Source organism: Sinohyriopsis cumingii, chromosome 7 (assembly GCF_028554795.1).
Source record: "Sinohyriopsis cumingii isolate HCF-2022 chromosome 7, ASM2855479v2, whole genome shotgun sequence".
Taxonomy (NCBI): Eukaryota; Metazoa; Mollusca; class Bivalvia; order Unionida; family Unionidae; genus Sinohyriopsis; species Sinohyriopsis cumingii.
In genome coordinates, this window is record NC_142967.1 from 6,663,280 (window position 1) to 6,735,368 (window position 72,089).

At 39.3% G+C, this 72,089-nt stretch overlaps 1 protein-coding gene across 2 annotated transcripts; it reads right to left on the reverse strand.

The window, feature by feature from the left end:
* Positions 1-5,557: 5,557 nt before the first annotated feature.
* LOC149794685 (E3 ubiquitin-protein ligase RNF103-like) lies at positions 5,558-27,175 on the reverse strand. Of its 2 annotated transcripts, none has more exons than XM_089964294.1 (4): positions 26,969-27,175; positions 15,586-15,799; positions 8,497-8,752; positions 5,558-7,529 (listed from the first exon to the last, which is right to left on the reverse strand). In XM_089964294.1, exons 1-4 carry the CDS (start codon positions 26,978-26,980, stop codon positions 6,017-6,019), a joined length of 1,995 nt encoding a protein of 664 aa, XP_089820420.1. In that variant the 5' UTR covers positions 26,981-27,175; the 3' UTR covers positions 5,558-6,016. The 2 variants fall into 2 exon arrangements, with proteins under 2 accessions (XP_089820420.1, XP_089820419.1); XM_089964293.1 differs by having other exon boundaries at positions 5,558-7,565.
* Between the last annotated feature and the right edge of the window lie 44,914 nt (positions 27,176-72,089).

Below are 72,089 nucleotides of genomic sequence, written 5' to 3' on the forward strand. Positions count from 1 at the left end.
TTGAGAAGTACTTCCTGCAGCTCAAACTATGGGATGTCTCACTTTCATGGGGGTGGGGAACACTTTGTTTTATTAGTTGATAACTATTTCCTTTTGAATATCAGCAGATTAGTAAAGAGTAATATGGGATGATTTGGACTCTCGTATTAAATTATTAATTTTCATGTGAACTGTGAGATAGTATACCGTTTTTGTTAAAATTGTCTCATACATGTATTCACCCGAATAACAATTAATAACGATTAGAACTTTTGGTGTGAACATATTATTTTTTTTAATGCAATATATGAATTACTTAATGTCAGGTTATATTGAGTTTGCATGCATTGGATATTTCTTTATTTAAACTGCATAGTTTTGTGTAACGTAATTAAAGTCTATTTCCATTCAGTTCTGTTACAAATCACTATTACATTTCTTCTGGGGAATTTATCAAAAATTCCACATGGAAGTTTAATCAAGCACAAACAGTTTTCAGATTTCACATTTTTCCCACCAAGATGTATTACCAAATAGTCTGGCTGAAAAAAATGCAGTTATTTTACTTAATTTTCTGGTAGGTTCTTGCCACATTCCATCCATAACACACTTCACGCAATTGTTTTCGTGTAAAAATTAGCGGCTCTAAATTATTACTGCAAGGAATTTCAAATATCTACTTCAGTCTGCTAGGCTTTTTTGTATGAGACATTGTTTCTATAAATATGTCTGCTCCAAAGGGTGTTAAAAGTTAATTTAAAAGGTAAATTATTAGTATGTATGACTTTAGAATTGCAATTTATTTTAATCGGTTCTTCGTCGAAAACATCACTTATGATACTGTAAATTAGCCCTAAGAACAGCATAGATTCATATCACAGCATAATCGGAGATTTCTACATTTTTATGCTCCACAATCACTCTCGTTTTATCAGTATTCATTTTCAAACTGGAAGAAACGTTTGCAAAGTAGGTTATAATATTTAAATCAAAAGAAAATATAAATACATGGAGAAAGGGAGTCGCCTTGACGATGTCCACAACCACGTTTAAATTACTATTATACATTGTCATTATCTCTAACACAGAATTTGATATTGGTATATTTTTGAAAATCAGAAAGCCATGTCATAAATGAACCACTAAACCCTAAACCTAAATAATAATATTTACCTTCAGAAATTAAGGGCAAAGTAAAGGAACTGAATCCATCTAGAAACAGAGAGTGTGGGATTGTTATGCTTCCCTGCATAATCACATCATGGTAGCTGAGGTTACCATAGCTCAGTGAGTCTCTAGTTATAGGAATGATGGAGCTTTTAGACACAAATCCCAACCAGCAATACATCTAGGAACTTGTAGAGCGATACTCAACTCGAGTATTTAACATAAATCACTTGATATTTTCCCATATGTAACTTCCAGAGGATAATCAGGTCTGGTTTAGAATTTGTCACCTTCGGTAGAACAGACTGTACACTTGTTACAATAAATGATGATGCAGTATTGTAAAATAATTCAATAAACATATTGGTTACTAGTATTTAAAAATTTGTTTCGGTATATTGTCTTTTGGAATGCATCTTACAACGTCTTCTGTTGATGTTGATAAAAGATCCCCTCCATAAAACCTGTAATGTATTCATCTCAGAAAAAGAAATATATAGATCATTCCAAAAGAATTTAGTCGTAAGACAATCAGAACTAGGATTCTTATTATCTAGCATATGTTTCAGAAATTATGAAATGTAACTGATATTTCTAAATTAGTTTTCTCGATTTCATTTATTTTAAGAATACAGTGATATGGAACAATGTCACAGAGCGCAACATTTTCTACTTACATAAACTTATTTAAATGATCATACCACGTTAGCTATTCTTTCAATTTTAATTTTTGGGTGAAATTACTGAAACATAAGTAATTTTATTACTAAAGAGAGTATTTTCTCGACTACAACAGAAACGACTAATCTCTTCCCCCTCTTCCACCAATCTCACACAAAATCTTGTTTTAACTCCCTCCAGTGTTTCTTCCCTGATTTCAAACAGTTTTATTAGATTTTCTATCATTGCCAAATCTTTGATTGCATCTAAATTTAATGTGTATTATTTATGTTTAGTCTAACTACTTTTATTCTGTCTTGATGTTTTCTCTTAAAATAAGAATAGGAAATATTACCCCTTATTTCGATGAAAAAAGCATCAAGCAAGAATATAGTGAACACCACAGTATACGTATGTCCCATTTTTAGCAAACGAACAAACAAATAGGCAAGATGTTACATCCCTTCACATTTCTTATAGTAAGAGAATAGCAAAACAATAATGCATGTCCAGAACTCTTGAGAAAGAACTCACAATAATCATGAAATTTAGCTTTAGTTCAGAATGTCATGTGAGTACTTTGCAATTCCAATAAATAATTGAAATAAATGATTCCTCTCAAACTACATATAAAGTGAACATTAAATACATCTGCAGACTGATATTAACACAAGAACAATGCTAGAAAATTGGAATCAGAATAATTGTTCATACATCTCGACGACCCTATTACGACTCCAATTAGCAATTTATCCCAGTGACTTATTCTACAATACCTGACTTATACCGAAACGAAAACCACCTGACCTATGTCGCAATACTCAACAATCAAATCAGATAATTACCCCAAACTAATAAACATGTATATTATTAAGACTGAGTTTACAAATAGTAAACACATATTTATAACCATCTAAAATAGAATCTACAGCCATGGACCTTAAGTCAAGCACACAATACACGATAAATATATCACCACTCACCCACCTACTGTTAAAGGGCATACAAGACATTAAACAATAAAAAATACATACTTTCTATTATATCAAAATTAAATGCACTATAATGAGTTGATAAAAATCAGAGATTAATGTCTTTTATAATTCATTTTACTCATAACTATAACTTTACTGGGCCATGTATAATATTTGGAATGAGAATTTTCTATTATGAAGGTGGCAAGTTATTGGTTACTCCATTTATCTTCATTCATTTGTCGTTCCAAACCTGGAAGATCAATGAGAATTGTGACAGTTTGATTGATGTTTGAATTGGACTGAAGTCTTTCAAAGGTTTGAACTACTTCTGTTTTGGCTAAATTACTTTTGAAACTTTAATAAGAACCTTGCGTGTATGAGTTTATTGTGCCCCAAGTGTAATGTTACATTTCCAGTGACCCCCATAAAGATATTCATATCGTTAAATTCCCAAAAGTCATCTTGCACTTCGACCTCCTCACCCCACTCCCACAATAAAACCTGAATTTCCCGATAGTAGCCCGACTCAGGTTCTCATTGTTACCCCATCCACCCCAAACCAATAATAATAATAAATAAAGACAACAAATTACAACTTCCATCATCAGGATGTAATATAATCACGGGATCTTCCAAGGTATCTATGCAAATAATGTCACCCAGAATTTTAAAAAGCCAGCTTGCTAAACATGCGCAATTGACACCCTATAGTGCTCCCCTATACTACTTCTGGAGCTTGGGAAAATGGAAGGACACAGAATGAAGGGCTCAATTTAAAACCTTCCGTTTTCGTACAGAAATCAGGAAACATAAGCTAATAGATGAAAATAATGTGCATATGCAATAATGTGTCATCAAAGTAGCTTTCGTTATTTTGGAATAACAAACCATATGAATAGAATAAGAAACTCTATGTTCATTTAATAAATGCTAGGCAGACTTCATCAATTAGTTTCCTTTCAGTCTCCATCGTGAAACAGGCTACTTATCCATATAAAAAAGATATTCAGTGACTGTTCTAAAAATAGCATTGCATTTCCGTGAAGCAAATGAAAAGTTAGATTCTACAGCATGGTATGTATAAATGTAAATATAAAATTATTGCGGAATAGGTGAAAATCCCGATTTTATGGTTAAGCCGTTTTATTTGTGCTGTACACCTACAAAAAGAGCTGCCAAAGGTACTTAGATCTCACTGGATAATATCGTATTTTTCTAATTTTTAATGTAGAAGGCACGCACTTAATTATCATGAACCTAGCGTTTACAAATTCACACATAAGCCCAGTCATAATGTGGTTTACATTTGCTTGGAGTTAGGCTTGAAAATGGGTTTGCTTGTTTGGTTACTGTCTGTCACAGTTAGATTAGCGTTGGAGATCATATGCGTAACTCGACCTGCAAAAAAGTCGGTTATCGTCTGCGACATAGGTAAATATCTAAAAATAGAGATGTTTGAGGTGTGAGCTAATTTGTTATAATACTAGTAAGCCTTAATCATGCATACTGATTATTTTAACCGCCTTGACACAGGAAAATATTCAAAATAACTCTTTGCTGTCATAAATGAATGTAAAAAAGAGGAGTTGGTTGTAGTGTTGGTTCTGTTATTTAATAAGCCGCCATATTGACAAGAAATAAAGCCGAAAACATCAATCAAAATCATACAAGCACGCTTTCTACATTTTTTAGCTTTTATTTGCATTTTTAATTTAAAATTATTCTCAGTTTTCTGCAATTGGTTGTTCTCGACAGAAAATTCACCAAAACTAGCCGATACTGAGATCTTAGTAATTCCTGCGATAGAAAGAGCTAAAGGGAGATAGCCCTTTGAGGTCTAACTCTTAACACCACAATCATACTTAATATGCTTCTTATTTCCCGATCAATGTTTGCATGTGTGTGTGTGTGTATATATATATATATATATATATTTATATATATATATATATATATATATATATATATATATATAGAGAGAGAGAGAGAGAGAGAGAGAGTGTGTACCCATCGCCTTGTCTCCAAGTTCCCCCTATACCCTATTGAAATGTAGCTAATATAGTCATTCGCGCGTAGCAGACACACCCGCTTATCGAACCCAGTACTGAATTATAATGTAAGTAGGCCTACATACTCACTCCAAGGCAGATGGAGGTTATTATAATGAGTTACAAATCATCCACCATATAGGGCGGGAAATGCTATCATTGGATCCTACATGAGAATGCGTCGAAAGATTTTGTAAATATCATGCCGGTCACATACGTTTTATTTATCTTGACACCAACTGAACCAGCGACCAAGGTCTTTGTTTCTTCTGAAGTTCACAAGAAACGACACGGGATTGCAGTCTGACGACAGAAATAATTTATAAAAACACAAACTGATCGAAAACGGTAAAACCAATTAACACTACTGTGCTTGCTACCTTGTTTCTGTTTGTCTAATTGATAGATTATAGGTCCACCTGTAGTCATAGTTATATATATTATGTTACTTTTTTTACTTAACTTTGTTTTGTTTATGTGTGCATGTGTGTGAATGTGTGTGCGCGTGTGTGATATATATATATATATATATATATATATATATAGAGAGAGAGAGAGAGAGAGAGAGAGAGAGAGAGATAACGCGCTTTTTGTCCCTTTCAGAAGCTTTGATTTAGACCGAAACATTGGGTGCATTTCGTTCTTCACTTCCCTCCATTATGTACACAATGAATATAGAAATTGATATTTGAGTTGGAGACATTATTGTTAAGGTCACAAATTCAAAACAATACGTATTTCTTTAATAACAGCTGACTTTGATAAATATGGCGCATTTTCATTCAGAGTTTATAGTGTGTATGCAAAAATATCATATCCGAAATATCATATTTTAATAAATTACAGTTCAGTATAGATACAAAGACATTTTTCTTCTAACAAATGCATTTCTTCGTTCAAAAAATCGTTCAATGACAATATCCCTATTTTGCTGATGAAATTCTTATTCCTGTTTTGTAACTTTACAAGACTATGTTTGTACGCGTGTGTCCATAAAGAACTCTCTTTCTGGTGACGGTACTGTGGTTAATTTTTGAAAAGTTCACATTAATTATGCCTTATGCATTAAAATAATGTCAATTTTGAAAGCAAAACATCTTTTTTTCTCTCTAGGAAACTAAAACAAACAACTTAAATAAATAAATCAGAGTAATACAGATTTAAATTTCATATTGTACATGAAGATCACAATGGTATGTATGATGGCCGGCGGCAATTCGGACAGGAATGATTGCCTTCTGTTAACCAGGGAACTACGCACTTCTCATGAAAACTGTGAAGACATGGTAAGTCAATTAGACGTTCCATTGCTACAAAAGGTTCTTGGCATATCGTACATTCATCGTTGTCTTCGAAACCCTCCCGAGGCAAGTCTGTGTTGTATTTCCAGGTCTTCAATTGTTTGATGTAACTGTCTGGGACCCTTTCTTCCAGATGAATAGGGTTTGATAACTGAGAATATAAGACTATCCCAGTTGGGCTTACAATGGAAAATACAGGGCGCTGAAAAGGATCTCTTGATAGCTGCACTCTATATGTTGCTGATCGATTCTGTTCAAAAACTGGAAAAAATACAGACTCAGGAATCCCCTGCTCAGCGTTTAGCGAATCAGAACCCTGCTGCTCAGCGTCTAGCGAATCAGAATCCTGCTGCTCAGCGTCTAGCGGATCAGAATCATCACGCTCGGCGTCTGACGGTTCATTAGCCTGCTCCGAGTCAAAAGCGTTCCCATCTTGGGAATAGACGGGTGCATCAACAATGAAATCAAGAAGACGTGGGTAGGCATCGCTTGACTGTGCCAAACCTTCTGTTCGCTGCTCAGAGTTTGAAGGGTGGATGAAACTCATTTTCTCACATATTAAACAGGTCACGATCAGATAAGTTAGATATGAAAATAACAGTAATGGCCAATGTATAAAATAGAAAATAACGTCCTTTCTAATAACCGAGAAAACAGAAGTCGTAGTTATTAATCTAACAGCTCTTATAGCCAAAGGAACTAAAGTCTCAACAAGTGGCAACTGATAAATTCTGAGTAACGGTGCCCAACATAATAAAATAAGTATTATGTTAAATTTAAAAAGACACAAACAGAGTCGATACATTTTTGTTGTTAATCTCCCAGGTGTTAACGAAATTTCAAACAATCCCAGTGCATTTGCGACTACGATACTTAAGACGAACATGTCGTTAAGACTGGGATACAAGGTTTTCAAGTAAAATTCCAAACAATGACAGTTCAACATTTCACCAGGATTATATCCGTAATAGAAAGTCTTTTCAGCAGTAATGATAAGATATCTGGATGTGGCATTGTCAATATTAGCTTTCTGTACCAAATATTTTCCTTGTTGAGTCTTGGTATTCACAAATCCTATTTTAACACGTCCTGGAAACTTAACGCTGAGAGCAGAGAAAAACATTGGTATCGTAGCCATGGTGGAAAAGAAAATGGCACGCACTTCTGGATTGAGTACAGATTTGTAAGTTAACCAGTCTGTTTGAAATGTATTATAACTCCCAATTCCATGAATATTCAGGTCAAGCTGTTGTCTGACCCACTTAAATATTGATTCTGCTTCAATTTGTCCTGGGTACGTGATGAGCCTAACATACACTTTTCCTTTGTACTGCTCTGGCAGGGCTAATATAAGTTTGGAACTGACGGAAGTGGACCACTTCTTTTTCCGACAATAACTGCAAAATTGCAAAGCAGCCATCAATATATATAATCTGTCGAAGACAAAAAATTGTGTAAAAATATGTACTAAAAGTAATGTTGTAAATTGTAACATTTTGTGTCATTAGATTTGCACAATCTCCGTTATTAATACAGAACATTTATGATTGATTAAATGTATTTTAATTACATCTTAGTTATTCCTGTGAACAATATCTTCACGAATTAAAAAATCTTCCTCAGATTACAAATAGCTATATCCATGATGTGACTGGTCATATAGCATACCATCTGTATGTCCGTCCGTTCATTCTTAACTCAATCAATTTTGAAGCTACTGAGTAGAAACTCACTGACTACTTTTGTGGCAACTTCCCTCGAGAAGGTATGATTTTTGTGTTCCTTTATTTGGGTATCAAGGAGGGAGTGAAAGGGTATCAAGGAGGGAGTGAAAGGTCAGAACTACAATATGATGATACTTTGCAATATTTTTATCAACTTTATAATGTATTTCTACTAGATGGATAAATTAAAACCAATCAGGGACATTACTGCTGTAAGGTGAGAGGAGACGACTCTTAACAAAAACTTTACGGATTATCCATGGCGAGCGGTAGAAGTAGTATAGTTTTTGCCTGTGGAACTTTTAAGCATTTAGCATCCTGCAACATTATACATCCAGTGTCATTTTCACTTGGTAACTGAATTGTCTGTCTGCTTCAAACTAATACATAAGATAGTGTAACGAGTACGGTGAATGGATTGAGCTTTAAATGCATACGACTGGGTTTTAAAAGCATAACGTTTTAATTGATTTTTTTGTAACTAGCAATCCTTTGTCTTGGAATTATAGAGAATAACAACTGAACTATGAAAAACTGCCACCATATTGTCCATATATAAAAATAATGTTTTATTTTAAAATATCAACAAATACAGGAAAGATACCGATCCATCCGCAAATCAATTTATAGAATGTCCTACCTTTTGTCTTTTGAGCAGTCAAAGCGACCAAATCGGACATTAAATTTATTCACTTTTCTTTGAATGTGTCTCCAGGTATCGACAGCGATGCATTGGTGTTCAGAACTTGCAACGACTACTACCAACCACATACTGTCCTTTGCATCTTCCACCTGCTGGTTAAAGTCAAAGCCCCCTTTGAACTGTGTGATTGGAGTTATGGAATCATCGGCCTGTAACATAAGGGCCGCCTCGAGGTCTTCTTCTGACACATCACCTGTAACATACAGTGACATATGGCAGTGACATCGGAAGTATTCCGGTGTTACAATGTCAATTCTGTTTCTGTAACACATGTTCTCACGGCTTTTATTCACGTAAGTCACATCTCAGTAATATACACTGGTCATCTCCTTGTGATATTACTGTTCTCGTGCCTTATAGTTGTTTTTTTTTTTCTTCTTTTTATTTCACTGTACAAAACTTAACTGCTCAGTAATGGAAACTGCTTTAAAAACTCAGAGAACTCAACATACTGATATTATCCTATATTACGTCAGTACACGATAAAAAATGTGTACAATGGTGGATGCATAACATTGCATAAGTCTTACTAAATTCTTGTATATATTATAGATTAAAGACTTAACTTACTGACAGCATCCTCTGTGTGGCTTTTGCACATATGTAACTGTGTACAAGGGTGTATGCAAAACATACCATCGAAAATGATATATACTTATCATTTAGGTCAGTAGGGTGGTTTCTGTATCAATGCTGGTCCAGTACTGTTGCATTCGTTATGAAAAAAATCGTTTCAATGTTTCTCTGGCGGTTTTTATTTTAACATTGTTATACAAAGTTAATAGCACAGCGGCGCCATTAGGCCAACTCTGAATCGCCTTTTGCAATGACACTTTGTATCAGCTGGTCAAATTTTGTTCATCTACGTTTAAGTTTAGATAAAGTTGTACCCATGTTATATTTCAGCCGTAGATTTGCATCATTTTGTACAAATATGCAAACCCTTTATGCCTTGATGCGTTCCGTAAAATTTGGTGAAATAATTTTGAGCGGTTTTCAGAAGAAATATAAATCTTTTCTGTTTTCAGCAATAGTCAAACATCTGATGGAATATTTGCATCATTCTTGTAAAACTAAAGTTCTCCATTTCGGGATGCTTTCTGTAAAATACAGCTAAATTCTATGAAGCACTAGCTTGAAGGTGTTTCTGTCTTTTGTTAAGGTTTTCCTGTGGTTTGTAAAGGAGGCTATATTTGATTCCTGACCCAATCATTTGTTTAAAACTGAAAGCTCTGTGTGGAAAAAAAAATCAAATTTGGTACATTTCTTTTGAGTGCGTGCTGAGAAGTCGTTTATGTGATTTAGCATAATTAGTAATTGTGACCATATTTGGAGCAGACTGGTCTGATTGGTACAAATTCGTAATATCTTCAAGCACTGACGCTTTTCCCAGCGATGGATCAAATTTTATGCAGTGGTTTTGGAGAAGAAGACGTTGGACTGTTTTGATTTGTTCCATTTTGGTGAAAAGTTTTATTGGAGGGGGTGCGGGAATCACCGGTACAGTCTTGAAAGGACTTCATGCCATTTCTGTCCAGTTTCATCAACTTCTCTTTCGCGTTTATTTTAGAAGGAGCTGTTTTAAGTTTGTCCTAGTTTTAGTAGCGGTGGCCGTGTTTGACTTTGGGTCAACACCATTTGCATAAAATGAAAGCATTCTATACCACGATAATTTTTTCAAAATCTGGTCAAAATTTGACGAGTGTCTTTTTTAAGACGTTTTTTAAAGTGATTTCTGAGTTTAGTAACAGCACATTTGATGTTGGTTCGGCATCTTCCATACCAATTTGTTAGATTTTCATATCAGGATGCTTTATATCAAGTTTCGTAAAATTGTATTGAGTAGTTTTGTAGAAAATAGGTCGTTTTTAAAAAAAAAATTGTTATATTTAGTAGTGCCGTATTTGATGCTGGATCAGCATCTTTTTGTGTCAGAACGCTTTCCGGTAAGCTGATCAAATCCAGGTAAGAATTTGTGAAGATGTCGTTTAAAAGTTTTTCTATTTTTATGTAACATCAACCATAATTGGTGGACAATCAACATATTTGTATAAAACTGAAAGGGTTTCCTGACAGGACGCTTTCTATCAAGCATGATAAAATTCGTTTCAGCTGGCTTGTGGAAATATAGTTTAGCTGTTGTCTAGTTTCAGCAACAGCGGCCAAATTTAATGTTTGGATCACTATCTGCCGCAAAAATGTGAACGCCCTCTATGCCGTGACGCATTGTTTCAAATTTGGTCATATTCTGTTGGGCAATTTTTATGCATGGATCCTTTAAATCATATTATATTTTAATCAACAGCAAACACATTTGATGGCGGAGAGACAGCATTTATCCAAATTACAAAGGCTATTTAAACATAATTCTAGTCGATGTTTTTAGAGAAGAGGTCGTTTAAATGTTTCTCTATTGTTAGCAATGGCGGCCATATTTATTGGTAGATGGACATTATTTGTATAACAAGGTAATTTCTTTATTCCATAATTCTTTCTGTCAAGTTTGGTCAAAATCTATTCAGAGATTTTGAAGATAAGAATCGTTTAAAATATTTTCTTTCTATATTTAGCAGAAGCACTTTATCTCAGGATGCTCTGTACCAAATTTGGTAAAAAATGGTCTCGTGGTTTTGAGGAAGTTTAAAATACCAATCGCTGACAGACAAAACTACGCACTCACAATGTACAACACAAAATGTGCGAAGAATGACGGATGCAAGGCCATACCACAAGCTGGCTTAACCAGGTGATCCAGTGGTGTGTGGTTGGAGTGATCAGATCAAAATAATCATATGATACTGAGAAATGTGCGCGGAAATGCTCGATCTTTTACACCTAGACGTGAATCAACCTTCTGGACGAAATGTCAGACACCATTTCGAGTTTCGTAGTGTTCGAAAAATCAATCATTGTAAATATGTTTCAAAACTCACATATAAATGATGTAAATTCTCGAAATGTTTTGTTGGCTGGGATATGACGCTATGAGATATTTGCCGCAAAGCAGTGTGTTACTGCATTTTATTGATATGTTGTTTTTTATTTGTCCTCCTTGGTTTCTGCTACACCAATACCCTATTTCCATTTTTAGGGGAGAATAAAATTTCTAACAACATTTCGTAAACCTTGAAAAGTGTTTTAAAATCATTATTTGTATCCTAGGAGATTCAGTCAGTGACCAGGTGTAATCTTAACAACTAGTTTCAAACCACTGGTTCCGGTAACCAATTTTCTCACATAAAGATAATCAGGACTTGAATCCTGCGAAAATCACGTGGTCGCATTAGTGTCACACATTGAGTAATATTTTACGGCATTCGCAAGCATGTGACCAAATCGAGGAGTAGAAGTAATCGATGTAATTAAAAGCAGTGGCCTAAGTATTTAGAGCGTCCGCCTCGGATACAGGAAGTTGCAGCTTCGAACCCCGGCCGAGTTATATTAAAGATATAAAAATGGTTCTAACAACTTGGCGGTCATCATTAAGAAGTTAGTATTAGGACAGGGCGGCCTGGTGTCAGGATAATGTGACTGGATGGGACATGATGCTACATGCTTGCGACATGATGTCCCAGTGCTAGACATCATTATCAACTGCCACACTGCAGACATCGTAGCGACATGACTTAAAAATTGCTCAAGCTACGTTAAAAATCTAAATAAATCCCAAACACAGAGATTATATACAGAATATATGTTTGCAAACATTCCACGAGCATTTAGTAGACCGGATCCGTTTTTACTATACATGAGATCAAACATTAATACGACTTTATCGTGAAAATCGGAGGATCGGAAGGTTTGTCCTAATGTTTGCTGCTACTGCAAAATACCAATAGAAAAACTGATTGTTTTTAATTAGTAACCATAATGAGGAGTCAAGTCGTCATGCATTAGTAATCATGATGAGGAGTCAGGTCGCCATGTATTAGAAACCATAATGAGGAGTCAAGTCGTCATGTATTAGAAACCATAATGAGGAGTCAAGTCGTCATGTATTAGTAACCATAATGAGGAGTCAAGTCGTCATGTATTAGTAACCATTATGAGGAGTCAAGTCGCAATGTGTTAGTAACCCTGATGAGGAGTCAACCCGTCATGTATTAGTAACCATAATGAGGAGTCAAGTCGCCATATATTAGTAACTATCATGAGGGGTCAACTTGTCATGTATTAGTAACCATATTTAGGAGTCAAGTCGTCATGTATTAGTAACCATGACAAGGTGTCAAGTCGCCATGTATTAGTAACCATAATGAGGAGTCAAGCCGTCATGTATTAGTAAACATGATGAGGAGTCAAGTCGTCATGTATTAGTAACCATGATGAGGAGTCAATTCGCCATTTGTTAGCAACCATGATGAGGGGTCAAGTCGCCATATATTAGTAACCATGATGATGAATCAAGTCGCCATGTGTTAGTAGAAAATATATATTTGCATTCGTATACTCGACAAACGATGGCAAATTATTGATGTTAAAAGTGCAATGAAAGTCTTTGAGACGAAACTCAGGTAATATAATTGTTGGATACAAAATTTTAACTGAAAAATACAGGTGTCAGATATCTGCTATGAGACCGGCTGAAGATATGACAAATGTAATATTATTTCAAGTGAATGACAATGAAAAGTAATTTTGATAAGCTACAAGAATTTTGTCTGTCTTTTGTTTTGTCCATTAAGAATGCTAAGAATATGTTGAATTATCATAGTGAGTAAACAAATGAAGACTGTTGAGTCTTATCACATGGACTGATAAACAAATGCCATTAAATACCTTAAGAAAGCCAGAGGTAACCTTTGATCATCGAACTCGATTTTGTTTTTACGATGAATAAATAAGAAAAGTAGTTGTGTTTACTGTGTGTTAACTGTCATTTTTCTCTTTAATCGTGTGTCTATTTTGGAGGTAGTGATTACCATTTGTCTCAGTGACTGGGTAATGTGTCTTTAATGTGGATGCAGATGAGTATTATGTTTCTGTTTAAACAGCTGTCAACTAAAACTGCCTCCAACTCTAAATAGAAAAGGGCAATAAATCTGAAAACAAGAGGTCCAAATGAATGTGATATTACTCACGTGATTGATATAACTTAACAGTTCACCAAAGAGCAATAACTCTTATAAAAATCATGGAAGTTCAATGACTGGGAAATATGCACTTCTTCAAGTGTTGATGATAATACGTATAAACCAACAATGAAACCCATCGTTAGCTGTGCGAGAAATCGCCGTAAAAGAATAGTTTCACACACTGAACCTAACTGGAATGTAAAAGGGCGTCTTGGAAGTACAGTGATTGGTCAAGATGTGCAGCTTCCGATGATGTTCCTGATATATGCATCAAGTATGGAAGTATTAAATGTGGCAGTAAATTCGATTGCTACATGTGGGATTAGATGCTTTTTCAAATGATTTTTGTTATGTATAGCATCCAGCCATAACTTATTTCAAACAAGGAAATACCTCTTAATCAATTGCAGGAGTCCAGTGACTGGACACTATATACATGCTTTGATGATATTCATGCTATGTTTTAAGTATTACAGAAATTTGGAAATACTTATGGGACAACTTGCGTTTTGAAAACTGCAAGACAAGCTAAGTTCCTATGTCTGTCATGCCTGCATCCAGCTGCTGCAAGTCATGCACTGCATCCAACTGCTGCAAGTCATGCACTGCATCCAACTGCTGCAAGTCATGCACTGCATCCAACTGCTGCAAGTCATGCACTGCATCCAGCTGTTGCAAGTTATGCAATGCATCCAGCTGTTGCAAGTCATGCACTGCATCCGACTGCTGCAAGTCATGCACTGCATCCAACTGCTGCAAGTCATGCACTGCATCCAACTGCTGCAAGTCATGCACTGCATCCAACTGCTGCAAGTCATGCACTTCATCCAGCTGCTGCAAGTCATGCACTGCATCCAGCTGTTGCAAGTCATGCACTGCATCCGACTGCTGCAAGTCATGCACTGCATCCAGCTGTTGCAACTCATGCACTGCATCCAACTGCTGCAAGTCATGCACTGCATCCAACTGCTGCAAGTCATGCACTGCATCCAGCTGTTGCAAGTCATGCAATGCATCCAGCTGTTGCAAGTCATGCACTGCATCCAACTGCTGCAAGTCATGCACTGCATCCAGCTGTTGCAAGTCATGCACTGCATCCAACTGCTGCAAGTCATGCACTGCATCCAACTGCTGCAAGTCATGCACTTCATCCAGCTGCTGCAAGTCATGCACTGCATCCAGCTGTTGCAAGTCATGCACTGCATCCGACTGCTGCAAGTCATGCACTGCATCCAGTTGTTGCAAGTCATGCACTGCATCCAACTGCTGCAAGTCATGCACTGCATCCAACTGCTGCAAGTCATGCACTTCATCCAGCTGCTGAAAGTCATGCACTGCATCCAACTGCTTCAAGTCAAGCACTGCATTCAGCTGTTGTAAGTCATGCACTGCATTTAGCTGCTGCAAGTCATGCACTGCATTTATCTGCTGCAAGTCATGCACTGCATTTAGCTGTTGCAAGTCATGCACTGCATCCAGCTGCTGCAAGTCATGCACTGCATCCAACTGCTGCAAATCATACACTGCATATAGCTGCTTCAAGTCATGCATTGCATTTAGCTGCTGCAAGTCATAAGGACAATAACTGTTACAAAAGTGTAGAGCATAGTGATTTATAACTATACGCAATTTCAGATGATTACCAGACAATGTACAAATTTCATTGGACAGATGGACAAACATTTAGGTTGTCAAAAACTCGCCATAGATCCACGGATATAAAAATGAGAATTCTAACCTACTTTCACAATTTCCGAAGTGTTTTGAACTTTGCTTGAAAGAATCGACATGAACTCCTGATTTAAAAATATTTTAAAAAACATTCCAATCATATCCTTGGTGTGTTAATACTATTTTGAACAATGCATGCACTCTTGGGTGAAATTACACACACACACACGCACACACACACACACACACACACACACATACACACACACATATATTTTACCTGAGGCTTCTACTAGCTCAGAGAACTCGGACTTTTCCACAAGGCTGTAATATGGGACGCCTCTGTGTTCCAAGAGGGCCTTCAGACTTTGGACATTGAGTGTCACAGGATCCAGGAGGCGACGTGACAGCTGGCCCTGTTGGTAGTGCACCATCAGCTCGATCAGCCGCGCCAAAATGAACAACACACACAGGTAAATCAGAAGCAATACCACCTGCAAACCATATTGTGTTATATATTGAAAAGAATAAATGTCAAATTACCCTGCAAAACTTAGATACAAATCAGCAACTGTCATAAGCTCAAGCCATTGCATTGTATGTATGTGAAGTAAAATAGCATCCTCGTAGTGACAGTGCTGAATGAAGGGTTGATACTGCTTATATATCCGATACAAGAATCATAAATATATTATAAAGGTGAATACACTTTGATGCAAGTTCTGTATGTTACGACAGATACAGATATTTTGTGTGGTATATCGATGTTCCAAGATTTGTGAGGTTGCTTCATGCTACTAATTGTAAACCGTACTGAAAGATCTGGTGCGCCTTACGGATTATTCGATACATACACATATTTAAATGACCTAATAAAAAAGGTTTTTGTACAAAAGTCAGCAACTTGATACTAACCAAACTAAGTTACACCTCAGTGGGTCTTACAAAGAGTATTTTTGATAAATGAACAATATATTTTGCACATTTTAAAAGAGATGTCAACATGTTCCTGTTCGCTTGCAATAATGTTTTTGAAGCTAATATATGAGATAAATGAAACACTAGTTAAATTTAAAATATTTCGATCTTTTTACATAATAAATAGAAGGGGCCCCGAGTGGCCGAGTGGTCTTAAGTGCTCTTCGTTACGGATCACTGCCATCTCACCTCTGTCTGCGTGGGTTCGAGTCTCGGATTCGGCTAATGTGGATATGTGAGAAAGCTTGCCAGTAGCTTCTCGTGGGTCGATGGTTCTTTCATGGGTTTTCCCGGGTTCTTCCTCCACCATTAATACTGGCCGCATGTATAGCCTATAGTGTGCTGAAAAATGGCGTTAAACCCTACAACAACAACAACAACAACAACATAATAATAATAATAATAATAATAATAATAATAATAAATAGAAATGTATCTACGTAATAGTTATAGGTTACAGCATTTGTATGGGAAAATAAGAACGAGTTTTTCCAGATGGATACTGCATGAGCTTGGGGAGTGGAGTATATTCATCCGACGAAACGAGTTCAAATTTTCCTATACAAATGCAGTAACCATTTTATTATATACTCATTTTCCTATTCTACCTAAGGCTTAATTTTATAAATAAAAATACACATCAAGAAATAAAATAGTCGAATTTATGCTGTATTCCAAACTAAATACACAAGCACAGATTCATTAGTACATTAGTGTGCACATAACGCCACAGACGAAATTTGAACTTAGTCGCGAGCTCGACATCACTTTTGAAAGAAATGGTCATTTCTGTCTATTCAAAGTTGAAATTTAGAGTCATATTGTGAATGAATGCGCATTGCAACAACATTTCCATTTGGTCTGGAATTAACGGATTTGGGTATTTTTGGTATTCTACAAAATCTTATGATTATGGACTGGATTTATCTGTGTCAATTCTACATGAAATACGTGTGATTTTAACAGCGATGATGCGTCTTGTCTTATCTGCATGTGTGTTTCTCTTCTGTCATTGAATGTTTGGAATCATTATTTGGGAAAATATGAAGTCTTTCAATTGTAATTATGAAAAGACGCTCTGGAATATAACGTTCATTTCATTTTGAGTACAGTAAGGGGAATGTTAGTGCAAATTACAGTACAGTTTCGAAATGTGTAATCAAGCTTGAGAACCCATAACATAGCTCATGTAATTCGGATTTGCAGAACTAAGAAAGTGCATTTTGAAGAAATTCAGGATGCAAAACTGTAAGTATATTTTTGACATTTTTATCACCAAGTAAAGAAGATATGTTTATGCCCGGTCAGTTGCATGCTCTCCTAGTTGCCATGACCCGGATTAAGTATGACGTCCATCGCTAGCCTAAATCTGAAACATTGTATCAACGAAGCTAACGCGCAAAATTGCAAAGCAATTGGTTTGTGGCTCTGACATCCTTAATTTTCTTCAAAAAGCTTCACTGGCATTTTCCCTCGAAGTTAGTACTTATAACATGATACGTATCGAATAGATAGCCCTTGCCCTCAGTATCATTTTCAACGACATTTTATGTACCCAAGAAAGCACTGGCCATAGTTTGAACCATTGTATAAACGAAAAATAACGAAAATTTCTCCTAAATAACTGTTCAAATGATCAAAATGGTATTTTCAATAGTGCGTCTCTCACGTTTATTGTGTACATTGCGAATATCACGTTCATTCATTTGCTTGTTTGAAAGTTTCATGTATGACTCAGTAAATTCGTCCAAATTGTTCGCTTTATCATCTCTACTTTCAAATAGACGAAACAGCTGTTTTAGTTCATCCACAAACAAATCTAATGAACTGACACTTAAAGTCTACTACTACTTCCCGATTCACATGTCGTGCACCTACGTGCAATATCAAGGTGTTCAGTATCGTAGAATACTAAACGATTCTGACAATGTTAAGTTAACAGAGGAAAAAAGTGGTATATAATAATTAAAGTTACTTATTCATCATGCCCTTATATAATACACAAACCTAAAACAACCACAATATGTTCAGGTGATCACTAGAATATTAATTGGGCCAAAACTACTCATATAAACAAAATCGCCACCATATCCTTGGACCTTAATGCTGAAACACTACAACACCACTCATACGTTGCTAAAACCTTAAATGGAGATCGTAAAATGCTATACTTTTAGTAATGAAAGTCTCAACACAAAATAAAAATAATATAATTCATTGCACAAAAAGATGCACAAAAAACTAACCATACATTGCGATCACTTCAACAGTTTTCGGAGAGCAGGATGATCAAGATCGCATTATCAAGAGGGATTAAAGCAAGTTTTTTAAGTGGAACGATATTCAGCTAAATTTACGGAACAGAATGAAGACCTCGTCAACTCTACATTTTCGATATACAATGATTCACCAAAAACAGAGAAAACATTTCTGAAAAACAAAGTATTTATAGATTACTGCATTTTTATGGGAAATTATGAACGAATTTTTCTGTTATACTGCACGACCTCGAGAGTACAGTATTTTTAGAAGAAAAAAAAAAAACAGTTCATAGTTTCCACGGAAATGTGGTAACCTCATTAATATACACTCATTTTGTTTTGCTACCTAATGCTTAGTACTAAAAAAATACACTACAAGAAACAAAGCAATTAAATTTATGATTTATTCCAAAATAAATACACAACCGTAGATTCATCAATACACAATAACAGTATTAGAGTGCGCCTAGCACCGCCCAGCGACCTTTGAACTTGATAGCTTACCGCAAGCAAAGTCACTCATTTAAAAATGAAATCCCAGTTTGCACTATCTAAATTGAAATTTAATGTCATGTTATAAAAGAATGCACCATTGAAAGATTTCCAAGTTATCAGAAATGGAGTGATTTCGTTTTTCGGTCAAACCCGCTAAATTGTCGTTATCAAGGTCTGGACGGATTCCGCACGGTGTACATGTGGCTTGATGGACTATCGTCGACAACACATTAGTTTCTGTTCTGCCATTGATAGTTTGAAATCGTAAGCTGGAAAACTATGAAAGTCTTCATTTATCTTCTCAAGAAGATGCGGGATTTAATATTGTTTTAGTGAAGAATATATTCCTTTCGTTTTAGAGTGTATTAAATTCTGCTTTGGAATAAGATTTCGGTTTCAAATGTAGTCTAGATTATTGGCTTACATATTACAGTACATTTCCCCTCTCTTGAGCTGTATTTGGAACCTACATAATTCTAAATAGCAGAAAAAGCCCACAAAAAACATTTTTAGGAGATTTAAAAAGTAGATTTATTTTCATTATTATTACATTATAGATGGTTTATAGTCATGCCCAGTCATTTGCATGATCTTTGTTGGATTGACCCCAGCTTTCGACAGGGTTGTCATAGTATCCTTCCTTACTGAAGGGTTCGTGATTCTCCCCTGGATTTCTGCGGCAAGTCTCCCCTGGATTTCTGAGGCTAGTCTCCCCTGGATTTCTGCGGCTAGTTTCCTCAGAGATCCTGTTGATTAACCCCACTTGTCTGTGATAATACCTGCAACTGTTAATATTTTGTCTAGTAAAATATATTTTTATTTGAATTCTTTTGTAATGTACTCATTTAATTTTCAGGTTTTTTTAAAATAAGTTTTTGTTTTTACTAACTCTATTAAAATATCTTTGTTTTCTAATATTTTGGAACGTTCATTGATGCATTTGATTGTGGGAATTGCATGGTATGTGCAGAGCACACACTTTATTAAAGATTTTTCGAACCTTTTTTGTTTACTTTCGTATGTATTTATTTTCATTCATTCATTACTGTATCTGAAACGTTCTTTTACGACTTTGTTTTTTGCTTTATTTATATTTTAATTTGAAGTAAAGGACATTAACTCAATCTGTAGAATTAGAATTACCATATTTGGGAAGCTTCTGTAAGTTTCTACATTGGACCTGAGGTCAGATAAAAGGGGTTGTCGTCATCCATCATTTCCAAGGGTCTTCGTTTCAAATACTGCAGGTAAAGGTGAACTAGTTCTCACCCAAGTGCTGTTTGGATCTGTATACATCCCTCCCAGAACCGTCAAAGGCTATGCTATCCCTCTTAGAATAATGAAGATATTGGGCATGGCGGAATATATTAAAACTGATACATCTCCAACCTCGACCTTTAAATTCAAACATTTTCCCAGAAATCGAAGAGTGAAAATTACAGAGCAGCGGGTGTGTGAAAGCTCAATTCACCAGTGGAAAAAAGTTTCTTCGTTATCGTGGCTTATCGGGTCTGTTGGTCTTGCTTTTCTTCCAAAACCAGTCTTCTTCAATTGTATTTTTTTTTCTTTCGAATTTAGTGATTCCACTGACTTGTGACATGGACGATCTATAAGAGAGATATGACACAATCTAGCCTTAATCTATCTTTATTTGCTACTGGTTACAGAATATAAAGAGCATTGCTCACAGTCAGAACCATTGGCTTTGTCAATCGTTAGAAACATCTATGCTAATACGTGCTTAAGAGATCCAAAATGATATTTTTAATGCAGCGCGTTTCACGTTTGAAGTCATAAAAGGCCATCGCTGGACATTTTGGATGTCATGTTCAGTCTCTTGCTTCATTGAACGTTTCTTTTGTGAATATGAATTCATCCACATTGTCAACTTCACCGTCTCTACTTTCAGATGGATCAAACAACTTGTTGACGACGTACACAGACAAATCCAATAAATCCAAATTGCTGGAGTCTGTGCCCATTGTATGATTACAATCGAAAGTAGTTCCTAACAGACTATTTTTAGACACACACGTCGTGCAGTATTAAAGTGTTCAGGATCGCAAAATACTGAAAGATTTTGATAATGTCAACGTAACCGAGAAACAAATGAGCATATAAGATTAAAGACAGTACCTGGTGACTCTGTGTATAAAGTAGCTGCTTTTGAATCATCAATTGGAATGATAAAATTTGACATCGATGTGAAATCACTGATACATTTGGAAGGATTAATAACAATTATTCCATATTGTTCCAAATAAAACTACTTGCAGTAAATGGCTGTTCTGCTAGCTTAATGATCACTCCAAAGAAAATTTGTCAAACATAAAGTACACTCACTACAATTTTTATACTGCTTAAAACACATGACGTTTATGATGATGTAGGCTAATAAATGTTGCACTTTACTAAGACAAAGAACAATAGTCATGGCATTGAATTATGAAGTAAGTACATTTACTTTAATAAGCATCAATCAGTTGTTGAAATAAACTAAACGGAACGAAAGTAAATTAATAACCCATGAAATGAAAGAATGATAACCAAACAATCTTCTTACACGATATACCAGTAAGCTAGAATATTTCCCTACTTCACAGTCAATGTTAGTTACCCAGATGACCAGCGGCAAACATACATTGTTAGCATGGAAGCATATTAAACATACAAGTTGGAGATAAATAAATCTAGAGTGACAGTGTGTGCGTGTGTGTGCGTGCGTGCGTGCGTGTGTGTGTGTGTGTGTGTGTGTGTGTGATAGTTTTATAAATACGTATGGGTTCGTTGAGTAAAATCAAAAATGGAAATTGACCAACCAATACATCTTCAAAGAGAGAAAGATGAAAAGATACAACTAGAAGAAAGTAAATTGTTATTAAAACAAGATCCAATGTTTCAAGTGAAAGATAAAACTTCGAGTACTTTTTAATCTACTGGGACAAAAAACTTAAAACTTAAGACTGTACGTATTAAGACGCAAGAGCGACTCAAATACCTGCACGAGTATGACTTGAGGTCCTCAAGACAACAGTCTTTGTCTGCTGAAACGTATGTAAATGCGTGAATGGTAATTAATAATTTTCGTCCAATCACATAATGACCACGCATCGAGATACTCTGGTTTCACACCTCCTTCGGTTTTATGGTTTCACATTTATTGGCCTTTATAGCAAGCCTGATCAACTTAAGTCTTCTGAGAAATTGTGACCATAGCTCTAGCAACTGCACAAGAAGGGCATAAATCAGGGAGTTTTATCTCAGCCTTTTAATCCAAACAACTTTAGACAGTTAAAAGTGGATTAGCCACCACCTATCAAAAAATGAATGTCCTCAATGATTAAAGACGTAGCCACTCCGACAGTCAAGGGTCCTGAAACTCAGTTAGATGCCAAATTGACACAATGGAGAGGAACTTTAACAAAAACCTTTTACTCCCTAAATCAAAACACTTTCACTACAAGAAGACGACTCAGATTAAGTAAAAGTACTTTATAGTAAAAGACACTGAGACGCCCATGTGTCCCTTAGTATTTTAATTAGGGGTAGATTTATCAGATTCACCAATAAATGATTTAAAACCTTTCGACGTGAACGGTCAAAAATTCTTCATAATAAAATCAGACTGGGGCTTGTTTGAATCAATAAGTAATGCTAGACCGTGACTTTGACCTCTTCGAAAAAGATCATTTGAAATTGCTCTGTAATTCTTTAGATGCTTTTTTAAACAATACCTAACAATCAAAAATAAAGTGCTCTATTTTGTTACAATTGGTGTACGTACGAAGAGATAAGGATTTCTGACCAGTCGTATCAGAAGATTTATAAAAGTTCGGTTGGTTTATTTTTTTTACAAAAACATGCTGCAGAGAGGAAGACTTTATTGACCAACAAAATATTGTGAGACAAAAAATAATCGTCTACTGTATGATCTTCCAAACGTTCTACCTTTTGATCATCATGATAGATCCTGACGTCACATTGGACGCAATTTTCGAACTCTTCAACTAATATGGGTTGTCCAAGGTTATCAAAATCTTCATCAACCTTTTTAGCTGACAACCACATATCAATCAGATTTTCATTTTTCCTTACATATTCGACACGGGTTTTCCCAGTTTTCTTTTTTAAAATTCCTGAATCTCTGTCGATATGTCTCAGGTACCAACTCAAAACCCTACAAAATACATTTGTTAATTACCTCCTAATTAGCAGTGTGTTCTATTTCCAGTGAAGCATAGACTTCACGACTTTTGTCTGTAAATACACATTCTTATAATAAAGGCAAATTATGTCTTTGCCATTATACTGTTGTTGTTGTTTTCTAAATAAGAAGGATATTGATGTACGTCTTTTTCTTTAGAAGGGGGTACCAGCATAATGTTTTCAATTTACATAAAACCTGAACGTAGAGGATGAGGTACATTCTGCCTTTCTTTTCTAATTTTTTCAATTTAAATTGCATTTCATTTTCTCTCTCTCTCTCTCTCTCTCTCTCTTCATTTGCGTTTATACTTCTTCCTCCTGCATCTGTATTTCATTTGCATTTCTCTTAGTTTCTCGTTCCACACTTTGAATTTGTATTTGTATTTATCTATTCTCTTTCCCTTTCTTCTTCCTGTTATGTATGACTCTATTTTGTGTAATTTATTGTACATGATTGTATCTATTTCAAGTTTCACTTTTGGCACATAGTATGCATAGGGTCTATATAAGGGTGTTTAAAGAGTGACAGAGCCGTGAAATGTTTCTGAATTGGCTACTTGTTACCACGGTGTCTAAACGATATAATGCAGTGGTTCCCAACATGTGGGCCGTTTTTCCTCTCCCCAGGGGCTGTTTTATTTTCTTTCCTAGAGAGCCTTAAAGTATTAAAATAAAACTATTAGCATGAGGGGAGCAGCAAAATTTCTTTTGAAGTTAAGAAGGGGTCCTCGTACTCGGAAAAGTTGGGAACCGCTATTGCAAACTAAATAAAGCTCTTGCGGAGTGCTCTTTCGTCTGCCTTCGTCTTAGTTATTTTACCATATATAGGGAAGGGATACCATGTTTGACCACATACCCTACTATTATCTGCATTTATAGACCAGGTTTGTATTATTCTGACTCGTGTGTTAAGTTATATTTTGTATTCTTTAAAATTACTAGTAATGCATTGTTTTTGTTCTACTCAAATAACTTTCAAATTCAATTTTCAAGTTCATTCACTCCATCAAAGTTGTTGTTGCGTATTTATTGCACAAAAGTTGACGTTACAGTATACATCAATATTTGAAAATACGAATCGCAATCGCCTCCATAACGAATCACTCTAGAAGGAAGCGCTGTTCACATTTGCATGTACAATTCCATAGCGAAACGAAGGCTGATTAAAGACAAGTTTACCTAATCAACACATTAATTGTTACACCTTAATCTTTATACAGGTACATGTACGTCAGAAAAAATGTGTATTGGAGTCACCCTATCAAACGTGTATTGGAATATCTTTTTGTTGGGTAAGTATCCTGTGTATTATGTTAACTGTTAACTGAGTGTCTGAAAAGAAAAGACTGCACTTGACGAGGTACAATGAATGCCCGCGGAATAAATGTCTTGTGTTCACCCATGCATCAATCGATCCTACGCTGATTGCCAAAACATTACTCACTTCTAACTAAACTGATACCCTCCACAACATAATAATTGAATGAATTAGGACAGGGGTACCAGGCTAGCCAAAGTTTGGCTAGTCGTACAAGGTCGTGTAGACCTACTGAATGAATAATGGAATATTATATATTATATTTAGTTGTTGATCAATTTTCATTCATTGTAAGAATGTGGGCTATGAAAACTAATTGTATTCTCTCCCCTGGGAGTAGGTGGTATGAAATCCACTCCAAACGGTTGCAAAGGCATGGGGTGGGGGATGGGTGAGATACGTATTTGTGTTTGTTTGTTTGGAGTTTGGGGAGAATCGGTTTCAACGGAATTATAAACACATTTCTGGCAATTTCATGCTAGGAACACCGAGGCAGCCAATCTGGGCTGGTAGGCACCCGCGACCCTCCCTTGACGCTCTTCCAGGATAAGCTTCAGCGGCTTCCACATAGACGTCAGAAACTAGCTGATGGCAAGAAAAAGCGTAGTTGTAAATATGATTAAGAGGAAAGTGAAGAAAAGGAATATGAATGGCAGAAAATGCTGTAATGTTGTGCAGTTTCTGCACTCAACATTTAGGGATATATGAAAGAGCGCAGATTAGTTAAATTTTGGCAGGTTAGTACAAATGTTATCTTGGTGGTTGTTGTCGACCAGTAAAACAATCATGATTTTAAACCCTTCGAGTTTTTGTTTGAAAACAGAAGATTATGTGAGAGGGAGAGAAAGCGAATACTACGAGATCTGAATATAAATATTTTTTTATGAGGGACTTTCTTGTCAAGGCGTATATATATATATATATATATATATATATATATATATATATATATATATATTGTCGCAAGCTAATCGTGCGCAAACACAAACTATGACCTAAGGCTGAGGGCAAGATGTTATAAGTTTAAAGAAACTGTCCCCAGTGAACAAACAAAATATTTATGTCATGGAATTGTTCACTACTCTAACATTATTCATTGTAATCTAATCATGAACATCATGCCATTTTTCTCTATATTTCACATGTTATGCAAACAAATTACATGCAAATTAATTAACTATAATTCCAGAGGTATGCTCATTGTATTATACTAGTTTCAATTTAAGTAAAGGTTTTGATCCATATTTTCCAGCAAAACTTTAGCTCCTAATGGAAAACAGTCGACTCATTTAAGATAACTGTGCAAATCTACATTTTAGGTTTACATTTTACATCTCTCTCTCTTGTCAAAAAGAGCGCAATGTTAACTATCAAAATTATTTCGGTTTATAATAAGTTGGAAGCAAAAGTATCACGTCTGACCAAATATATTTATGTCAGATAACACAGGCAACACAATTTCTCCTGAGATTATTGCTTCTTTACTTTGTCGTAATTTGTTTAATAATAATAATAATAATAATAATAATAAATTATTCCAAATTATCATTATTGATATGATCATCAGAAAGTTTTCCAGGTTAAATTTTAATATTATACAAATATAAAATATAAATGAAATTAGTTGCATCATTAAAATTGTACTAAGACACATTTAAGACAGGATTGATTTATTATTTGCAGACATGAAAATAGTGTTCTTATAAGCCACTTTACTTACTATTAAAAATGCTAAATTAAATCATACACACGTCTATTCAATTCCACAAACTTTACTTACTATTGAAAATACTAAATTAAATCATACACAAGTCTATTCAATTCCACAAGCTTTACTTACTATTAAAAATACTAAATTAAATCATACACAAGTCTATTCAATTCTACAAACTTTACTTACTATTAAAAATACTAAATTAAATCATACACAAGCATATTCAATTCTACAAACTTTACTTACTATTAAAAATACTCAATTAAATCATACACGAGTCTATTCAATTCTACAAAATAATTCAGCGCTAGAGACTATTGTTCAGAATTATACTTAAGTGGCATGTTTTCGCAAGTTTTGTGATATCTATTAAAGAGAGAAAAATGGACAAGGAAAGAATACATTTTTATCCTCATAATCAATAAGATGATAGCATATTTTCACACAAGATAATACTAATTTAAAAACCGATCATCTTTTAGACCACATTTTTCTGAATGTAATTTTCATGTTCACCTACATATCGCAATAAAGTTGACATATTTGCAGTATTTAGAAACATTTTTTTTTCATACAAAGATATATTTTCTTTAGACACGAAATCAAATCATGTGTCATCGTCAAGGTATCGCACTGGTATGTATTTTAATATAAACTCAGTTGTAGAGGTACCATTTAATTTGATAAATACCTTAAACCACATTTTCCTGTTTCTTGTCTCGGACGGAATAGGAATATCTCCGTGAAGATGTGGCTCACTTAAATGGTGTATCTCACATTAACATGGTTTCATCTTTGCTAGCGGAACAAAGATGTTAAAATAAGAAAGTGAAAGTAGACCTACTCCTCAGACTAATACCGAGTCATGTTTGCGTCAGTTCATTTCCAATATGTCAGAACACGCTTATTGTAACCTGACAGAAGGTAGGAAAGGTCACGTGGTTTTGGTGGCCTAATAAAACCAAAGTCAAACTCCAGTGGTCGCAGAATTTCATTAGCTTATACACGTATGGGTTGGTAATTTAATAAAAAAAAAAAAAAAACGGTATTGAACAATCACGATAAAATAAAATTTACAATTTATATTGCTCACTGAGGCAATTGAAGAATAGTTTGATCATATGGACGAAGCGAGTTTACCGCTGCTTTAAAACTCACTGTGCCAAATCTCACATATTCTTTTATTTCCAGGCTATATTCAATTTCTATAAAACAAAGCACATTTATAGAGGACAAAGAATACTGTACAATGGCAATAGCTATGATTCAATGGATGACAAGGTATACTTCACAGTGAACACAGAAATGATTCAATGGAAGACGAAGTATACTTTACATTGAACATAGCTATGATTCAATGGAAGACGAAGTATACTTTACATTGAACATAGCCCTGTGTAACAAGATAACCGGGTGGGATTTTCGGATTCACAACAGAACACTTTTGACGATGATATAAATACAATCTTTAATAATGGATGACTTGAATGAGCAATTAATTATGAATATGCGCGTGTATATATAATCCAAATATTGGATTTAATTAACGTAAGAACGCACAGACCTAATGATGAAAAATACAAATAAATTAATTTAGCAAATTCAAAGACAAGGGGTGAATGGTTCACAACGATTTGACAATGAAACGATGGATATAGATTACTCAGATAGTAAACGATGTACAATTTTACTCATGATGTAAAATGAATTCACTCAGGTAGTGAAATTATGGTGTTAAAAAAGGGACATATATACAACTTATCTTTACATTTCCGAAAGATACAATGGGTTTTACGAACCCCAAAATTAGCCCACGGCTAAAGAATTATATGTAAGGAGAAACACTCCGTTATCAGCACACTTTATGTCAGCTCCACCGCTGCTACAGTTCAGCTTCACTGCTGCTACGGTTAATTCCTGTGGTTGGCTTTACAGTTTGCACCACGTAGACCCCGATCACTGATAACTTTGAACGCTCTAGTCAATCTGGTCACTCTAGACACTCTAGACACCCTAGATACTCTGGACACTCCAGACAGCTCTACACACTCCGGACACTCGGAACACTTCGAACACTCGGAACACTCCGAACATTCCGAACACTCCGGACATTAGACACTCCGGACACCCTGGACATTAGACCCTCCGGACATTAGACAGTTGAAAATATATCCAATAACGTGTACTATACATAACACGGGCATATAAGGTAAAACGTAATGACGTTATACACGGCAAGTTATATAGATTCCATATCAGCACAATAATTACAAAATGACAGGTTCAAAAATAAACCTAATCCTGCTTGATAATAATCCTACTATATTAAACAGTTCTTAAAAATGTAGCTTTATATTACTAATATAAATCCATTGTTAAGTTGCAAACAAGAATAGAAATACGATCATTATACTGCGTAAATCAAAGCTACATAGCAAACATTCAAAAATAAACGTGGTAATACAGTAGTTATAACTTATAGACTAGAAATTAATAAACTTACATACCTCTACAGCTGAAGATGTGCACGTCCTTAAAACAGACTGCTGGCTGACAAAACTATCCGTATTGTAAAGAAATGTACGTACGGTGAGGTATTTATAGACAGACATAGTCTGTGCATTGTAGGCAATCGTTTCGTCACATCGAGAGCACTTCGCACGTGTGGCATATGATGAACCGATCTCACTATTTCGAAATACGACACAATATACATAAATCACCACAGGGGATCGTTGTACACAAAAATACGAAACCATCGTACATGTATTCACTACATAAAAGAATTTAATTCCGTGACACCCTGATTCAATGAAGGACAAAGTATACCTTACACTGACCATAACCCTGATTCAGTGGAGGACAAAGTATACGTTACACTGATCATTGCCATGGTCCAATGGAGGACTAAGTATAGTCTACATTGAACATAGCCATGATTCAATGTAGGACAAAGTATACTTTGCATATAACAGAGCAATGATTCAATGGAGAACAAAGCATACTTTACACTGTCCATAGCCATAATTCACTGGAAGACAAAGTATACTTCACACTGAACATAACCATGATTCAATGGAAGACAAAGTATAATTCACACTGTCCATAGCCATAATTCAATGGAAGACAAAGTATACTTCACACTGTCCATAGCCATACTTCAATGGAAGACAAAGTATAATTCACACTGAACATAGCCATAATTCAATGGAGGACAAAGTATACTTCACACTGTCCATAGCCATAATTCAATGGAAGACAAAGTATACTTCACACTGTCCATAGCCATACTTCAATGGAAGACAAAGTATAATTCACACTGAACATAGCCATGGTTCAATGGATGACAAAGTATACTTCACACTGTCCATAGCCATACTTCAATGGAGGACAAAGTATACCTTGCACTGACCATAACCCTGATTCAGTGGAGGACAAAGTATACTTCACACTGACCATAGCTATGATTCAATGGAGGACAAAGTATACTTTACACTGATCATAGCTATGATTCAGTGAAGCACAAAGCGTACTTTACATATAACATTGCCATGATTCAATGGAGGACAAAGTATACTTGACACTGATCATAGACATAATTCAATGGAAGACAAAGTATACTTTACACTGTCCATAGCCATAATTCAGTGGAGCACAAAATATACCTTACACTAACCATATCCATGATTCAACGAAGGACAAAGTATACTTTACACTGATCATAGCTATGATTCTATGAAGGACAACGTATACTTTACACTGATCATTGCCATGATTCAATGTAGGACTAAGTATACTTTACACTGACAATAGTCATGATTCAATGGAGGACAAAGGATACTTTACACTGACCATAGCCATGATTCAATGAAGGACAAAGGATACTTTACACTGTCTATAGCCATGATTCAATGGAGGATAAATTATACTCTACAATGAACATAGCCATGATTTAATGTAGGACAAAATATACTTTACACTGAACATAGCTATGATTCAGTGAAGCACAAAGCGTACTTTACATATAACATTGCCATGATTCAATGGAGGACAAAGTATACTTGACACTGATCATAGACATAATTCAATGGAAGACAAAGTATACTTTACACTGTCCATAGCCATAATTCAGTGGAGCACAAAATATACCTTACACTAACCATATCCGTGATTCAACGAAGGACAAAGTATACTTTACACTGTCTATAGCCATGATTCAATGGAGGACAAAGTATACTTTACACTGTCTATAGCCATGATTCAATGGAGGACAAAGTATACTTTACACTGTCTATAGCCATGATTTAATGGAGGACAAAGTTTGCTTTACATATAACATAGCCATGATTTAATGGAGGACAAAGTATACTTTATACTGTCTATTGCCATGATTCAATGTAGGACAAAGGATACTTTACACTGACCATAGCTATAATTCAATGAAGGACAAAGTATACTTTACATATAACATAGCCATGATTTAATGGAGGACAACGTATACGTTACACTGATCATAGCCATAAATTCAATGGAGGACAAAGTTTACTTTACATTGTCCATAGCCATAATTCAGTGCAGGACAAAGTATACTTTACACTGACCATAGCCATAAATTCACTGGAGGACAAAGCATACATTACATTGTCTTATGTTACATGTTTAGGCTCGAATAAACAGTAACACAAGAAAGAGTGAAAACAACAAGCTATGAAACCAAAGCACTTCTATCCTTAACATGCTTTTCTACCAAGTACTGAACCAAAATATTTATTATTTCCTGTTTCATTAAGGAAGCCTTTACCTCAGAAAGATCGTATTTTCTGGCAATTTGAATCAATTCATCTTTTTTGAAAAGATCTAATTGTTCTTGGGTAGAATTTGAATTAAAGATTTCCACATTTGATGGCATTTTAGAAAAAGTTTATCGATTTTGCAAAAAAATTTAAAAACGAGGAATTCAAATTTCAGAAAAACAAAGTTTTCTTAAATATTCGTGCCAAAATTCAGAATTATTCTTAGGACGAGCTACTCAATTCATCGGTTACGTGTTGAAGCTCTAATAAACAGTAACACAAGAAAGAATGAAAACAACATGCTTTGAAAAATATAATTTATTTCCCTGGAAAAAGTCTGTGAAAATAAAACAATATGAACTTACGGTTTTAATAATCAAATCCAAAAATAATCCAATAATAATCAACGAATACAATTTTAGAATCCCTAATAACAAACTGTTCTAATGATTTCAAGTTCTAGTTCCGACGAAGAATTCAAGATGGAAGACGATGACGTATGTTGTAGCCTGTAGTGTTGAAGTCTACAGCTCCTTGTAGAAACAAGAATCATCACTCCAGTTTTGGAAATCAGAATAACCTTTTTATAAGGGCTGTCTTTGATCAAGAATCTCACATGAGCACACGAATTTTCCAGGGAAAAAATAATCCTTTTCAATCCCATAAATTTGAAATAACTCCAAAAGGCACAAAAGTCACTTTCCAGTGTAATAGCCCAGATGTCTATACTTCTCTAATATGATGGTTTTAAACTTGAATTTTACGCCCCGGATAAGGGTCACATGGTCATGTTCACATATAAATAAAATCACATAGCCCCTGTATGACCTTGATAAGTCCCAATCATTTTACTCCGAGAATAAAAGTTGCTTACTTCACTAACCACTATTTACAAGTCTAGGGTCACGTATTCAATAAAGCCATGATCTCACTCATATAAGACCCACAATAAAAATAAATAAAAGAAGAACTTGCTGACGTGGCTGTTACTAAATTTTGAATCAACGTTAAGATCCAGATCAACACCTGATGTTTAATAAAACGAACAGTCAAGGTCAAACTATTTTCTGGAAAAAGTATCATCTACAGTGAATAAATTTACCCTACAATAGCATGTAATGAAAAATATAAAAAAGTTTGCTGAAAAGCAAACAATTAAATTGAAATAAATATCTATTAAATCAGATATGATTAAATCAAAGATACATAACACATTAACCATAGCCATGATTCAATGAAGTACAAAGTATACTTTACACTGATCATAGCCATGATTCAGTGAAGGACAATGTACACTTTGCACTGACCATAGCCGTGATTCAATGAAGTAGAATGTACACTACACTGACTATAGCCATGATTCAGTGAAGGACAATGTACACTTTACACTGACCATAGCCATGATTCAATGAAGTACAAAGTATACTTTACACTGATCATAGCCACGATTCAGTGGAGGACAAAGTATACTTTACACTGACCACAGTCATGATTCAATGGAGGACAAAGTATATTTTACATTGACCATCGCCATTTTTCAATGGAGGACAAAGCATACCTTACACTTACCATAGCCATGATTCAATATAGGACAAATTATACTTTACACTGACCATAGCCATGATTCAATGATGGACAAAGTATACTTTACACTAACCACAGTCATGATTCAGTGGAGGACAAAGTATAATTTACATTGACCATCGCCATTTTTCAATAGAGGACAAAGCATACTTCACACTAACCATAGCCATAATTCAATGGAGGACAAAGGATAATTTACACTGACCATAACCATGATTCAAGGGAGGACAAAGTATACTTTACACTGATAATATCCATAATTCATTGGAGGACAACGTATACTTTACACTGACCATTGCCTTAATTCATTGGAGGACAAAGCATACTTTACACTGAACATAGCCATGATTCAGTGGAGCACAAAGTATATTTTGCACTGACGTTACAGTATCAATTGCATATAATAAAATATAACAAAATTAAAAACCTACCTAAGAAACAGTAAAAATTAAATATACATAACAATATATTAAATATATATTACAATATTCATTGCTAGTAACAATCCACATTTCATTTCAATAGAATAATTTGGCATCCACAACACTAAAAGTATCGTGTCTAAAACAGACGTGAGAAAGTCATGTTAACAAGCTACACATATTTTGATGAGAATATTTCCTTGATGATGTTTATAAAATACCTTTTCACATCGTTTACACATTTGATGATGCCGTTGTATACGGCAGATGAAAGCTCCTATAAGATGTCATTGAAAATCATGCTGCACAAAAAAAGCATAAATCACCCCGCCCATCCCTCATAAAAAGTCTAACCTTCCAACTTGAGCTGTGACGCCACACTAAAGTCTGTAAATTTCTCTACGAGTACTACATTAATACTGCAAACTCCATCGGACCAAATTAACTCACAGATAACTCAAATATTCACCAGAATATTAACGATATCCACCTTCAAAAAACTAATTAACTCTTCTGACTGTCATAACAAGTTTTCAAATTATGAAATGTCTTGATACTCTGGATGTTGACAACATATCTGCCAAAATAATCAAAGTACGTCACCAGTTTTATGCTGCAAAAATTAGTATACTCCGTAATACTTGTATTGCCCAAGGTATTTTCACATCGTCCTTAAAAAACACAGGTAATCCCAATCACACACACACACACACACACACACACACACACACACACACACACACACATACACACACAAATTGTATCATATAGATTACACACTTCCAAAAATTTTGAAAAGCTTAATTGCAATCAGCTCCAATTGCATTTTTCTATTTGTTGTTAAAAAAGGGCATATATGTAAAAATTATAGAACAGAAACGAGGAAATCTTTGAGCCACTGGCTTCCGTGTTGGTGCAATCCTATTGAACGTGTCCAAAGACATACATAGTCACCCGCACATCTTCATAATTGAAAATACGAAGCTTGTAATATTGATTAAAAACACGTGAAACTGATTTTAAAAATAAACTGATGTCTAACTGATAATAATGTATTAAACTGGTAATTTTAAATAACAGCTTGATTAAAACCTTCAAAGGAGAACCTCAAGATTCAATATTGTGACCTCACGTATTTAATATATTTATAAATTACATTTTTTTCTTTAACTAAACAAAACATTCTATAAATATGCCGATGTCAACACTACATCTTCCAACCATTCAGATCAAAATAATCTCAAATTAGTTACTCAAAATGAGAACAGTATGCTTCCTGACTGGTTTGCAGTCATTGGTATGCAAGCTAATACTCATAAATTACCTAGACTTTGTTAATCAAAACAATTTGGATTTTTTGTTTATAAATCAGCACAGGACAACACGAAATGCCATGAGAGAACAGTGAGTATCCTTGGAGTAGATACTGACTAAGAACCACATATCTTTGATCTATCTGAAGGCAACAAAACAGTCCAATGTCTCTGCAACATCTCAACCACTATTTGCCACTGATATTACATTAATGATATATAAATGCTTTGTTGGGTCAAATTTTAGATTAATGCTCTATTATTTAGCATTTCTGTAACAAAATAAATTCTAATAAAATGAGAAAAATCAGTGTAGAGCACACACATTTATTTTTGATCATTTTAATAGTTTATATGTTTCTCTACTAAGAAAAGCAACTGTCAATATTATTTTACTAAGATACATGACAACGGATATATATAAGATCTTTCACAACAAAACACCTAAATGTAATTACTTTCATATATTTCTCACGATCAAACCTGCACATATAATATTTCACACCAAAATATATCGACAATATTAAGGGTAAAGACCACTAGACACGGCAACCTCTCATTGATATATAACACTCAAGACTGGAACAACCTGCCAAAAGAATTGTTAGCAATCCATTATTTTTAAGAACTCAGCAGGCCAATTCGGATTTGATCAGGTCCTCCGTGTACTTCTGCTGTAGCTTCATTGTGCAATTAGTGGAAAATCGGTTTTAAGGAAAACAAATTTTACTGTATTTCTTTCGTTGAAATCACTCCCTTACTCATTATTCTCAGTAGATATACACTAAGGTTATTTAGTCTAAATTTTACTTTTAGCACCTTCCTTATATCGAAAATTAATCAATATAGCTTCATTTTCACACTGGAAAATTTGCAAAGTAAATTATTTCAATTTAAAGCAGTTTTCATAAAAATTGAATTTTCATTTCCAGCATAAAATAGCATATTGCGAAAATCAGTTTTCATTCTTATTTTATTAAAATACCTTTTATAGCCTGGTGAGCTAGTACTTCAACATCAAGTAATGAAGATGGGTGGGGTGATAAAGTATCTCTTTGACAATGTCCACGACCCAAAAAAAATATTTTATACTGGTATGAAAGGTTGAAAGCCAACATATAATTGAACCACAAAAAATGGACAAAAAATAAAATTTCGTAAATGACTATCAAAACCATGGAATATAGCGCTTTCCTCAAAATGTATTGGCAACAAGAGTGCAGGAATGTTACCATCGCGTCATACTAGCAGAGGTTACCCAAGCTCTGTATAATTTCTACATTTTCCAAATTGTGAAGAAAGAAAAAGGCAAAAGAAAAAAATTACCAACCGTTTATTCCACTTTCAATCATCTCAAACAAGATCAGATTTGTTTTAACATCTTCAATAGCTACTATGACTATCCCCTGTAACCAATTTTTACTTGGATCAAACCTTTAATGAAGTTTGCTTCTTTCTTGAATTAATAATAATCTTCATTCTTCTTGGTTTTTTACAAGAAGAATAAGATAACATTTTCCATATTTCCATGAACAAAGTATCAAAGAAGAGTATTGTAAATGGTGTTTAATATGCATATGCACAATTTAATAGTCCTCTAATTAGATAACTGAAATTTTTGTGCTGAACCTTTGAATCTTTCAGTAACAGTGACCTTGACCTTAGACTTTTTTACTCCCAACCAACAGACTTCGACCTTGACCTATATACAATACAGCCACAAAGTTTGGTCTAGGTTTCTGATGAAAAATATTAGTATAAACCATTTTTTTTTCAGTCTGTGACCTTTACCTAAAACCTTTTGACCACACATTGATAGCCTTTAACCTTATTCCAAGTACAAGCCAGCTGCAAAAACTGGCAGTTGTAGATGATGATATTTTACAGAATCTTCTTTCAGTCACAGTAATCTTGTCCATGGCAGTTCCACTTCCAAGTCAACAGACTTCATCTTTATCCTAAGTACAGGAATTGCAAAAGGTTTGGTAAATATAAATGGTTGAGATCTCGTGATCATTCATTCACAGAGGAGTGAAACCATACTTTAAACTTAGTTGAGGTAGATGGTGGACAATTGGAATAGTTGTCTTTTGAAGGGGAAAAACAACTGGTAACAAAAGGACACAGACATTATGAATTCATAATTTTAACTCCAGTTGTGGAGTGCTCATTTATGTTATACTGCTCCGTAGCGTTTTTGCATCTTTGCATTAGTATCATTTTGATTATTTTCCACTAATCGGATATGTTTTCTTTGGGTTTTGAAGCACTTGGTTTCCACTATATGTATTTTCTTCAGCACTGCCATTATGTTCATTATAGTCGTATCTCTACACGTTTTCTCACCGGTTATACACTAGTCTTCTGCCCATCACCCTAAAAGTCAATAGGCTTGGGAAATTGGTGTTTTCATGTTGTCCAAGATGTCATCGTAATTTATTGATAAAACGTCAGACTCCCGTGATATGATGGAGGAAGAACCACCAACACATGGCAAGCTCTCTCACATACCCACATTGTCCAAGATTGATTTGAACACATATGGACATTGTGTGTGTGTGATTTGGATTTTAAGCTTAAAAAAATTCAGTCATATCGCTACTATGTCTGCAGTGTGACAGTTTATAAAGTTTTCTAGCACTGGAACATCATGCCGCAGACATGTAGCATCATGTCCCGCCCAGTCACATTATCCTTACACTAGGCTGACCAGTCCTAACACAAACCTCTTAATGCTGAGCACCTAGCGAGACAGCTGTACATTTTTAAAAGTCTTTGGTATGATTCAGCCGGTGTTCGAAGCCGCAACCTTCCTCATTAGAGGCGGACGCTCTAAGGCCACCTAAGTGTGCCCTATATAGACAGAAGTGAGACGTCAGTGATCTTTAAATAGGAGCACCTTATACCACTTGGCATTCTGGGGCAGTCATTTCCAGTAAACTATTGACAATGTTGCAGAAGTTGAGGAGTATAACCTCTTTTCTCTAATAATGAATGTTGTAGATTAGTTAGGACAAGTCACTTCAACCCCCAAAATTTGATATTGGGAAGTAAGAGTAAAGTAATTAAATCAAAATTAATGTTGCAGATTAATCAAATGCGTATTTCTCCAGAACAGATTTCACTCAGTACTTGAACAACAGAAACTGTTCATATGATATAGTGATCGAGGGTCCGTTTGTGCAACCTTGCCATGGAAGTTCCCTTTGATTGGCTGTATAAAAGTTGCTGATATTGATTGTTATTTTGAAAGTATTAATGCACAGCAAGGCAACCTTAAAACGGTCTTTCAATTCACTTTTTTTAAACAAAAGATTAAATTATTTTGCCTTTATTAGATTTAACATTTAATTAAGCTTCACCAGTTTCTTTTTTATGTTCACTGAAATGTGAACCAAAATATGTTCTGCAAACTTAAGTATGATCTGATCTTTAAAAATAGTATACATACTGAATGGCTGATAGGCATCATCATTATAAATTTAAATCATAAAATCCTGGAGAAATCAGTTAAAGTTCATACAGTTTTAACTATATCCCAGATCAAATCAATGCCATCTACACAAAGATGAATTACATCTGAATGCTATGGAAGCAGCAATATTACTAGCGAGGAAAGTCTAGACACAAGGTTTGTAGAGCAAGTCCTAAGGTACAGTCATGCAAAGTTGGTCTGCATTGGCTGCACTTTTCAGGAGAAAAGGCAAATAAAGGCATGACACTCTAGTTGTTTAAAAGTATTTCCCAGATTCCAAGATAATTTCTTGATTTAACTGTTGAGTGTTGAAAATATCTGATATTCTTGAGCAGTAACAATAGTAGTATATGGGGATACCCTACGTACAATGGGAATTAGCATTAAAAACACCCCTGGGACACTCTACGTACAATGGAAATTTAACATGGCGAATAATCGTGGGACAATCTAAGTACAAGGGGAATTTAACATGGCAATAAATCGTGGGACACTCTACGTACAAGGGGAAATTGAACATGGGGAATAGAGTTTGGGTTTGTCTAGGGACAAGGGGAATTGAATATGGGATTTTTTTTATTTTTTTTTTAAATTTTTTTTAAATTTAAATTTAAATTTAGGCAATTCAAAAGTCATTCTCTTTTCGAGAAATATGCGTGGCCCTGAAAAGGGCCTTTGGGTTTATGTTAATGTATTCATTAACATAAAGGGCACCGCATTGGTCTTCTTCTTGTCCTTAGGCTGCGTCTCACTGTTGGCCCGTAAATCAGCACTCTTTTGAGGCAACCTTGTCTTTCTATGTAGATCCTACGTATCCACAGGCTGGTGTTTGTCCTGTGGACAACGGCCCACTTGGATCGGACATACATGAGCATGTCAGTCCTAAACATCATGGAAGAGTAGTTAAGGGGGATCTTATAGCGTCAATGGGAATTAGCATTACAGACCCCCTTGGGAACATATAGCGTCAAGGGAAATTTAACATGGAGAAAAATCGTGGGAACATATAGCGTCAAGGGAAATTAACATGGAGAAAAATCGTGGGACTGTTGAGCGTCAAGGGGATTTGAACATGGGAATAGGGGACTGTATAGCGTCAAAGGAATTTAAACAGGGTGGGACTGTATAGCGTCAAGGGAAATTGAGCGTCAAGGGGATTTGAACATGGGAATAGGGGACTGTATAGCGTCAAAGGAATTTAAACAGGGTGGGACTGTATAGCGTCAAGGGAAATGGAACATGGGATTTTTTTTTTAAAAAAATAAAAAAGGGGTAGGCAATTCAAAGACTATCTCTTTTCGAGAAATATGGCTGGCCCTGAAAAGGGCCTTTGGTTTCTGTTAATATGCCCTTAACATAAAGGGCATTTGCGACATCTTCTTGTCCTCAAACTTCGTCTTACAGCAGGGCCATACATCAGAGTCCTCTTGAGGCAACCTTGTCTCTCTATATAGACTCTTCTTATCCACAGGCTGCTGCTGGTCCTGTGGACAACGGTCCACTTGGATCGGACATACATGAGCATGTCCGTCCTGAACATCATTGTTGACACAAGGGTTGAAGATTCAACGTCTGTCCACATGTTGAGGCTCCGACAATAGGTGAATCAATGCAGTGAACGGCGCTTATTTATAGGGACAGAAAGGATTGAAACGGATTGAGTTCATTCACCAATCCTAACATGCGTTACAGAATTCAGTCAGCCCGCATCCAATCCAAAGAGAGCAGTCTGTGACGTCACGTAGTCTATATAGATTCGCTAGCGCTTGTGTGCAGTCAATCTATGCGACAGTGATTCAACATGACGGAAACTCAGAAAACGATCCAATGGGGTGCACCAGCAGGGGAGACCGCCCAAGGGAACCCGGACTTACTTTCAGAAGAGGTGAATTGGGATTTTGTCGATTTTCTCTCCTCGCAAGAATTTGTTCCGGAACCTTCGTTACCTTCTTCATTACCGCAAGTGGAGAATTTTAGACAGAGACAGAAAGAAGAATTGGAGAAATTTATACAACGACAAAAGGAAGCGGAACAGGCTTTTCTCCTACAGCAACAGCAACAAGAAGAAGAGGTAAGAAAAAAACAACAGCAAGAAGAAGTAGCAGCAAAGAAACAAGAGGGTGAAAATCAAACGGTCACGGTACTGTTGGACATTTTAGCGGAGTTAAGAAGTCTGAAACAAATGTATCAGACTTCTTTATCACGACCGAAGAGAATACGACCTTCCCGAGCTAAACACGTCAACCCTGTGACTAAGCCTACCGTACCACCCTTAGTGATTTCAACCCAATCATTATCATCATCATCAACATTACGCAGTCCAGAAGTAGGCCTTGGCCGTGGCAAAGGCATAAGGCAGTTAAAGTTGATTGCTTAAACTCACCCCTACATCATAAAGAAAAAAGGCCCTTTTCAGGGCCACCCACATATCTCGAAAAGAAATACAATTTCAATTTGCCAATAACTCAAAAAAAAAAATAACCCACCCATTTTACCCTATAGTACGTGTCTTTGTATGAGTGCGTGAGTGTAGCTTCTTATTTTAAAATCAAAACTCAAAGACTCTTACCTTATATCATTCATTTATTCTTTTCTCCATTTTTTACAATCCAATTCACAATTCACATCATAACACTTTAATTTAAAGTTCATTGACTTCTTCTTTTTCCTTGTTTAGTCTCTCGGTTTTTTGAATTTCTTCACTGTCACACTCTTTTCCTCTTCTTCCTCCTCACTTTCTTCCCTTCTTCTTTTCTTCTCCTGTTTCTTTTTCTTCACCTGTCTGCTTTCTTCCTCTGAAGAATTCCTCTCTTCTTCTGAAGAATCCCTCTCTTCTTCTGAAGAATCCTTCTTTTCTTCTGACTCCTCTTGTTTCTTTTTTGGGCAATCTGGAGACCAATGTCCTTTTTCTTTACAATAATAACAGGTATCTTGACTTTTGTCTTTTTTAGTCCCTGTTTTTGTTCTTTTTTGACGGTCTGGACACTCTGAAGACCAATGCCCTTTCTTCTGACAGATATAGCAAGTATCTTGACTTTTATCTCTAAAGGAAGGAGAGTAGTCCGTAGGCTGGTCTGAAGAGAATTTTCTAATGACCCCTCGCAAAGCTCTGACGAAACGTTCCATCTGGTTAGTCTCTTCCATCGTTGTGCTCGGCTTGAGAGTGAAATGAATAGTGAAAGGACAAGACACACACCCTTTTATATACGCTGGTATGCTATGACTATAAAGTAGCTCATGGTGTTTGAACTTGAGTCATTTGACTTTTTGCTTTCAAGATGAAACGATCTAATTCATTCGAGAAGAAAGAAGAAGAAGAAGAAGAAAGAAGTAAGAGGCAGAAACGTGATCTATCGCCTCGTACCAGGGCTGAAATCTTGGCACAAATTGATGCCAGTGATTTTGAAGAGGACATGAGTGAACCAGAATCAGAACCCTCTAAACCAAGTTCACCACCCTTAGTTAACCCTGAAAAGTACTATTCCATTCGAGAGACGGAAAAGCGCTCCTCTAGAAAATTTAGAACTACGGCTTACAAATACACAGTGAAGTTTAAAGATTTCAAGGCTGAAGTGCCGTTAGAGAAAGCAGAAGTGTTTATCACCGGAGTGTGGGATTCTTTGCTCACTTCACTCAAGCAACAATGTCAACCCAAAGAAGACGATCGCTTGAGACTTTCCATACAACACGACGGTTTGAAATCCCCTGTTTGGATCGAGTTTAGCACCCCTGCAGAATTGACCGCTTCCAAAGTCATGGACAAGATTCAACACGTGCAACAATCTAATGACCAGTTTGACATCACCGATGGAAAAGCCACATTGGACATGACCCACGTCTCTCCTCCTCAAGGGACTGGACGCAAAAAGATGTTATTGGTGAACGACCTTCGCAGCATTAAGCGTAGCCTTGTCCAAATTCACAACCCTCATGACCAGATGTGTTTAGCCCGTGCCATCGTGGTGGGACGAACCTATGCCAACAAGAACGACACGGTAGAATGGAAAAGAACCTGGAAAACTATTCAACAATCCGACCGAGCCAAACAACGAAACGAAGCAGAACTCCTGTTGCAACAAGCTGGCCTGTCCAAAGACACACCCTGTGGCATTCCTGAGATGCAAAAATTGCAAGATGCCCTAGCTCCACGATACACCTTGAAAGTGCACCCTCAAGAAGTGCGAGGGCCTATGTTGTTTCGAGGGCAAGATTTTAAGGACGGAAAATACATTCATGTTTATCATCACGATGACCATTTCGATACCATTACCAGTATCACTGGATTCCTGGGATACGGTTATTACTGTGAGAAATGTGACCATGGTTATAATAATCGAGAGCAACACAAGCATTGTGGATGGAAATGCTCAGGATGTTTGGCCTCTCAACCCTGTCTGAGCGAAGAACCAGTGCCTTGTTCAACTTGTCTGCGTACGTTTGTCAGCCCTACCTGTTACCAACAACATCTGAAAACGCAAGGTTCACAGAAGAAATGTGCTTGTCAACTCCTGAGATTGTGCCCTACGTGTGAACAAGTCATACGTACCAATAATACCAAGGCACACGTATGTTCAGGAAAGAAAAAATGTCACATTTGTCACCACATCGTGGACTTGGAACACGAATGTTACGTGCAAAAATACCAACCCCCACCAGAGAAAGAGGACGGTCACAAGAAGAAAGGCAATTTCATCTTTTTCGATTTCGAATGCATGCAAGAGACTGGCATTCACATTCCTAATTTCTGCGTGGCTCATCGAGCGTGCGAGAAGTGCATTCAAGAACCTATCTTCAGTCATTGCCCTCACTGCAGCAAGATTCCTGGAGGGCGTGAAAAAATATTTCGCGGACCAAAGACGCTAGACGATTTTGCCCAATGGGTCTTAGACCCCGTCGACAAGACGTGGAGCCAAGAGGACATCGAACTTTACGGAGATTGTCATCGCCATGCCACGGTGATGGCTCACAATTTCTCCGGATACGATGGACAGTTTCTTTTGAGGTACTATGCGGAACAAGGCACCGAACGTCCTAAAGTGACTTTGAACGGAGCCAAAATCATTTTCATGCAAGTGGGACAAGTACAGTTTAAAGATTCGATGAGCTATTTGGCCATGCCTTTGAGTCGAATGCCTAAAACGTTTGGAATGACAGAAATGGCTAAAGGGTACTTTCCACACTTTTTCAATACGGAAGCCAATCAACACGCCGTTCTACCCCATTTGCCCGAGGCTCACTATTACGACCCCGACAACATGCGTACCGAACAACGAGAAGCTTTCTACGCTTGGTACCAGGCTCACGCTTTGGACCCTTTCGACTTTCAGGAAGAAATGTTAAAGTATTGTCGTTCCGACGTGGACATTTTACGGCGTTGCTGTGGAAAATTTCGAGAACTGTTCATGGAACACGGAGGGGTCGATCCTTTGAAAGAAGCTTGCACCATTGCCAAAGCGTGTTCCTTAGTGTATCGACAACGATTCATGCCTGAAAACACCGTGGCTGTCATCAGTCCTCAAACGACCCACTTTGTCAAGCGTCAATACTCGGTCAAAGCCCTACGTTGGTTACATTACTTGTGCGACAAGGAAGACAAGTGGATTCAGCATGCTCGCAACGGAGGGGGTGAAAAGACCATCGGAACGTATTCGGTCGATGGCTGGGACTTAGAAAACCCCAAGATCGTGTACGAGTTTAACGGTTGCTTATTTCACGGATGTCCCGTTTGTTACCCTGACCGTGGCACTAAAAATCAGTTTTTACAACGAACCATGGAAGACTTGTACCAGGACACTTGTCAGCGACGCCTAAAGTTAGAACAGCAAGGATACCAAGTGGTGGAAATGTGGGAACACGAGTACGATCACCGTATGAAAACCGATCCCGAGTTTAAACGCCTCGTGGAAAGTTACCAGTTCATGGACCCGCTGAACCCGAGGGATAGTTTGTACGGAGGAAGGACCAATGCCACCTGTTTGCTGTACCAAGCCGACGAAGAGAAAGGAGAAGAAATCAAATACTTGGACGTGTGTTCGCTGTATCCCTACGTGTGCAAATATTGTCGCTTTCCCGTAGGGCACCCGCAATTGCTGACGGAACACATCGACATGGTCAACATTCGACAATACGAAGGCTTGATCAAGTGTAAAGTTTTGCCTCCCACGAACCTATACCATCCCGTCTTACCTCACCATTGTCAAGGCAAACTGATGTTTCCCTTGTGCCGTACTTGTGCCGAAACGTGCAACCAAGACCAACCTTGTCAGCACAGCCAGGAAGAACGGGCCTTGACGGGAACCTGGGTCAGCGTAGAATTGTTCAAAGCTCTGGACATGGGATACCAGCTGTTAGAAGTGTACGAAATTTGCCACTTTCCCAAGACACAACAATACCGCAAGGGTGACCCTACTCAGAAAGGCATTTTCGCCGACTACGTGGATGCCTTTTTGAAACTGAAACAAGAAGCCAGCGGCTATCCTTCCTGGTGTCACACTCCCGAAGACCAAATACAATTCAAAGAGAAATACTACGAACAAGAAGGCATCACTTTAGACCACATCGAGAAAAACGAAGGCAGGCGATCGTTTGCCAAAGTGATGTTAAATTGCTTGTGGGGTAAAATGGCACAACGACCGTGTTTACCCAAGACGGAATATTTGACAGAACCTTCCCGCTACTTCCAGATGATTCACGACAAAACCAAATTCATGAAACACGTGGACGTCGTTCGCGAGGATTTGATCTTGGTCAATTACGAAGAAGATCTGGACTTTGTACAAGACGACCCCTTTGGAAATGTCATCATTGCGGCTTACGTGACAGCCCATGCTCGCTTAAAATTGTACGAAGCTTTAGAACTGTTAGAAGAACGCGTCCTGTACTTTGACACGGACAGTTGCATTTACATCCATCACCCGATTCAACATCACCCTGACATCGAAGGAGACCGTTTAGGAGCCTGGACAGACGAGCATCCCGACGACAAGATTCTAAGTTTCGTCAGTGGCGGTCCCAAAAATTACGGCTACGAATACCGGGACAAACAAGGAGAAGTGCACACGACGTGCAAAGTGAAAGGACTGACTCTGAATCATCGTACCAGTCGAGTGGTCAACTTTGGGGTATTGAAAGAAGCCTTGCAATCGGAAGAGGATGGAAACTTTAAAGTGACCACCTATCAACCGAACAAGATTGTACGTTTACCCACTCACCACATCGTCAGTCGACCCTTGGAAAAAGTCTATCAAATCGTGTACCAGAAGCGAGTGCGACTTCCCAATCACTTTACGTTACCGTACGGTCACGTCGGTATTGGTCTGTATATAAAAAGGAACCCTAGACAAGATCGATAGTTCATTGTGACTACCAAGACCGAGCAAACAAGATGAATACTTTGAAAGAGACATCGTTCCAGTTTGGGGATTGTAAAAAAGTTGTATCTTCCTCTAGTGTGACTAATATTGGATGGATAAGACCCAGGCATTGCGACGGAAAATGTCCGGAAGGAAACTGCGATTGTCCATGTGGTTACCATTGTAATTGCGTAACGGAGTTTGCAGACGAGTGCGATTGTGAGCCTTGCGATGGGACCGATGCTGTACCTTGTGACCTGAGCGATGCCGTAAAGCATCATGGGAACTTTGTTCTCACTGCCCCTGTCATGGAAAGTGATGCTGTGCGTGTCAAACCTGTGGGATGCGAAAGCGATGCTGCTCGTCCTCTTGGACATTTTACTGGGTTTCGTTTTAAAGGGGAATGTCGACCTTCACGTTTACCTCCCTACGGATGTCATCCAGCCCTGAGCAAACTCCTGCCCATTTCACTCAACCCTCATCGAAACGAACCTGTGAAAAACGAATATTCGTTTCCTGTGCGTTTGTCGGAATACTGCGACTTTGAAAATCGTCTTCAATCGTTCAAAGGAAAATGGCCTAAGTATCTGGGAGGACCGACCCCTGAAGAATTAGCCAGAGCCGGATTTTTCTACTTGGGCGAAGGAGATAAAGTCAAGTGCTTCAGTTGCAGTGTGTCACTTCACCACTGGGAACCGCAAGATTCGGCCTACGTAGAACATGCTCGATGGTCACCGAATTGTCATTACTTACCTTTAGTGGGACCGAGACATTGAAGTAACTTCTTACCATAATAATCTGTTCATGGATACTTTACAAGAGAACATTCGTGCTTTGCCTGTGGAGTTGAGAGAACGCATTTACCGAGAGCTGGTCAAAATACAAGTGAAACGTAAAGAACAATTGCATCCGATACGTCACCGGTGTTTGAACCACTGGTACCTGAAGGCTATACAAGGACTGATTCAATTGAAAGTGTTCCATCGGACAGACATTGATCAACGATCCTCTAGTTTTCAAAAGGATTGGTTTGTTATGGACGATTCTACCTACATCATTGTAAACGTACTGCATCGAATTCCAGAGGAAGAGTTAACGAATTACCAACATCTTGAACGCAATGTCAACTTAGTGAAAGAGGAAACTTCTGAACGAATTGTAATGTGTAGATTAGTGACTCAACGATTTAAATTCGACACTGAAGTGAAACCATGTTTGTGCAAAGAGTACATTTCTTGTGTCAGACCAAAGAGGATTTAGTATGACCTATTCATGGATACTTTGCTAGAGAACATTCGTGCTTTGCCTGTGGAGTTGAGAGAACGCATTTACCGAGAGCTGGTGAAAATACAAGTCAAACGTAAAGAACAATTGCATCCGTTACGTCACCAGATCTTTAACCACTGGTACCTGAATGGTATAAGAGAACTGATTCGTCAGAAATTGTTTCAGTGGTCAGACCTTGTTCAACACTTTGAGTTAGTGAATGATCGAAATGTTCATTATTTTGGTTACTTCGAGATTCACCTACAGCAATACATTGAGGAAGACAAGTTAAAGGATTATCAACATATTTTACGTGGAATCTACTTAGAGGAAGAGGAAACTTCTAAACGAACTCTGAAGTTTCGGTTACAGTATGCAAGATTTAGATTCCCTACTGGAGAACGAAGATCTCTGGCTAGAAAGTACGTGTATTGTTTCCGAAACAAAGAGGCTATAAAAACAGGCTGCCATGCCACGACTTATGTCACATGTCATCCAACAGATTCCGTGGAAGGAACTCAATGACCATATTCAAACCGTGGATCATTACCATCGATTATTACAAGAACTGTATCCATTCAATTTGGGACGACAAGTGGTGTGTGTCTTAGTGACTTGTTTTTTGGGATTTCGTTTACCAGCCGATTCTTTGTGGACTCTTTACGATCAGTACTTACCACCTCCATGGCCTTAAATGGTCACGAAAAACTCCTTTTGCTCAAAGCCTTGCGTTTTCATCTGGATACTTCTCGACCTCAACAGGAAAAAAAGATTCGTCAACTTTTAGCTACCCAAGACGTGTATGACGATGTGTGTGTAGCTTGTGACTTACATCCCCATTGGACAGATGTCCGTGCCTGGAAAGAATGGGATTTTGAGGCTTGGACCCAAGAAGTGGCCCAGTATGCACGAGAGTTGTTCAAGGAAAAAAGTTACTTTTCAACCCGTGTTAGTGACGGTGCCAGAAGAACCCGTCACCCAAGACAGGACTGTCGTGGACAGACCTGAAAGACCTTTTCGGGAGGACACTTGTGTGACTTTACCCCCTGTTGAACTAGTTAGAACATTACCCAAAACATGTGATTGTTGTACAGACACTTGTGTTTATTCCACGTTCATCGTTATCATGTGCCTCTTATTCTTGTACTTAAGCCTTTGGCTTTTATGTATTTTTGTCTTTCGTATTCATGTTTGATAAAAAACATTCAATAAACGTGTTCTGAAAAAGTATATAAACTCTTGTCTTGTTTGTTTTCGTGTCACAAGTGACATTTCTGACACCATGGCTACCTCTACTGTCTCTGCTCCCTCTTCCTCTACTGTCAAAGTCATCGACGAACACTTAGATCGTGCCAGTTGGGAGGCTTTGTATCTTCGCCATATCTTTAACATGCTCATTGCTGGACCTAGCGGTTCAGGCAAAACCGAATTCGTCAAACGTTTGATCGAGCATAAACATCATTTGATCGATCGGCCCCCTCAACGGATCGTGTGGTGTTACAAAGAGTGGCAATCGGCGTACAGCCTTTTGCGAGAAAGTCAAGGCGATTCCATCGTGTTTGTGGAAGGCATTCCTAAAGAAGACGACGGCATCGTCTCTGACTCCCGTCTAACCCATTTGGTCATTTTCGACGACATGTTAGGAGAAGACGAAGAAGAAATTAAATTGTGGTTCACGCGCAAAGGGCATCACCGTAATGCCAGTGTCGTTTACATCACCCAAAATTTGTTTCAACAAAGTAAAGCCCATCGTACCATCAGTCTCAATGCGCATTACGTGGTCTTGTTTAAAAGCCCTCGAGATAAATCGCAAGTGCAAGTCTTAGCCAAACAGTTAGGAACGCCTTGGCTGACTCAGGCGTACGACGATGCCACTCAAACGCCACACGCCTATTTACTCGTCGATTTGAAACCTACGACTCCTGAGGATTTGCGATTTCGTACCCACTTGTTTCACCACTGGTGCCAAGACGGAGGGCCTGTCCTGTACACGTCTCCGTCCTCGACTTCATTTCACTCCCCATCAAAAAATCTATAAAAACCTCAGACCCTTTTTCGTCTGTCTCACACAGTGTGAACATGACGTCCCTTCAGTCGCATCTTCCCGTCAAATTGATTCGTGCCTTGTATGGCATCAGTCGAGAAAAAGATCCACAAGCACGAGCTCGTGTCTTAGAAGCTAGTCTCAAAGAAGTCTTACGATGGTTCACGGTGACGGCACGTCAATTACTCCAAGGAATCATTCAGATTCCTCATCAAACCCAACGCTTTTTCGATCGAAACAAAGTCGCTTTGGTCCAACTGGCCGATCCCCGCATCGACACTCAAACCAAAAAACAAATCATTTTGAAACCTGGAGGGAGCGGTACTCTAGGAGGGGTCATCATTCGCTCACTCTTAAGATGGGATCCTAATGCCCCCAAAGTTATCCCCAAGACAAAAGTCCAACGAAGCCCCAAGAAGAAAAAGAAAAAGACCAGGTCCCCAAGAAGAATAACTTCTCCAGTGGCGGGACCCTCCTCTTACCAGACACCACCCCGAAAAAAGAAAAGAAGCCCCCAGAAAAAGAAACAGAGAAAAAGTCCCCAGAAAAAGAAAAGTCCACAGAAGAAAACTAGTCGCAAGAGAGGCACTTCGGCCAGGACGCAACCTTACACTCGCAAACCACGACCTCCAACAGCAGTGACTGCGTCTCCGGCATCCTCACGTTCATCCACTTCTCCGTTGATGACACCCAGAACTGAAGAGTACTTGGAGACGTTGATCACACCAAGAACTTCTCCGTTGATGACCCCCAAAAGAACTTCCCCAGTGGCAGGACCCTCCAATTTAGTGGCAGTGGCTGCTGCTCACAAAGTACCTTCTCCCAAAATCAAAGTCCAAGAAAGATCGGGCATGTTACAAAGTTTACTGGATTTGTCCAAGCAAGAACTGGCTCGATTTAGTCCGTTGCGTACCCCTGCACGACGTGTCATGCCTGTCCTCAAACTGATAAAACGTAAAGACAATCAGTGGCGACGCGTTCCAGTATAAAAAGAGCCTGTGACCAAGTCGGGGTATCAGTGAACTTGTAAAAGATGTCACCTCCAAGAAGCCACAAAAGAAAGAGACAAAGGCAGACGCGTCATCCGACAAAGCGCTTAGCCAAGCATCGACATTACCCTAAGAAAAGACACAGTCGTTCCAAGAAAAAGAGGCGTCAACAAAGGGGAGGATTCCTTGGCGATTTTGGGAAAAACATTGTCACCTTTATGACAAAGCGATAGTCCCAAAAAAGATAAAAGGGTGTGCGTTAAGTCATCGACGTTAGTTTCTGTTCGGTGAATGTCCCGGAACCCACAAGCAAAAATGTCACCCTCCAGAAAACCCCAAGGAAAGAAAAGGAAAGGACTGCCACCACGTTTAGCTAAACATGGGGACCAGTTATCTGTCCTGTCCAAAGCTTCTCCACCCCTACGAAAAAAACTCATTCAAACGGCCTCCAAAAAGGTCATCGATACCGTCTGCGAATGTTGTTTGAACGTTTTGAAAGGCACGATCCCTTTGTCCAAACACCAGAAACAATGCTTAGGCAAACATCGTCACGTTCTTCGCCAAATGGTTCAAAAGAAAATTCCCATTCGTCAAAAAAAGAAGATGTTGGTTCAACGTGGAGGCATTTTGCCTCTCTTGTTAGGCCCCATACTGAAAGGAGTCTTGGGAACCATGTTGGGAGGACTGATGGGAGCAAGATAAAAAGGCCTTCGAAAGTCCCAAGATCTCAGAATCGACCCCTGACAACCCCATGGAAGGACGAAAACTAGCTTTAGTGCCTTACAAACGATGGATGGAATACCATCGGTGGCAAGAACAACGCACCCCGCATTTACCTCCCAATCCCAATTTGAGCGAGATGTCCCAGTTACAACACGAATTGCAGTCCTTGATGGATCGCCAAGATTTGTCCGAAACAGAAAAATCGCAAAAGTACGGTCAACTCTTGCAACGACTGCAACTCTTTCACCAGAAAGCTTTAGACGAAACAGCTTTACCCACTCTAAAAGATTTTAAGACCTTGATGAAAAGTCCAGCACCATCATCATCATTACCACCACTACCATCCCCAAGGGTCACCAGAGATGCTACCCCACAAAGACCTGAGGAAGAAGAGATGCGCGAAGTGTTTCAAACACCGTCAGCAGCTCCCATTTCGAGTAAGATTGCAGCATCCTTATTGACCCCGTCCCCCACACCCCAACGAGAAGAAATGAAAGCTTGGGTTAAAAAGATGATGTCCACGCCTCCTTCGACAGAAGTGAAAAAGAAAGAAGGGAAACCAGAAGCGAAAAAAGAAAAGAAGACCAAAGCCATTCCATTGCCACCACCACCACCACCACTACCTTCTACTTCTACTCCCGTAGCCCATCGGACACGTAAATCCGTTTCCAAACCACCCTTTCGACCCACCCAAAGTAGCATCACCGAAGAGTGGGTGACTTATTAAAACGCCAACACAAAATAAAAAATGGAAAAAGTCTTAGCCAGCATTTACTACGATCCCTCACATCCTGCAGGTTACGCAGGAGTTCAAAAATTGTATCGTGCTGCCAAAACTCGACTGAAAAGTCTCCGTTTACCTCAAGTGCAACGATGGTTACAAGAACAAGCTACCTACACTTTACACAAACCCATTCGACGCAAGTTTGCCAGAAGTCGCACCCGAGTGGAAGGCATCGATCATCAATGGCAAGCCGATTTAGCCGATGTCTCTCATTTGGCCAGCTACAATCGTGGCTACAAATATTTGTTTTGTGTCATCGACGTCTTTTCCAAATTTGCCTGGGTCGTACCCTTGACTTCCAAATCCAGCAGCGAGTTAGTGCGAGCCCTGCAACGGGTGTTGAAACAAAGCGGTCGTCGCCCTCTTCGATGGCAAACGGACAAAGGCACCGAATTTCTGAACCAAGCTTTCCAAAAAGAATTAAAGAAACGTGACATTCATTTTTTTACCACCGAGAATCCCGAAACCAAAGCCAGCATCGTGGAACGTTTTCAACGCACTTTGAAAGAACGCATGTGGAAATATTTTACGCATCACCACACTCTGAAGTACATCGACATCTTACCGCACCTGGTGCAAGCGTACAACCAATCTTACCATCGAAGCATCGGACGTGCCCCGCAAGACGTGACTCCCGACAACGAAGTGCTGGTGTTCGAGCGCCTGTTCGGTACGTCCCCGACGAGGGCTGTCCCCAAGAAAAGTGGAGAGTTGACCGTAGGAGATTGGGTGCGCATTGGTAAAACCAAACGCACTTTCGACAAAGGTTACTTACCTAACTGGACGACCGAATTGTTTCGCGTCACTGGACGAGTACATGGCCGTCATCCTGCCGTCTATAAATTGGAAGACATGAACGGAGAAGTACTCAAAGGAACGTTTTATTTGCCCGAGTTACAACGTGTCACCAAAAAAGAAGACGACGTGTACGACATCGAAAGCATTCTCGAACGCAGAACCCGTAAAGTGGGCAAACGACGTGTCAAAGAAGTCAAAGTACGTTGGAAAGGATATCCACCCAGTTTCGATTCTTGGATCGACGCTTCGCAAGTCATCGACTATAAAAAGAAGAAGTGACCATCATGCCCTTTCACACAGCAGCAGACGCAGCTACGTCGACCAGTCCTTCTTCCCCTAGTTCTTCTGTGCAAGATTTACAAAAACAACCCTTGTGGGTGTGGTGTGGAGAACGTGTGCCTAAAACGCAAATCGTCTTTTTCTGCCAAATCTTCGTGGTGTATTGTGTCATCGGGGCAGCCATCGCCAATTTGAGTTTGCAACAAGGAGACAAACAATTGTGGACCATTTTATTGAGCAGTTGCATCGGTTACCTGCTTCCCAATCCCTCCCTGAAATTCTCCTCGAACGGGAACGTTGTGTCCAGTGTCAGTGCCAGTCACCACTCCAGCAACCACAACCAGAACCCCATTTTGGGCGGAGACACGCCTCTGACGTCCACTAACCCCTCGGACAGCCACAGAACTCTGGAATTATGAGTCACCAAAACCAATTTTACTTAACCTTACCCAGTGACAGTTCCATGGAGGTGTTTCCCAATAACACGTTGTGCTGTTACACAGCCAAATTACCTCAAGCCATCCCCTTAGATCACGAAGCCCATTGGGAAGTGGCTTTAGTGGAAATGATTCACCCAACCCAAGTCCTCAATGTCCTTCCCAATCAAAATAAATTTGATGTGGAAGTTCATGACGAGCAAATGCAACAGTGGATGGATACCCATAGCAAATATGACAAGAAAACCCGTACACCAAATTCAAAGTGGACCACCTATCACTTGTTCATTCCCCCAGGCTATTATTTTAGTGGTCAACATTTGGTCAACACCACAGCCACCAGGTTTAATAGTGTGTTTCTGAAAGCTTTGGAAAGTGTCAAAAAAAGTGTCACCCTGGAGTACCACAAAACAGCTCGTCGCTTCCTGATGAAATTTCCTGAGGGGCCCAAAATCATGTCTTTCTTATTTTGTCATGAATTGTTTGACATGTTGGGCGGTGACATGGAGCTAAGGAAGAAAGTAGAACAAGAAAAAGGTGAATTACCAGTCATTTCTGACAACGATTCTTTTGCCAAGTATTTTCGTACCCCGGTAGAACTGAACCAAGGACTGAATTTGATGTTCGTGTACTCCGATGTGGTGGAGTACAACGTGGTGGGACACACCTCCGTACCGTTACTGCGTGTCATTCCTTTCAAAGTGGATTCTGCCGCAAACGCTGACGAGGAAGGTGGAAACACTTACCACGTCCACCGCGAATTTGTCCATCCTCACTATTTACCTGTCAGCAAGTCGTATTTGGACACGGTCAACATTACTATAAAAGGAGATTTGGGACAAAATATTCCATTCACCAAAGGAAAAGTCACGGTGAAACTCCATTTTCGAAAACGGTTTTCTCACGACTCGTAAGTAAGTCATGTATCCAGTGTACCGAGGGGTTGCTCGACAGCGAGGACACGGTTTAGGAGACATGTTAAAATCGGCCTTTCGTTCGGTGGCCCCAGTGTTGAAACCGATGGTGACACGCGGATTGCACGCTTTGAAAGATGCGGCACTGACGCAAGGCAAAGAATTTCTCCAAAATGTCATCATCGACAAACAAAACCCTAAAGAAGCCTTCATGAGGGCAGGCAAAAATGTCTTGCTGCAAACGGGTAAAGACATTTTGGGCCGACGAGACACACCTATAAATGCCCTGCACGCTACCGAGTCAGGCATTCAGCAAGGACAAGGCAGAAAGAGACGACGCAGAAAACACCCTTTCACCAGACTTCAAGCGAAAAAGGCCAAGAAAAGAAGAACCGTTCGAGACTTAGACGTTTTCGATTATTGAAACATAGAAAAAATGATGCACCGAGAGTCTTGCGCCTGTTCCAAGACGGAACTGGATCTGTTTGCCATGCCCCCCACCATGATGACCATGCAAGAATCCCAGTGGGTGGAATTTCACCCCGTCTCCTCATTGACAGCCTCAGCTCCCATCGAGTTTGAAATCAAAGGACAGCCCGAAGATTACATCGATCTGAATAGCAGTTACTTGTACTTGAAAGTCAAAGTTGTCGATGAGGACAATTCGACCCTAGATGGCGATGAGGTAATAGCTCCCGTCAACAATTTCATGCATTCCTTGTTTAGCGGAGTGGACTTGTACTTGAACAACAAACTGGTCAGCAGCAGCATGGATACTTACCCTTATCGAGCGTACCTGGAAAATCTCTTGACGTACGGAATAGATGCCAAGAACACTCATCTCAATGCCTGTGTGCTATGGGAAGCTGACGAAGCAGGCCAGTTTGAAAGATTCGAAACTGATGCAAGCAAAACACCAAACAATGACGGATTTGTAGAACGAAGAGACAAAATCAAAAACGGACAAAGTTTAGAACTGATGGATCGTTTACATCTGGACATGTGGTTGCAAGAGAAATATTTGCTAAACGGGGTGAATGTTCGCCTGAGACTGAATCGTAGCAGTGCCGCTTTCCATTTGATAGGTACTACTGTTTGCAAAACTGTCATCGAGGAAGCCAGGCTCTACGTACGCCGTGTGGAAGTGTTACCTAAAGTGGGTAACGACATCAGTCAGACGTTGAGCAGAACGACCGCTAAGTATCCGATCCGACGCGTGGAAGTGAAAACCTTCACCATTCCCAAGGGACAACGATCCATGATCGAAGATCATCTGTTTCAAGGACAGCTACCCAAACGTTTGATCATTGGTATCGTTGAAAATACAGCCTTCAACGGAGATTTGGGTAAAAATCCTTTCAACTTTCAACACTTTGGCGTGTCCAAGATCGAAGTCAGTCGCGATGGCAAGACCTTGTGTACCCGACCTTTCGAACCTGACTTTGAGAAGAAGAATTACTTGAGATCGTACTTGTCCCTGTACGAAGCCACCGGCCAGTTAGGAACCAACACCAGTCACGGTATTACGTACGAGGATTACGTAGGAGGCTATGCTTTGTGGGCTTTCGATTTCACTCCTGACCAAGGCAGCGACGAGGGACATTTCCACCCTATAAAATCTGGCCAGATTCGTGTGGAAATTCAGTTTAAAGACCGAATCCCTGATGAAACGGTGAACGTCATTCTGTATGCAGAATTCGACAATACCATAGAAATCAACAGTTTGAGAGAAGTCATTCTAGATTACTAGAAACCATGGAAGACTGTTATCCCTCTTTACCTAGTGGAGAAACTTTGGACATGAAATGTGAGAAGACTGTGGAAGAAGTGATCATGATGAAGTCAAGATGGCCAGAACAAGAAGCCCATTTAGTCTCCTGTTTTGCCAAACACTTGGTCGACAAAATGACGGAATTGATCAAGAAAAATTGTTATGGGTGTCAAAACGATCATCCCAGTCAAATTCAACACGATAAATGCCTGATGTTGAGTCAAGAAGAAAAATTGGACGAGTATCTGGACGAAGCTTGGAGTCTCATCTCGAACAAAGACGTGTTGCACCAGTGGTATAAAGACTTGCGTGAACATTCTTGTCCACCATTAACCACTCAAGAGATCCATCGTATCGAAGCTCTCCTGAATCAGAGTGAGGAAACAGAACGAATAACCGTTTATTCGTCAGACATTTTCAAGCAAAAAGTCAGAATCGAATTGACGACTTATTATTACCTGTGAAGAAGAAGAAAAAAACAACACAGAAATCAATGGATACCTGGGAACTTTATTACCTTTTGAACCACAGTTCGTATACAGCTTCTTGGAATCCTGTCGTCTGTGCTAAAGATGAACTCCCTCATCGCAAACCTAAAGACCATCAAGCTTACGTGATCAACACGGACGACAGTCATCTCCCAGGAACCCACTGGGTAGCCGTCTACTTTCCTCAAGAAGGATGTGTGGAATATTTCGATTCGTACGGATTGCCCCCTTTGGAAGACGATATCATCGACTTTATGAGAAGAAATGCTCAAACCACCCGATTCAATAATGTGAAATTACAAGGCACAGATTCCTTGGTGTGTGGACAATATTGTGTGTATTTTCTGCATCATCGCAGCCTGGGCTATTCCTTAGAACATTTAGTGACTCATTTCGATCCTCGTTCTTCTGCTAGAAACGATGTGAAAGTAGATCGATGGTTTTGTGACCATTATGCTTATCTTTTGTCTCAAGCTAGGAAACGTAGTGTCCATCAATGGCCTAATGATTTCCAACAGTGGAAATCACAATTTCATTCACAACGTTGTCAGCCCTGTTCTAAGTAGATTGTTAATTGAGAAAAAAATGTTGGATGTTATAGTGTTATATTATTGTTAAAAAATGTTAGAGTTGTTGTTTAGTGTTAAGTGATTTTTGAATAAAAAATGTTGTGTTTTGAAAAAATGCCTTTGTCTTTTGTTTAGCTATAAGAATGTTGAATTGATGCTCTTTCATTTCTTACTATCCCTCTCATGAACGTTGCGGCTCGAAAAAACCGTGTGGGGATGTTTTCCTTCACGTCCGCGCTTTCACTATAATAACCGGGGTTGTTTCCAGTCTAACCATCCATTGTCGACTCATCCTCCTAAGAAGATGTGCTCCAAACTAGCTAAGCTCAACGAAGCCTACGTGAATTTGCATAGGGTCAGACACAGTCTGATACCGAAGCCAGAAGAAATAGAGAATGTGAGAATGTTAAAAATCACTGAAGACCTAATAGAAGAGCTCTTCAGAGAAGAAGTGAACAGGGAAAAAGAAGAATGGACAGAGAAGTACAGACTTCAAAAACAGCAGCAACAGCAACAACAAGAACAGCAGCAGCAGCAGCAGCAGCAGCAGCAACCTGAACCTGACAGAGGCTTTGTCGATTGCCGTATCGACACCAAAGAGTTCTTCTTCTCTTTCCGAAGAAGCAGACCTATTGCCAGAAAGTCTATCCTCAGAGGACATCGCATTCTTAGAAACTAAAAAAGAATGCCATAGCAAAACAAAAAACAGCCCTTTTCAGGGCTACCCCAATACTCTAGAAAAGAAGTAATGATCCATTTGCCAATGTGTGTAGGTAGAGTAGTGTGAAAATAAACACTAACTCTTTCTTAAAAATTTTGAGGGTATGTGTTGGTGTGTTTGTGTTTGTAAGTGATAAAGTAGGTTGGTGTGGATAGTAGATTAAAATGATGTTTGTTTGTTTTTTTTTGGGCTGCTTGAGGTGTATATTTGGGGTTAGATTGGATTGCTTTGAGTATGTGGATAGTCTATTGAAGTGATGGGTAGCATAAAAAAGTGAGCAAGTGTTTCTTTTAGGTCCGCGCGTTGTTGTTGTTTTTTTTGGTCATGATCTAGGTAAGATGAATTTTATGTTTTTAGGGGGATGTTTTCCTTCACGTACGCGCTTTCAGTATAAATTGAAACTCGTTCGGCAGTCCAGCTACCCTTGTTGATTGATCAACACAGCCAGAAGAATGACTAGCAGAATAGTGAAACTGTTAGAACTCCAGATGCACCTGGAATATGCCAGGCGGATAGTAAACGAACTATCAGCGGAGGCTATCGTAGAAGAAGCAAGAATAAAGAAGGAAGAAGAGGAGAGAAGACAGAGGGAAGAGGAGGAAAAGAAAAGAGAAGAGATGATGTCGTTTAATATTCCTGAAACAGAGGATTGGGGTGCTGAAGCGAATCATCCTCCCTCTGCGCTCCCCAGAAGAAAGGTGAAAGAAGACTGGGGAAGAAGATGCGTGTGCGGCGCCAGGCCAGGAAGGTGCAACCATTAGATAGGTGCATCTGGAGTTTAAAAAAAACAGCCCTTTTCAGGGCTACCCAATAGTCTAGAAAAGAAATAACTATTAATTTGCCAATGTGAGTAGGTAGAGTAGTGTGAAAATAAACACTAACTCTTTATTAATAGTGGAAGTGTATGTGTTTGTGAGTTTGTGTTTGTAAATGATGAAGTAGGTTGGTGTGAATAGTAGATTATGGGTTTCTTTATTGTTTCTTAGAGTATGTGGAGAGTACAGTTTGGGTTTGATTATATGAAATGAGAAAAGTGGGGATGTTTTCCTTCACGTCCGCACGTTGTTAGGTTATGATCTAAGTAAGATCCATTTTATGTTTTAGGGGATGTTTTCCATCACGTCCGCGCTTTTTGTATAAGAACCCACAGTATTCGTGGTTCAAACCATTCTGCAAAGAATAAAAAAGAAGATGGCTTCAAACCACCTTAACAAAATGGAAAAATTGCAAAACGTCATGGACAATTTAGGAATGTTTGAGCAAATGTTGGTTAACCTAAACGAGGATCACTACTCATATAGTCCCCATAGAGTGAAGATGGAGATAAACAATTTACGAAAAATGAAGGTAATCATCAGTGATCTGTTAAAAGAAATAAAGGAGGAAAAGGAGGATGAAGAGGAAAGGATAAGGATGAGAGAATGGAATGAAAAAATTGAAAAAGAAGAAGAAAATGAAAGAGGAAGAAAGAAGAGGAGGAAGAGAAGAAGAAAGAAGAGGAGGAGAAGAAAAAAAAGAAAGAGAAGAAGAGTGTAGGAGATAAAATAAGAACTTGGTGGAGGAAAAGAAGAAATTAGAAGAAGAAGAAGAAGAAAACCCAAAGGCCCTTTTCAGGGCCAGCCATATTTCTCGAAAAGAGATAGTCTTTGAATTGCCTACCCCTTTTTTATTTTTTTTTAAAAAAAAATCCCATGTTCCATTTCCCTTGACGCTATACAGTCCCACCCTGTTTAAATTCCTTTGACGCTATACAGTCCCCTATTCCCATGTTCAAATCCCCTTGACGCTCAACAGTCCCACGATTTTTCTCCATGTTAATTTCCCTTGACGCTATATGTTCCCACGATTTTTCTCCATGTTAAATTTCCCTTGACGCTATATGTTCCCACGATTTTTCTCCATGTTAAATTTCCCTTGACGCTATATGTTCCCAAGGGGGTCTGTAATGCTAATTCCCATTGACGCTATAAGATCCCCCTTAACTACTTGGAAGACACAAGGGTGGATGACTCAACTGTGGTCCACATCTTGAAGCGACGAGAGCAGGTGAATCAATGCAGTGAACTGTGCTTATTTATAGGTAGAGGTAGGATTGAAACGGATTGAGTTCATTCACCAATCCAAACACGCGTTACAAAATTCAGTCAGCCCGCATCCAATCCGAAGAGAGCAGTCTGTGACGTCACGTAGTCTATATAGATTCGCTAGCGCTTGTGTGCAGTCAATCTATGAGACAGTGATTCAACATGACGGAAATTCAGAAAACGATCCATTGGGGTGCACCAGCAGGGGAGACTGCCCAAGAGAACCCGGACTTACTTTTAGAAGAGGTGAATTGGGATTTTGTGGATTTTCTCTCCTCGCAAGAATTTGTTCCGGAACCTTCGTTACCTTCTTCATTACCGCAAGTGGAGAATTTTAGACAGAGACAGAAAGAAGAATTGGAGAAATTTATACAACGACAAAAGGAAGCGGAACAAGCTTTTCTCCTACAGCAACAGCAGCAAGAAGAAGAGGTAAGAAAAAAACAACAGCAACAACAGCAAGAAGAAGTAGCAGCAAAGAAACAAGAGGGTGAAAATCAAACGGTCACGGTACTGTTGGACATTTTAGCGGAGTTAAGAAGTCTGAAACAAATGTATCAGACTTCTTTATCACGACCGAAGAGAATACGACCTTCCCGAGCTAAACACATCAACCCTGTGACTAAGCCTACCGTACCACCCTTAGTGATTTCAACCCAATCATCATCAACATTACGCAGTCCAGAAGTAGGCCTTGGCCGTGGCAAAGGCTTAAGGCAGTTAAAGTTGATTGCTTAAACTCACCCCTACACCAAAATAAAAAGACCCTTTTCAGGGCCACCCACGTCTCTCGAAAAGAAATACAATTTCAATTTGCCAATAACTCAAAAAAATAAAATAAAATAATAAACAGCCGATTTTACCCCTATAGTACGTGTCTGTGTATGAGTGCGTGAGTGTACGTTCTTATTTTAAAATCATAACTCAAAGAGACTTACCTTATATCATTAATTTATTCTTTTATCCATTTTTTACAATCCAATTCACAATTCACAACATAACACTTTAATTAAAAGTTCATTGACTTCTTCTTTCTCCTTGTTTAGTCTCTCTGTTTTTTGAATTTCTTCACCGTCACACTCTTTTCCTCTTCTTCTTCCTCCTCGCTTTCTTCCCTTCTTCTTTTCTTCTCCTGTTTCTTTTTCTTCACCTGTCTTCTTTCTTCCTCAGAAGAATCCCTCTCTTCCTCTGAAGAATTCCTCTTTTCTTCTGATTCCTCTTGTTTCTTTTTTGGGCAATCTGGAGACCAATGTCCTTTTTCTTTACAATAATAACAGGTATCTTGACTTTTGTCTTTTTTAGCCCCTGTTTTTTTTTTCTTTTTTGACGGTCTGGAAACTCTGAAGACCAATGCCCTTTCTTCTGACAGATATAGCAAGTATCTTGACTTTTATCTCGAAAGGAAATAGAGTAGTCCGTGGGCTGGTCTGAAGAGAATTTTCTAAGGACCCCTCGCAAAGCTCTGACGAAACGTTCGATTTGGTTAGTCTCTTCCATCGTTGTGCTCGGCTTGAGAGTGAAATGAATAGTGAAAGGACAAGACACACACCCTTTTTATATACGCTGGTCTGCCATGACTATAAATTAGTCTATGGTGTTTAAACTTGAGTCATTTGACGTTTTGCACTCAAGATGAAACGATCCTATTCATTCGAGAAGAAAGAAGAAGAAAGTAAGAGGCAGAAACGTGATCTATCGCCTCGTACCAGGGCTGAAATCTTGGCACAAATTCATGCCAGTGATTTTGAAGAGGACATGAGTGAACCAGAATCCGAACCCTCTAAACCAAGTTCACCACCCTTAGTCAACCCTGAAAAATACTATTCCATTCGAGAGACTGAAAAGAGCTCCTCTAGAAAATTTAGAACCTGGGCTTACAAATACACAGTGAAGTTTAAAGATTTCAAGGCTGAAGTGCCGTTAGAGAAAGCAGAAGTGTTCATCACTGGGGTGTGGGATTCTTTGCACACTGCACTCAAGCGACAATGTCAACCCAAAGAAGACGATCGCTTGAGACTTTCCATACAACATGACGGTTTGAAATCCCCTGTTTGGATCGAGTTTAGCACCCCTGCAGAATTGACTGCTTCCAAAGTCATGGACAAGATTCAGCACGTACAACAATCTAATGATCAGTTTGACATCACCGATGGTAAAGCCACACTGGACATGACCCACGTCTCTCCTCCTCAAGGGACTGGACGCAAAAAGATGTTATTGGTGGACGACCTTCGCAACACCAAAACAAGTCTCGTACGAATTAACAACCCTCAAGACCAGATGTGTTTAGCCCGTGCCATCGTGGTGGGACGAACCTATGCCAACAAGAACGATACGGTAGAATGGAAAAGAACCTGGAACACTATTCAACCTTCCTATCGAGCCAAACAACGAAACGAAGCAGAACTCCTGTTACAACAAGCTGGACTGTCCAAAGACTCACCCTGTGGCATTCCTGAGATGCAAAAATTGCAAGATGCCCTAGCTCCACGCTACACCTTGAAAGTGCACCCTCAAGAAGTGCGTGGGCCTCTGTTGTTTCGAGGCCAAGACTTTAAGGACGGAAAATACATTCATGTCTATTATCACGATGAACATTTCGATACCATTACCAGTATCACTGCATTCCTGGGATACGGCTATTACTGTGAGAAATGTGACTATGGTTATAACAATCGAGAGCAACACAAGCATTGTGGAATGAAATGTCCAGGATGTTTGGCCTCTCCACCCTGTCTGAGCGAAGAACCAGTGCCTTGTTCAACTTGTCTGCGCACGTTTGTCAGCCCTACCTGTTACCAACAACATTTGAAAACACAAGGTTCACAGCAGAAATGTGCTTGTCAACTGCTGAGATTGTGCCCTACGTGTGGTCAAGGCCTACGCACCAATAGTACCAAGGCACACGTATGTTCAGGAAAAAAAATGTCACATTTGTCACCACATCGTGGACTTGGAACACCAATGCTACGTGCAAAAATACCAACCCCCACCAGAGAAAGAGGACGGTCACAAGAAGAAAGGCAATTTCATCTTTTTCGATTTCGAATGCATGCAAGAGACCGGCATTCACATCCCTAATTTCTACGTGGCTCATCGAGCGTGCGAGAAGTGCATTCAAGAACCTATCTTCAGTCATTGCCCTCACTGCAGCAAGATTCCTGGAGGGCGTGAAAAAATCTTTCGGGGACCGAACACGTTAGCCGATTTTGCCCAATGGGTCTTAGACCCCATCGACAAGACGTGGAGCCAAGAGGACATCGAACGTTACGGAGATTGTCATCGTTATGCCACGGTGATGGCTCACAATTTCTCCGGATACGATGGACAGTTTCTTTTGAGGTACTATACGGAACAAGGCACCGAACGTCCTAAAGTGACTTTGAACGGAGCCAAAATCATTTTCATGCAAGTGGGACAAGTGCAGTTTAAAGATTCGATGAGCTATTTGGCCATGACTTTGAGTCGAATGCCTAAAACGTTTGGAATGACAGAAATGGCTAAAGGGTACTTTCCACACTTTTTCAATACGGAAGCCAATCAACACGCCGTTCTACCCCATTTACCTGAGGCTCACTATTACGACCCCGACAACATGCGTACCGAACAACGAGAAGCTTTCTACGCTTGGTACCAGGCTCACGCCTCGGACCCTTTCGACTTTCAGGAAGAAATGTTAAAGTATTGTCGTTCCGAGGTGGACATTTTACGACGTTGCTGTGGAAAATTTCGAGAACTGTTCATGGAACACGGAGGGGTCGATCCTTTGAAAGAAGCTTGCACCATTGCCAAAGCGTGTTCCTTAGTGTATCGACAACGATTCATGCCTCAAAAGACCGTGGCTGTCATCAGTCCTCAAACGACCCACTTTGTCAAACGTCAATACTCGGTCAAAGCCCTACGTTGGTTTCATTACTTGTGCGACAAGGAAGACAAGTGGATTCAGCATGCCCGCAACGGAGGGGGTGAAAAGACCATCGGAACGTATTCGGTCGATGGCTGGGACTTAGAAAACCCCAAGATCGTGTACGAGTTTAACGGTTGCTTATTTCACGGATGTCCCGTCTGCTACCCTGACCGTGACACTAAAAATCAGTTTTTACAACGAACCATGGAAGACTTGTACCAGGACACTTGTCAGCGACGCCTAAAGTTGGAACAGGAAGGATACCAAGTGGTGGAAATGTGGGAACACGAGTACGATCACCGTATGAAAACCGATCCCGAGTTTAAACGTCTCGTGGAAAGTTACCAGTTCATGGACCCGCTGAACCCGAGGGATAGTTTGTACGGAGGAAGGACCAATGCCACCTGTTTGTTGTACCAAGCCGACGAAGAGAAAGGAGAAGAAATCAAATACTTGGACGTGTGTTCGCTGTATCCCTACGTGTGCAAATATTGTCGCTTTCCTGTAGGGCACCCGCAATTGTTAACGGAACACATCGACCTGAAAAACATTCGACAATACGAAGGCTTGATCAAGTGTAAAGTTTTGCCTCCCACGAACCTATACCATCCCGTCTTACCTCACCATTGTCAAGGCAAACTGATGTTTCCCTTGTGCCGTACTTGTGCCGAAACGTGCAACCAAGATCAGCCTTGCCATCACAGCCAGGAAGAACGTGCCTTGACGGGAACCTGGGTCAGCGTAGAATTGTTCAAAGCTCTGAACATGGGATACGAACTGTTAGAAGTGTACGAAATCTGCCACTTTCCCAAGACACAACAGTACCACAAGGGTGACCCTACTCAGAAAGGCATTTTCGCCGACTACGTGGATGCCTTTTTGAAAATGAAAAAAGAAGCCAGCGGATATCCGTCCTGGTGTCACACTGCCGAAGACCAAATACAATTCAAAGAGAAATACTATGAACAAGAAGGCATCTCTTTAGACCACATCGAGAAAAACGAAGGCAGGCGATCGTTTGCCAAAGTGATGTTAAATTGCTTGTGGGGTAAAATGGCACAACGCCCGTGTTTACCCAAGACGGAATATTTGACAGAACCTTCCCGCTACTTCCAGATGATTCACGACAAAACCAAATACATGAAACACGTGGACGTCGTTCGAGAGGATTTGATCTTGGTCAATTACGAAGAAGATCTGGACTTTGTACAAGACGACCCTTTTGGAAATGTCATCATTGCGGCTTACGTGACAGCCCATGCTCGCTTAAAATTGTACGAAGCTTTAGAACTGTTAGGGGAACGCGTCCTGTACTTTGACACGGACAGTTGCATTTACATCCATCACCCGATTCAACATCACCCTGACATCGAAGGAGACCGTTTAGGAGCCTGGACAGACAAGCATCCCGACGACAAGATTCTAAGTTTCGTCAGTGGCGGTCCCAAAAATTACGGCTACGAATCCCGGGACAAACAAGGAGAAGTGCACACGACGTGCAAAGTGAAAGGACTGACTCTGAATTATCGTACCAGTCGAGTGGTCAACTTTGGGGTATTGAAGGAAGCCTTGCAATCGGGAGAGGATGGAAACTTTAAAGTGACCACTCACCAACCGAACAAGATTGTACGTTTACCCACTCATCACATCGTCAGTCGACCCCTGGAAAAAATCTACCAAATCGTGTACCAGAAGCGAGTTCGACTTCCCAATCATTTTACCTTACCGTATGGACACGTCGGTATTGGTCTGTATATAAAAGGAACTCTAGAGAGGATCGATAGTTCATTGGGACTACCAAGACCGAGCGAACAAGATGAATACTTTCAGAGAAACACAGAAGAAGTTGTTTAGAAAGGCACAATTCAAGTGTGCGGCTTCGGAAGTGGAATGCGATTGTGAACCTTGCGATTGGTACGATGCTGTACGTTGTGACCTGAGCGATGCCGTAAAGCATCATGGGAACTTTAGTGTCACTACCCCTATCATGGAAAGGGATGATGTGCGTGTCAAACATGAGGGATGCGAAAGTGATGCCGCTCGTCCTCTTGGACATTTTACTGGGTTTAAAGGGGAATGTTCACCTTCACGTCTACCCCCCCCCCTACGGATGTCATCCAGCCCTGAGCAAACTCCTGCCCATGTCACTCAACCCTCATCGAAACGAACCTGTGAAAGACGAATATTCGTTCCCTGTGCGTTTGTCGGAATACTGCGACTTTGAAAATCGTCTTCAATCGTTCAAAGGAAAATGGCCTAAGTATCTGGGAGGACCGACCCCCGAAGAATTAGCCAGAGCCGGATTTTTCTACTTGGGCGAAGGAGATAAAGTCAAGTGCTTCAGTTGCGGTGTGTCACTTCACCACTGGGAACCGCAAGATTCGGCCTACGTAGAACATGCTCGATGGTCACCGAATTGTCATTACTTACCCTTAGTGGGACCGAGACATTGAAGTAACTTACCATAATCTGTTCATGGATACTTTACAAGAGAACATTTGTGCTTTGCCTGTGGAGTTGAGAGAACGCATTTACCGAGAGCTGGTCAAAATACAAGTCAAACGTAAAGAACAATTGCATCCGTTACGTCACCGGTGTTTGAACCACTGGTACCTGAATGCTATACAAGGACTGATTGAGTTGAAAGTGTTCCATTGGACAGACATTGATCAACGACCCCCTGGTTTTAAAAAGGAATGGTTTGGTATTGACGATTCTATCTACTACATTGTAAACGTACAGCATCGAATTCCAGAGGAAGAGTTAACGAATTACCAACATCTTGTACGCAATGTTAACTTGGTGAAAGAGGAAACTTCTGAACGAATTGAAAAGTGTAAATTAGTGACTAAACGATTTAGATTCGGCAATGAATTAAAACTATGTCTGTGCAAACAGTACATGTCTTGTGTCAGACCAAAGAGGATTTAGTATGACCTATTCATGGATACTTTGCATGAGAACATTCGTGCTTTGCCTGTGGAGTTGAGAGAACGCATTTACCGAGAACTGATCAAACTACAAGTGAAATGCAAACTCAAAATGATTCATCCGTTTTTAAATTATGCTTTGTTCCAAAGTACAAGAAGACTGATTATGAGTGGATATTCCATCAGGCACAAAGTTAAACGAGGCTATAGGCCACCACCCAACGATTCCAAAAACAGTGTATATACTTATGGATACTTTACAAGAGAATATTTTGGGCTTGCCTGAGGAGTTGAGAGAAAGGATTTACCGAGAGCTGGTGAAAATACAAGTCAAACGTAAAGAACAATTGCATCCGTTACGTCACCAGATCTTTAACCACTGGTACCTGAATGGTATAAGAAAACTGATTCGTCAGAAATTGTTTCAGTGGTCAGACATTGTTCAAAACTTTGAGGTCGCCAATGATGTACATGTTCATAATTTTGGTTACTTCGACATTCACTTACTGCAACGTATTGAGGAAGACGAGTTAAAGGATTACCAACATCTGTTACGTGGAATCTGCTTAGCGGAAGAGGAAACTTCTAAACGAACTCTGACGTTTCGCTTACAGTATGTAACATTTAAATTCCCTACTGGAGAACGAAGATCTCTGGCTAGAAAGTACGTGTATTGCATCCGAAAAAAAGAGAATATAAAAACAGGCTGCCATGCCACGACTTATGTCACATGTCATTGAACAGATTCCGTGGAAGGAACTCAGTGACCATATTCAAACCGTGGATCATTACCATCGATTATTACAAGAACTGTATCCATTCAATTTGGGACGACAAGTGGTGTGTGTCTTAGTGACTTGTTTTCTGGGATTTCGTTTACCAGCCGATTCTTTGTGGACTCTTTACGATCAGTACTTACCACCTCAATGGCCTTAAATGGTCACGAAAAACTCCTTTTGCTCAAAGCCTTGCGGTTTCATCTGGATACTTCTCGACCTCTACGGGAAAAAAAGATTCGTCAACTTTTAGCTACCCAAGACGTGTATGACGATGTGTGTGTAGCTTGTGACTTACATCCCCATTGGACAGATGTCCGTGCCTGGAAAGAATGGGATTTTGAGGCTTGGACCCAAGAAGTGGCCCAGTATGCACGAGAGTTGTTCAAGGAAAAAAGTTACTTTTCAACCCGTGTTAGTGACGGTGCCAGAAGAACCCGTCACCCAGGACAGGACTGTCGTGGACAGGCCTGAAAGACCCTTTCCGGAGGACACTTGTGTGACCTTACCCCCTACTATAGAACTGGTCAGAACATTACCCAAAACATGTTGTACAGACACTTGTTTTTATTCCACGTTAATGGTTAGCATGTGCCTTTTATCCTTGTACTTAAGCCTTTGGCTTTTATGTATTTTTGTCTTTCGTATTCATGTTTGAAAAAAACATTCAATAAACGTGTTCTAAAAAGTATATAAACTCTTGTCTTGTTTGTTTTCGTGTCACAAGTGACATTTCTCACACAATGGCTACCTCTGCTGTCTCTGCTCCCTCTTCCTCTACTGTCAAAGTCATCGACGAACACTTAGATCGTGCCAGTTGGGAGGCTTTGTATCTTCGCCATCCCTTTAACATGCTCATTGCTGGACCTAGCGGTTCTGGCAAAACCGAATTCGTCAAACGTTTGATCGAACATAAACATCATTTGATCGATCGGCCACCTCAGCGGATCGTGTGGTGTTACAAAGAGTGGTAATCGGCGTACAGCCTCTTGCGAGAAAGTCAAGGCGATTCCATCGTGTTTGTGGAAGGCATTCCTAAAGAAGACGACGGCATCGTCTCTGACTCCCGTCAAACCCATTTGGTCATTTTCGACGACATGTTAGGAGAAGACGAAGAAGAAATTAAATTGTGGTTCACGCGCAAAGGGCATCACCGTAATGCCAGTGTCGTTTACATCACCCAAAATTTGTTTCAACAAAGTAAAGCCCATCGCACCATCAGTCTCAATGCGCATTACGTGGTCTTGTTTAAAAGCCCTCGAGATAAATCGCAAGTGCAAGTCTTAGCCAAACAGTTAGGAACGCCTTGGCTGACTCAGGCGTACGACGATGCCACTCAAACTCCACACGCCTATTTACTCGTCGATTTGAAACCTACGACCCCCGAGGATTTGCGATTTCGTACCCACTTGTTTCACCACTGGTGCCAAGACGGAGGGCCTGTCCTGTACACGTCTCCGTCCTCGACTTCATTTCACTCCACATAAAAAAATCTATAAAAACCTCAGACCTTTTTTCGTCTGTCTCACACAGTGTGAACATGACGTCCCTTCAGTCGCATCTTCCCGTCAAATTGATTCGTGCCTTGTATGGCATCAGTCGAGAAAAAAATCCACAAACACGAGCTCGTGTCTTAGAAGCTAGTCTCAAAGAAGTCTTACGATGGTTCACGGTGACGGCACGTCAATTACTCCAAGGAATCATTCAGATTCCACATCAAACCAAACGCTTTTTCGATTGAAACAAAGTCGCTTTGGTCCAACTGGCCGATCCCCGCATCGACACTCAAACCAAAAAACAAATCATTTTGAAACCTGGAGGGAGCGGTACTCTAGGAGGGGTCATCATTCGCTCTCTCTTAAGATGGGATCCTAATGCCCCCAAAGTTATACCCAAGAAAAAAGTCCAACGAAGCCCCAAGAAGAAAAAGAAAAAGACAAGGTCCCCAAGGAGAACTTCTCCAGTGGCAGGACCCTCATCTGATCAGACAACACCACCCCGGAAAAAGAAAAGAAGCCCCCAGAAAAAGAAACAGAGAAAAAGTCCCCAGAAAAAAAAAGCCCACAGAAGAAAACTAGTCGCAAGAGAGGCACTTCGGCCAGTACGCAACCTTACACTCGCAAACCACGACCTGCCACGGCAGTGACTGCGTCTCCGACATCCTCACGTTCGTCCACTTCTCCGTTGATGACACCAAGAACTGAAGAGTACTTGGAAACGTTGATCACACCAAGAACTTCTCCGGTGATGACCCCCAAAAGAACTTCCGCAGTGGCAGGACCCTCCAATTCAGTGGCAGTGGCTGCTGCTCACAAAGTACCTTCTCCTAAAATCAAAGTCCATGAAAGATCGGGTATGTTACAAAGTTTACTGGATTTGTCTAAGCAAGAACTGGCTCGATTTAGTCCGTTACGTACCCCTGCACGACGTGTCATGCCTGTCCTCAAACTAATACGACGTAAAGACAATCAGTGGCGACGCGTTCCAGTATAAAAAGAGCCTGTGACCAAGTCGGGGTATCAGTGTTTTTTGGTGCTCCTGAAGACTGAAAGATGTCACCCTCCAGAAAACCCCAAGGAAAGAAAAGGAAAGGACTACCACCACGTTTAGTCAAACATGGGGACATGTTATCTGTCCTGTCCAAAGCTTCTCCACCTCTACGAAGAAAACTCATTCAATCGGCCTCCAAAGAGGTCATCGATACCGTGTGTGAATGTTGTTTGAACGTTTTGAAAGGCACGATCCCTTTGTCCAAACACCAAAAACAGTGCTTAGGCAAACATCGTCACGTTCTTCGCCAAATGGTTCGAAAGAAAATTCCCATTCGTCAAAAAAAGAAGATGTTGGTCCAACGTGGAGGTATTTTACCTCTCTTGTTAGGCCGTATACTGAAAGGAGTCTTGGGAACCATGTTGGGAGGACTGGTGGGAGCAAGATAAAAACGCCCTCTGGAGACCCAAGATCTCAGAAATAACCCCTGACAACCCCATGGAAGGACGAAAACTAGCTTTAGTGCCTTACAAACGATGGATGGAATACCATCGGTGGCAAGAACAACGCACCCCGCATTTACCTCCCAATCCCAATTTGAGCGAGATGTCCCAGTTACAACACGAATTGCAGTCCTTAATGGATCGCCAAGATTTGTCCGAAACAGAAAAATCGCAAAAGTACGGTCAACTCTTGCAACGACTGCAACTCTTTCACCAGAAAGCTTTAGACGAAACAGCTCTACCCACTCTGAAAGATTTGAAGACCTTGATGAAAAGTCCAGCACCATCACCAGTACCAGTACCAGTACCAGTACCATCACTACCCGTGACCAAGACAGAAAAAAGAGAAGAAGAAGAAGGGTTTCAAACTCCACCAGAAAATGTACGCAAGTTAACAACACCACCTACCTCCAGAATTGGAGGGATTAAAAAGATGATGGCCACCCCTTCTTCATCACAAGAGAAAAAGAAAGTGAAGACAGAAGTGAAACAAGAGCCGACATCCCCCGCTCAGACATCCTCCTCTTCGATACCTATTGCCGGTCGCACACGCAAAGCATTGCAATCCAAGAAAATACCCCAAGAGAAAAAGAGTAGCATCCTCCAAGAGTGGGTGCCTTATTAAGACACCAACCAACACAAAAAATAAAAAAATGGAAAAAGTCTTAGCCAGCATTTACTACGATCCCTCCCATCCTGCAGGTTACGCAGGAGTTCAAAAATTGTATCGTGCTGCCAAAACTCGACTGAAAAGTCTCCGTTTACCTCAAGTGCAACGATGGTTACAAGAACAAGCTACCTACACTTTACACAAACCCATTCGACGCAAGTTTGCCAGAAGTCGCACCCGAGTGGAAGGCATCGATCATCAATGGCAAGCCGATTTAGCCGATGTCTCTCATTTGGCCAGCTACAATCGTGGCTACAAATATTTGTTTTGTGTCATCGACGTCTTTTCCAAATTTGCCTGGGTCGTACCCTTGACTTCCAAATCCAGCAGCGAGTTAGTGCGAGCTCTGCAACGGGTGTTGAAACAAAGCGGTCGTCACCCTCTTCGATGGCAAACGGACAAAGGCACCGAATTTCTGAACCAAGCTTTCCAAAAAGAATTAAAGAAACGTGACATTCATTTTTTTACCACCGAGAATCCCGAAACCAAAGCCAGCATCGTGGAACGTTTTCAACGCACTTTGAAAGAACGCATGTGGAAATATTTTACGCATCACCACACTCTGAAGTACATCGACATCTTACCGCACCTGGTGCAAGCGTACAACCAATCTTATCATCGAAGCATCGGACGTGCCCCGCAAGACGTGACTCCTGACAACGAAGTGTTGGTGTTTGAGCGCCTGTTCGGTACGTCCCCGACGAGGGCTGTCCCCAAGAAAAGTGGAATGTTGGCCGTAGGAGATTGGGTGCGCATTGGCAAAACCAAACGCACTTTCGACAAAGGTTACTTACCTAACTGGACGACCGAATTGTTTCGCGTCACTGGACGAGTGCATGGCCGTCATCCTACCGTCTACAAATTGGAAGACATGAACGGAGAAGTGCTCAAAGGAACGTTTTATTTGCCCGAGTTACAACGTGTCACCAAAAAAGAAGACGACGTGTACGACATCGAAAGCATTCTCGAACGCAGAACCCGTAAAGTGGGGAAACGACGTGTCAAAGAAGTCAAAGTACGTTGGAAAGGATATCCACCCAGTTTTGATTCTTGGATCGACGCTTCGCAAGTCATCGACTATAAAAAGAAGTGACCATCATGCCCTTTCACACAGACGCAGCTACGTCGACCACTCCTCCTTCACCTAGTTCTTCTGTGCAAGATTTACAAAAACAACCCTTGTGGGTGTGGTGTGGAGAACGTGTGCCTAAAACGCAAATCGTCTTTTTCTGCCAAATCTTCGTGGTGTATTGTGTCATCGGGGCAGCCATTGCCAATTTGAGTTTGCAACAAGGAGACAAACAATTGTGGACCATTTTATTGAGCAGTTGCATCGGTTACCTGCTTCCCAATCCCTCCCTGAAATTCTCCTCGAACGGGAACCACGGGAAGTTTGTATCCAGTGCCAGTGCCAGTCACCACTCCAATAACAATCAGAACCCCATTTTGGGCGGAGACACGCCTCTGACGTCCAGTAATAACCCCTCGGACAGCCACAGAACTCTAGAATTATGAGTCACCAAAACCAATTTTACTTAACCTTACCCAGTGACAGTTCCATGGAGGTGTTTCCCCACAACACGTTGTGCTGTTACACGGCCAAATTACCTCGGGCCATCCCCTTAGATCACGAAGCCCATTGGGAAGTGGCTTTAGTAGAAATGATTCACCCGACCCAAGTCTTCAATGTCCTTCCCAATCAAAAGTTTTTTCATGTGGAAGTTCATGAC

What these genes read in the sequence shown, in the direction of transcription:
- LOC149794685 (XM_089964293.1), bottom strand. An exon ending in TGAGCTAGTAGAAGCCTCAG is followed by an intron (nt 8,753 to 15,585) that starts GTAAAATATATG and finishes TGTATGTTACAG; the next exon opens with GTGATGTGTCAGAAGAAGAC. An exon ending in GACTGCTCAAAAGACAAAAG is followed by an intron (nt 7,566 to 8,496) that starts GTAGGACATTCT and finishes TGTCTTCGACAG; the next exon opens with ATTATATATATTGATGGCTG.